At 38.3% G+C, this 64,345-nt stretch overlaps 2 protein-coding genes across 2 annotated transcripts in view; both read right to left on the bottom strand.

The window, feature by feature from the left end:
• Nucleotides 1–6,593: 6,593 nt before the first annotated feature.
• On the bottom strand, nt 6,594–48,082 carry LOC137180978 (glutamate receptor-interacting protein 2-like). The gene is made up of 19 exons (XM_067586297.1): nt 47,983–48,082; nt 47,175–47,322; nt 46,143–46,312; nt 39,924–40,079; nt 39,078–39,230; nt 38,787–38,973; nt 31,546–31,691; nt 29,727–29,807; nt 27,418–27,481; nt 26,924–27,069; nt 25,490–25,634; nt 21,353–21,492; nt 20,578–20,787; nt 20,129–20,282; nt 18,579–18,693; nt 17,757–17,952; nt 17,366–17,574; nt 14,323–14,469; nt 6,594–13,308 (listed from the first exon to the last, which is right to left on the bottom strand). The coding sequence occupies exons 1-19, from the start codon at nt 47,984–47,986 to the stop codon at nt 13,150–13,152; spliced, it is 2,730 nt and encodes a 909-aa protein (XP_067442398.1). The 5' UTR covers nt 47,987–48,082; the 3' UTR covers nt 6,594–13,149.
• Nucleotides 48,083–55,224: 7,142 nt separating this feature from the next.
• Nucleotides 55,225–64,345, bottom strand: part of LOC137180787 (glutamate receptor-interacting protein 2-like) — a 132,875-nt gene continuing 123,754 nt past the window's right edge. The window contains exons 2-6 of the mRNA XM_067586035.1: nt 63,122–63,199; nt 58,451–58,586; nt 58,160–58,305; nt 57,082–57,168; nt 55,225–55,304 (exon numbers count right to left, since the gene is read on the bottom strand). Coding sequence (XP_067442136.1) covers nt 55,225–55,304; nt 57,082–57,168; nt 58,160–58,305; nt 58,451–58,586; nt 63,122–63,199 — 527 coding nt within the window. The remainder of the gene's footprint in view (nt 55,305–57,081; nt 57,169–58,159; nt 58,306–58,450; nt 58,587–63,121; nt 63,200–64,345) is intronic.

The following is a 64,345-nucleotide window of genomic DNA, read 5'->3' as shown; positions in this document are numbered from 1 at the left end:
TGTACACAACAGTGTCATCTGCATACATTTGCAATTCTACATCATGACACTGTTGAGGGAGATCATCAATATATAGGCTAAATAATAGGGGACCTAACACTGTCCCTTGTGGAACACCCATTGTGCACTTCATGTTACTGGACAGTGCATCACAGACTTTAACACATTGTATCCTATTAGATGAATATGAAGACATCCATGCCAGTGCTCTAGATGAGAAGTTAAATTTAGAGAATTTCAGTGTTAAAACATCATGACTGACTGTGTCGAATGCTTTACACAGATCTAAAAATACAGCACCGACTACTCTTCCTTTGTCAAGTCTTGATTTAATTTGCTCTATTAAGTGCAAGGTAGCAGATTCAGTGCAATGATTTGCTCTAAAGCCAAATGGCATACAATGTAGTATTAAGAAATGTTGTCAGTTGTTCAATGACAACTTTCTCAGCAACCTTTGAGAGTACTGGCAGTATACTTATTGGTCTGTAGTTACTGGCTTCAAGGCAGTCTCCAGATTTAAAAATAGGCGTGAGAATGGCACATTTCCAAGAGCTGTGTTTAAAAGACAAGTTAATTAAATGAGCAGTGGGGGGAGTTAAAATATCTTTGTGTGATTTAACAAACATGGTGTCAAATTGGAAAGCATCTCTACTTTTGGAGCTTTTTAAGGAGCTGATGATTTTGTATATTTGTAATTCATTAGTCTCTACCAGCTTGAAAACCTGGTCTAATTTTTTTTCCTAACTCATATACACAGTCAAGAAAAAATTATTAAGACATTAGCAACAGTAAGATGATCTTCAATTAACTTTCCCTGTACTCTGAGTTTAAAATCTCTTAAAAACTTTGAGTTCCTCCTTGTGAGATTATCAATGTTTTTCCAGATCAATTTACTGTTGCCTTTTGCCTCATTCGATATATTGAGATAAAAACGAGATTTAGCTTCTCTTAGCTCTTGGATACATTTGTTCCTTAAACCTTAACAAATCAGCATGTCGGTGTCTCTTCTAGTTTTAATTGCCTTCCTTAGTGCAGCAACTCTAGATTTCATTAGTTTCCACACATTTTCATTAAACCATGGTAAATTGTTTTTATTTTCAGATTTTATCTGTATCCTCACATTAAATCTTTCCCTCACAGAGTTGATTCTGTGAGTAAAAGTATCACAGCCATAGTCCAGATCATCAGAGGACAGTACATCATCCCAGTACAAGCTATTAATTTCACTGACAAATTCTTCTTGCTTAGCTCTGGGTATGCAATGAAGGATCATTGTCTTAGTTGCCATGGTCCTAAATCTATTTTTACTCGGTTTTCTTGCACATAAGGTTGGGTTATGATCTGATAAGCCAGTGATTAAATTATAACTTTTAGTTATTCTTTCTGGTTTGTTAGCAAATATCAGCTCAATTTGTGTACTGGAGCATTTTGCAATCCTAGCTGGGCCTTTTATAGTTGTTCTTGTTGGAATTTCTCTGAGATCACTTTTAGTTTTTTCCTCTCAGATTTATCCTCCCAGTTCACATTAAAATCACCCATAAGTTATAATTCTTTGTTGAGATTGCACTCTTTCAAGATTTCTGTGAGCTGATCATAGAAAGTGTCATTTGCAGAAGGGGGCCTATACACACCTATGATGTTAAAAGACATTTGCTGAGATAACATTATTTTTATCCCAACATATTCTAACATGTAATCCACAGTGTAAACCATATGTTAACATTTGATGTTGTTTCTCACATAAAAAAGCACTCCTCTTCCTCTTCCATCAGGTCTGTCTCTTCTAGAACATTGGTATCTGAGCACCGTGAACACACTCCCACGAGTTGTTTGTTTCAACCATGTTTCAGTCAGACAGAGAAAGTCTAGATTTGAGTCAGACAGAAGATGAGTTAGCTGATTGCTCTTTGCAGTAATGCTTCTGATGTTAAAATGTCCACCAAATAGCCCCCTCGGTTTCAGCTTTGGGTCCCATGAGACTTTTTCATGATTGACAGTTTGGAAGGTTTTGAATAACCTCTGCCTCCTCACTGCAGGGTTTCGACACACAGTGGTGTCAGCAGCAGGTTTTGTGAGAGAGACACTGGACCTATCAAGATCTCCACAGTCCATGAGGGGGGCAAAATATTAGGAACATTTTTCAATATAATGCATTCCAGTACACCACCATCACCAACTATAACCTCAATAATATACATAAGGTAGAATTATCACCTTTCTGACAATGTCAACAAAAACTGAAAATGTATAAGCTTCGTAAATGTAGAATTTATGGCAGAGCTGTTGTATTGGATTGCATTAGATTGAACAGGTGTACCTAACATACCTAATGTGTGTATATATATATATATATATATATATATATAAGACTGATTGCTACCAGGTTCTCAGGTTCCCTTCTTTAACACATCAACATTGTGTTGTATTTTGTCAAAGTTGTATTTTAATTTTTACCCTCCAGTTCTTGGAGCTCTTGGGGTGAGTAACTTTTTTTCCCCCCTTGAGAAATGTACTTTTTCCAAAATTAAGGGCTTATGTTGGCTTCGTGGTGGTATTACAACTCTCAAAAAGTAAGCAAAATCAATCCAACCTACGCTTACCTAACCAAACAAAATAAATCAAAACTGAAAACAGGAGAAAAACAGTACACACAAATAGGCTACCCCTTCCGCCCAAACCCCTCCCAAATTAAGCTGCATGTTCTGAAATAATGGCAGTAAGCGGCTCTGTGAAGCTGCTGGAAACTGCCTCAGTTTATGGAATATTTTGACCCAAACATCCGTTTCACAACAGGGAAGTAAAGCCTCAGACATGTTGGTGATTAATAGAAGCTGGGTACTGAACGCAGCTACTTTTCCCAGACTGTAATTTTCTCTCAATAGCTGCGGTTACATGAGTTTTTTTTTTTTTTTTTTTTCCAAATCAAATCAACTGATGATTCCCATGAAAGTATTTACACGAGTGCTACATAAAATAAATGCTTCACAGTAAGTACTCTGAAAAGACAGAGAGCTCTTTCAGGCACAGTTTGAATCCAGTCACATGTACTTGTTATTTTGTCTTGATTTACAATATAAATTTGCTCAGAAAAGTGGTACACAAATACAACCATTATGATTATGATTATTGCTCCCATGTGACCCAACATGAGGCCCTCGGTTCAGCAAGAACACAGCGGATGTTGATGGTTTGAACCTGCTGTTGATGAATGATTTGTGCGCCAATATTACTGTTGCGTTGCTGCAGTCTGAACTTTAAATAACTGACACTCTAGAGAATGAAAAACACAACGCTGACATTTCCATTCTCTGCCTGCCAGCTCCAAGAATAGACTTTGCTCCTGAGAATTTCTCTTTCCATTTCATCTTCAAGACAGTTTTTTGGCATTCACACAGTACAAAAAGCAAAAACAAATGTGCGTCTTTAAGATTCGTGTTTCATGGTACTTTCGCCTTTTGTTCTGCAGTCAAAAATAGAAAGAGGCAGGAAATGGAAGGGCAAAACAAGAGGAATGATGTGAAAATCAAGTGGGGACAGTTTTGATCCCAGGATGATGCAGTTTTGGTATGGGCCACAGGGACACTGGTTATGTATATTTTTTTTGTTAGTTTTTAAAGGTCTTTCCCGTGTCCTCTCCCATTTGACATATTACCCCTACACTGTAGTCACTGTTTCCTATTGCTGACCTGTGGATGCACACATGCCTCCTTGGTGACACAAGATGTCACCTTCTTCCTTCCTGTTCAGCGTCTACTAGTGATAAGCTTCACCTGGAGTGCATAATGTGCAAGATTTATGTTATGGTTGCAGCTTCTGTGACCATGGCAACCGTGGGCACCACACCAAATCTATCAGATCTAATATGCTTATCCTGAATATTTAACTCCTCACAGTTTTTTTTTTCTTTCTAATGAGCAGTTTAAACTTTTGGTCACTTGGGGGCAGCATAAACGAGCGGTAAACACAACATGGCCATATTATCACCTTTTTAGTTGATATGGCGAACTTGTTAGCAAAGAGTTGGCTATTCACACATCCAGCATGGAGCAACATAATCATTAATTTGGAGTTGTGTTGCCCACCTGGCTCTGTTTTTGGTCTCCACCAACTCCTGAGGGAAATATCCGGCTCTTTAGCAGCCAAATGCACCACTGTGTTCACCAGCTAGTCGCTAACTTTGTCTCTCTGTCATTTGGTGCTGGGCAAGTAGTGTACTGTTGTGAAAGAAGCTATAAAGCTGCAGAAAATTATATCTGGGTTTGTCACTACAGGCAAAACCTTTCACATAGTCATTTGATCAGTCATAATACAATACATTAATTGGTAGGTAGATTTTTTTTTACCTTTGGATAGAGCAATGCCCCCTACTTCCTCTCTTTATGCTAAGCTGAGAGCTGTATTGATCTTCTCTTTAGGTAAGAAGATGAATAACCGTATTTCTCAAAATATTTCTTTAAAGTAACAAAAGTAAAAGTACTGATTAGGCAGTATGGTTCTTTTCAGAATGTTATATTATAAAATCATGAAATATTCTGTCCACCCCAACATTTTTCAATATCATGTACTGGACAGACATACAATAGCAGTAACCATTAACTCCCTGAAAGTAGCTAAAAATACAGATGTTTGGGCAAACATCATCAAATGACGTGAGTGGGCAGAAAAAAGGGAGTCTGATAAACTAAGTACTTTCTGTTCTAAACAAAAAGGAAAAGGAATAGGTTAACCCATTTGTTCATAGCATTTTTGATGGTTGTCCATTTCTGTTTTGCTACAAGAGCACACAGTTTGTTGGCTGGTTGCTATAGGGACACAACTAAATCATACTACTGAGTTCAATGTGTGTATTTACTCAATCATTCAGTATGTACTCCTTTCTGTTTGCTAAGACTAAATAAAAATCTGTGTGTGTTGGTATGTGGAAGTCAGTCGTTATGTGTAATTTATTCAGTCTTTGTAGGTTTCAACTTGTCCTCAGGTCTGTCCCCAGCTTTAGTCACTTTGCTAGAAATGGAAAATCACAATGAAGACCTGTAATGCAGTCCAGAGACAAAACTGGTTGTTGCAGGGTTGGCTTGTTAGCATGCATGGTAGTTGAACTCTTAGGTGAGTTTGTGTGTGCAAATGTGCATATAGTGAGCGTTGGTTGTTAAATTACTTTCCCATGTGTTACTCTTGTGCTTGTGTGTGTGCTTGCATTTTATGTGTACTGTGTGTGTATGTGTGTTGAACCTGTTATGTAACAGTAGACTCTTGGGGATAATTAAGTCAGCAGAAGCAGAATGTACAGTACAGTTTACATACACAAAATAAACCACATTATTTAGCAGAGTGGGGAAAGCAGTCACACATGTACACATAATTTATACAGACAGGAAAATGCATACACACAAACAGACACGTTTCCACATAAACAGACACTACTGTACTCATTTTAAATAAGATACACACAGTTCAGCACATTTATGTTTATGACTCCCATCTCCTCATACACACATGGCTTGTTTCCACCAAAACATTCAGGAACTAGAAGTACGCTCTGGAACTACTGTGTAAAACTCAGCTAAAATTCCTTGCTTGTGTTTGCAGTTGAAGAACACAAAACAAAAAAGACAAAAGACATTATGATGCAATGTAGGTGTAAGTAGAAACATGTGTTGCATCGGTTTCACTGCAGTGACTTTTTTTGGAGTAGTGTGGGTAAAACTGAAACCAGGTTCCCTTAATTGTTAAATGAGTTGTTGTACCAGTTCCTGAATTCTGGATGCATAAAGTCTCTCCCTCACTTAATCAGTCACTCACGTGCACATGCAGCATTACAAGTTACATTAAAGGGGACATATGCACATTCACAGATCAACTTTTTAATTTTTATTTTTTTTATTTTGGGGCACTTCTGGAGTATATTTGCATGATTTACATTTCAAAAATTCCTTATTTAAATCATACTGGCCCTTTATGCAACCCCTCAGTTCAGCCTTTATCTCAAGCAGGCCGTTTTAGCTCCTGTATCTTTAAACCTCCCCTCCCATTGAGCCCTGTTCTGATTGGCCAGCTCTTTCAAGTAGCCCACTGAGAGACTTCCACCAGCTCTGGAGGCTACATCAACAGACCTTGCAACAAACTATAATAGTACGATTTCAGAACTTTTTCTTGTTCTTTACTCGAAATGTCAACTTCTCAAATATACCTGTACATGTTTGTGCTGAAATCTGATCCGAAATATAGTGAGTGGACAATGCAAGCAACACATGGAAAATCCCTAGTAATAAATGCTATGGAGCAGACGGCCATTTATGGGCATGCACAACGAGCAGATGTCAGGTAGAAAAAAAATGTTGCAAACAAAGCATTCGGAGCAGGTAGAAACCTGTGCTTTTGACTTGCAGGGAGCATTTCTATATACGTTAACCTCAGGTCATGGAACTCTGACAATGTTTAGGATAAATATCCAACAACATAACAGTATATAAATAACAGAAAACCACAAGAAGTCTAATATGTCTGCTTGAAAGTTCACAAAGAAATTCCAAATAACGACATAAACGCAACATAAAATTAGACATTTTATTTTTCTTATTTTCAATCTTTTCTTATGTTCTTCTCGAAAAGAGAAGTATAGCGGTACACTCTTTGTTTCATAGAAAATGAAAAAAACAAACAAAATGACAACAACAACAAAGTTATACATTTTATTTTCCATTTTATAATTTTTGTTTTGTGTTTTCTTCCCACGTTTTGGAAGAGTAATATTGTCATAGAAAAATACTATATTACATAGAATAGAACTTTACACAATCTGAGAAAAAGAAAATTACACAATATCAACGCATACATTATCAATGGCCCAATCCGGAATCGCAAAAAACTTTGCTGCCACTTGTCAACACATCTTTTAAAATCATTTTATGTTAAAATAAAGTCTTCATGACTTTTATACAAAATGTTCCCATGTAATTACCATAAATGTGAAATAAAAATTGAAAAAAAAAACTTGCTAGTTTGGAAATATGCAACAAGACATTGTTTCATATTTAACTTACTAGCAAGTTTCTAGCAAATATGTATTTATCTTACTGTTTGGTTGGCTCTGCCATAGTTTAACAACCCATATAGTTAAAAGTTAACTAGCACGTATGCTACTAATGTTAGCTGAATACTCTGGTTAGCTACTTAACTGTAGTTTTTTGCACAGAATGCTCTTCGTTAGTTGTACAGATGCTTCATTAGCGAGTTGACTATAATTTTCTGCATATAAAGCTAATGATTAACTGACTAGGTACTATAGTTAGCTTTTAACTATCTGAGTAGGAGGCTAAGTTAAGCTAATGGTTAGCTGTCAAGATACAATAGTTAGCTATTTAATGTTATCTGGGCAATAGGCTACAATATGCTAATATTTAGCCAACCAAGTAAGATCAATTGTAGTTTCATGGGCAGCAGACTATAAGTTAGATGACCAGATACTGTGGTTTGCTAACTAACAACCTAATAACAGACACAGTCAAATACCTTAAAGCAGTACAAAGAAGCAATAAGTGAAATCTGACATGACGTGATCTTTTTTTCATGTGTTGCCAAATCAAAACAATGAATGACTGACTGGCTTACGTTGCACAATGCAAACTCAAACAGTAAAAACACCAGCACGTGCTCCGTCTCCAACAGAAACACGTTATAGAAGCATACAGTACTGATCTGCTGCCAAAGCTGCCATTAAAGGACCAGTGTGTAAGATTTAGTGGCATCTAGTGGAACGGACTTGGTAGAAATGGAATAAAATATTCATAAGTATGTTTTAATCAGTGTATAATCACCTGAAAATAAGAATGGTGTTTTCATTGCCTTAGAATGAGCCCTTTATATCAACACAGGGAGCAGGTCCTCTTCCATCATGTTTCTACAGTAGCCCAGAACGGACTAACCAAACACTGGCTCCAGAGAGGGCCTTTCACGTTTTTCACGAGTTCGCAGCCACTGTAGGTTCTCCTTCACGCTTAGAAGGAGTATACAGTTAGTTGCAATCTGCAACCTCACCACTAGATGGCACTAAATCTTACACACAGGTCCTTTAAGATGAAAGAGGAATGCATCGCATTCAGTTTCCCCACCCTTTCTTTACTGATCAAGGGATTTGAACCAGCATCCTCTTGGTCAGAACTGAGTTATTTTTAAGCTTTAGGGTAACATGAACTAACACAATATATTTTGTGTGTGTTTGATTGGGTGCAGACAGGAAGAGCAGGCATGGGAAAGCTCCTTACTGCAGCTGATGACATAATGAATGTCAGGTTATGTAATAACTTGTCAAATGTAATGACATCTTTTTCATGCTTTGAGCGGGTAATAAAATCAGGCCAGTGTAATAAAACACTGTCTTGACCAACTTTGCAATATTTTTCTACTAAAATTTAAATTAATAAATTTGAATTTTGGTAGAAAAACATTGCATAATAATTTAAATTTAAATTTTGAATATCAGTCATATCACAGTTATTACTCACTTGAAAGTTTTGATTTTTACATTTTTAACCACTTAAGTGTAAATGTACTTGTTGTTATATTGTATTACTGGGATAAATTATTATATTTTCTTACATACCAGTAATCTGTGTGACATTTAACGGTTCCGGATTGGGCTTTAAATTGACCTTTGACCCAGAAATGCATAGGGATTATGAATGACCACACATACATACATACATACATACATACATAAAAACCAACAGAACATTTTGGAAGGCTTTTCTCAGTATTTTGTCTTTTTTTTTGTTGCTTTACAAAACATTTCTTTTTTTGGCCACTTGATATTGCGTAAAAAACACTCAGACAAGTTTGTTCCATTGTACATGAAAATACTTACAGTGCATGGTATTCAACAGTGTGCTTTTTTTGTAAGTGCTTGGAGAGAAGTAAATGTCCCTTTTTTTGTTAGTAATGAAAACTGTTGTCTGTCTCCAGCTCGCTCACAAAAACTGAGTTTATATAGTTTTCACTCTCAGAAAGGAGAGTGAACGGCCCACCGCCCTGAAAAATATCACCACTGTACAATGAAATGTACACCATCTAGCTCTCTCTCTGTCACACACACACACACTCATGCTCAGAAGGGAAAAAAACAGACATCCGTACATATGTACATGTAAAGACACATGAATACAGTACATGCAGAAACCTCCACACACACACACACACACACACATAGATGTACACATACCGACAGTCATATACACAGACCAACACACCCAGGTTTTCTCAAAAGGGAGCAGCTGGATTCTAACTGTGTTATGTAACAATGTGAGGAAAGAGCGGGAGACACAGAAACAGTGAAAGAGAGAGAGAGAGAGAGAGAGAGAGAGAGAGAGAGAGAGAGAGAGAGAGAACAGAGGTTGTGATTGTTCCTGTTGAAAAATTTTCCAATCCTACAGAGGACAAAGGCTACTTTCTGTCCTCTTTCACACACACATTCTTAAATGTATTATTCCTATGTGTTGTGTATATTGTCTCACACACACTTTTGTACACCTTATCTATACCCCTTATATACATCCATGCAGACAGGAACACACATACAAATATTACCTCCACACACTCTTTTACACACACAAACACACACCAAGTGCAGTAGGAGGGTAGGGACAGCCAGTCTCAGTCCTGTTAATCCACAGATAATTAGGGCAGTTTTGGCAGGAATAAGAGAAAATCATGAAAAACAGGAGGTGAAGGAAGTGGAAGGAATGTCTGCTGTTACCAAACAGACTAAAATAAGAGGAGAGGAGAGGTGGGAAAGTTTTGAAAAGCCATTAAATGATAGGTTCAGATTTCTTCACATTTGTCTTAATACCATAACCACATGCCATGGAGGTGCAAAGTGGGAGAGCCTATATTAGGCATTCTGGAAGTTAAAGTCCTATTCTTTTTCAGAATAGACAATACAGTTAGAGCTCTTCCACCTCTTGGATGGGCACGAAACTCTCTTGGTTAAATCATCAGTGGCTAACTTTAACAATTATTTTTTTGGTTTTTTGATAAAAAAAACTCAAACATACAAGCCTGTGTACATAAATACATAAGGTAAGAAGTTGACTAACAATTATTTTCATAATTGATTAATCTGCCGATTAATTTCTTAATTAATTGTTTGGTCTGTAAAATATCAGAAAGTAATGAAAAATGCCAGTTGTTTTGGTTGACTCACAGTCCAAAACCCGAGTTTATTATCATGTATGACAAAACATTTGAGAAGCTGATATCAGCAAATCTTTGGCATTTTTTGCTTAAAAAATGACTAAAATGACTAATAAATTATAAAAATAGTTGCCAATTAATTTTCTGTTGAATCAGTTAATCGACTAATCGTTGCAGATCTAAAGTTGACTACAACTCCCAAGATGCATTTCAGTGCAAGTGTCCAATCACAGAGCTTAATCTTCTGTTAGGGTAGTCACTAATGGCGGCTGGAAGCTAAAGATTACCCTGCTAGTAATATAATCAGCAGCTTAACAGCACCCACAAAGATAGAATACACACATGACATACAATGTACATGCACATCATAGACAGAGGTGCAGGAATACAAAGCAGCCAAACACACAGAGACATGTGAAAACACTTTAAGACAAATACATAATAACCTGCATGCACAAACAGCCCTGTTTCATGTCCCTATGTTGAGTGTATGTGTGTGTGACTTGTCCCCAGTCTTGGTAGTTAAGCTCAGTACTTATCTTCATCAGTATTCTGTCATGTGAATCTCTACATTTGCAGATGATGCTGTTAACTCTGTTTGTGATCTTTATGCTGCAAACGGGCCAGTCCTCCATACAAAGCCGAAGAGCAGTAACACTTAAGACTTCATGGTTGATGTATAGACATTATTTGATTGTACTGTGTGGCATCAGTTGTCAAGTTCATACATTGTTATAAATAAGACAGTGGTGATGATTAGTAGCATCTATTCCAAAACAGTCGTACTTTTAATGCTTGTATCACTTTTAAAATCTTGACTATGGTATCACTAGAGCTAGCCGCCTATCTATGTAAGTAGTCAGAGAATAATGTACATTTGACACAGCCAATATTAATTAATGTTTAACGTGCTCAGTTATGTTTGTAAATTATTTGAGCAGCAATATGTGGTGTGACCTCAAATCATATGAGCACAAGCAGACAAAAGCATTCATTCTAAATCACATCTTATGGGAGAAAATGAGAACCTTCAAAAATAATGTAGGCTCCTAAGTTATGTGTCTTTCTCTGGGAAATCATTTTTGCTGTTACCTGTGGCTCTTTGTTTTTGTTGAGTCAGCACTGGTCTTGCAGGTACCAGCCTAAAGCAGGTGAACTGCAGAATGCTGTGAATAGCCCATTTGTATTATTAGGTGTTTCGGTGTATGCCAGAGGAAATTACAATTTAATCCCATATCACATATTTTTCTGTTTACTATAAAGATAACTGTTCATATTAGCCTTTGATTTCTTATACCATCAGCTTTCACGAGAGACTCAAGCTACAGCACTGTTTGTTGTTGAAGAGCAGTGATTTATTCCTTGTTTGTGTCATGAGGCAATTATTCCTAAAATCTGACCCTCTGGCTCACAGAGTAAAATACAGTTTTGAGGCTGCTGAAAGGCTATTTGGCCTTGTTTGTTTATGGCAATTATTCTAATGTCTCAAAATCAATGTGGTAATGATCTCTCATAAATGTTTCACACAACACCTTTAAATGGTATAAATCAGTGTTATTTCTGATTATGCTTGACCTCGATCTCAATCATGATCTTTGCTGTTTATAACGCATACATAGTAACTACTGCTCTTTGACTTTGTAGGCAGCAATCAGCTGAGATGAGATGAGCTCTAAGACAACTGTGGTGACACATTGGGGCGATGTAGATGGGCAACTCTCCCAACATTTGTCCAAAAAATAAATAAATAAACTGAAAATAGTAAAACAAAATCTCTGAAATGTCTTTGCAGGAAGATGTTCTTCTGTAGGCAAGGTTTTCTCCGGGACATCTCCACAAGCACAGCTGTTCATTTGTACTGCAGCAACAATAACCTTTGCTAATAACTTCCATTTTTTGTTAGGAGAGGAAAACAATCCCTTTCCTTCTTTATCTTCCCTTTGATGATTGGATAAAAAAAAAACAGTTTGGCAGTTGTAATGACATCATTGTCTTGATGTTGTAATGATGGCACCAATTTAGATTTTTTTTGATAATATCACTGCGCTGACCTTTTGATGTGCAGCAGTATCCAGTGTAGAAGTCTGCCTTTGTGCAACAACTGGAAAAGAGAGCTAAACCTGACCTTTTCCAAAAAATTCTTCATGGGAATTGCATTGGAGCAGCAGTATCTGAACAATATGGACTTCTACAGTGGCTACATCTGTGGTCAGATACTATAAAAAAAAAACAATTCCTTTATAAACAGTCTGTTTAATCTTCAGTCGAGTCTCCTTTCTTAAAACAAATGAAATCTGCAAACTGAGCGAGGCAATATCTCTCTTTTCTCAACACAGTTCGACTTGAAATTTCCTAAAATCACTTACAATATTGTGTAATAAGGCAGATCCCTCTGGTACCATCAGCACTGGAAATTTCTATAAGCCTGTGGCCTGGCATAAAAAACAGCTAAAATTACCTCACCCAAATGGCATATTTTGTTCATTTGTTTTAAGTACGAAAAAGATTTAAATTTTCAGAACCAGTTAAAGTGCCAAGTAAGTGGTTGTTTACGTTGGAACAGTGCTGAAGACTCCAAGCCAGCCCTCAGGAGAGTCTCTGGTCATTCTGTGTTCTGTGGTGGTGCTTCCACAAAGAAATATACTGTATGACAGCAGTTCAACCCAGTGTGAATAAGAGGGGGTGACTGTGTGAGCATGCAAGTGTGTGTGTGTGTGTGTGTGTGTGTGTGTGTTCCTGTAGGAGTCTCTCTGTTTAAGTAGAATTATTGCAAGCCGGTGGAGTGTTTGTGTGTGTGTGTGTTTGTGTTTTGGCAAGTTAATGAAGATTTTTTTAGTTTACACTTCATCACCAGTTATAGTGTGTCTCCTGCCTGAACGTGACAGAGTGAATGCATGTGTGTGTATGTCTAGAGATTCATCTGTCTCTTTGTTTGTGTGTCTGTGTGTGTGTGTGTGTGTGTTACAGGTCTAGCGGGTGATCTAAAGTGTTGTTATTGTCCTCTGTGTCATTGATGGCCAGTGGGTTGCGGCTGATGACCAGCTCCAGTCTGTCTCCAGCCTCTGTGATCAGAGGCACTGCCAGGCAGCAGTCAAAGTCCCTTGTCCTTACATGGTTCACCTGGACAAAGACAGAGAGTCAGTGCTGCTCTGATAAATGGTACGCCTGCTGGCTCATTCGCTTTAACAAAGACAGAAAGCAACTGCTGCTTCAGGTTAAAGGATTATTCCTTATTGCAACTTTTGGTCTTATTTTTGTAATTTCAACCATTATTCCTACAATAATAACTTTGCACTCAGCAAGCTAATTACTGAGATCTTGGAACATGGCAGCATCTCTAAAAAGAAGTCAATTTAAGATACACAAGCAGTCAAGGGATCAGACAGGTTGAAAACAAATACCCAGGTTAGCCAGGATTATTTGGAAGAAAAAAACTACAGCAATTTGTAAAATTGGTGCGCAAATTATCCTTTATCAACAGTCATTCCTTTGCAGTTTACAGACGACATATTTCCTGTATTTGCTTTCCCTGTCTGACTTTGTTCTAGTGATGTGTTCCCACATCTCATCAACGACTTGGAGTAGAATGTTAATACTGTATAACAGGTAGAAACGTTGGTCAAAATTATGACATAAGACCTAAGTGATGATAAACCATAATTATTCTTTAATCTAACATGATTCCTCTTGCGTAAGTGTGGATAGCATGCTTTAGAGTGCAGTATGTGAGTAGTAACGTGACTACATGGTTAAAATTCAGAATTTCGGTTTTAATTTTAGGATGCTTAAATCTACAGTAGATAACCATGACCTTTTTACACAAAATACCCCAATTTTAGGATGCCTAAATTTTAAAAAACAAATGAAAGAGATGTAAATAAGATAAGCATTTTTTATTATTTGGTGCTAAATCCTTTGCCATGAGTGAATGTCTGCAGTCTCAGACCCACAAACATCACCAGACTCACAGGATCTTTTCTGGTGATGCTCTGCCAGGCTGTAACTGCAGCCATCTTCACTGCTTGCTTGTTTGAAGGGCTTTTTGCTATCAGTCTGGTCTTGAGATAATGAAACAACAATTGGATAGAGGTCGGGTGGCTAATTTTGTCATCAAATCCATGCCCTTATCATTACCTGCAGGATTCTGTCGTAGGGTTTGAGCCCGGCTCTGTCAGCTGGTCCGTCAGGTCGGATCATGTTGACGTAAACTCCTTTCTCCAAGAAGCCATCTGACACACTGAAGCCAAAGTCATCACTCTCTGGGTCTTTTATCACTGTTACCTACGAAGGGAAACATAAGTAAGTTTGGTTTAAAGAAATTGAATCTTAACTCTGTTTATTTAATGAAGGTTTAAACATTAATGGAAAACAATGGCTGTCTGTGAGGAGTAATGCATTATTCTATCTAAGAAACCCATATGCCTTCAAAATGGGCAGCACAGGTTGTCTTCAAGGGTCCTGACACAAGCCAAATGCAAAAAGATAGTGTTAAACAACAGATGGTGTCGGATCACATGGTCTTTGCGGTCTGTTCAAGTTTTTTTGCGAAAACTTGAACAGACCGCAAAGAGAACAGCTGACAGCCAGCTGATCACCTGCGTAAGAAGAAAAAGTCAGTGTTCCTACAGTTATCCAAAAAAACATCACAGAAAGACAAAAACAAATGAGCCAACCATGCTTATGTCTAAGACAGTCTGATTAAAAAAGTCCTGGCACTGTAAAGTTTTGCTTTGGCATTGTTTGCCCCTGGTCTCATTTGTGGATGAAGAACAGGCAGAAGTGGAAAAACAAGGAGAGACCGCAGTAAATGGATGAAATTACCATTTCAGTAGGCTGAACAGCTAGGCATACTAACAGCAATTTAACAGGCCACAGATGCTCAACAGTGCCTGATTGTCAAATTTTGGCTTGGTGTGTCAGGACTCTAAGATGCTTGAAGTGAAACTCATGTTTGTGACATTTAGCCACTTTTTTAAAATTAATAGTTTGTATTATTTTTACCCTGTTTTGTTAAGGGCTTAAGGACACTGACACATAAGGAATTTAAATATGGACAGTGTCCTTTTTTCTTAAAAGTATGGCTCCATATCTAAAAGTAATTGTAAGGTATGTTTCTGTGTTCTCTTCTCAGCTGACAGAGGGTACAGGGAATGGTATTAGCTGATTTAAAAGCATTTAACCCTTGTGTTACAATGTGGTTGTACTGAATAGGATACACAGTACACTATGTATCCATGCTGCATGATTTATTGACGCAGGATTTAATGCAGGAGCTTCTACAATTGGTAATGCAGGCCACATGTTCTGCTAAGAACTGTGGGTTAAGAAAAAAACAAAAAAACAAAAAACAGGAAATGGTGATATTGTACGATCTATGAATATTGAATGAACTTTTAATGAGACGCAGTTTAAAGGATTGTATTTTGGCTGATGGCCAATGAGCACATCAGTAAAACAGCAGAGGATTTCAAGTTAATGTATTTTTCCCCAAGGATAACAAATGTATTTTCATTCTGGCCCTGGGCTGTACAAGTTTAAGCAGGCCCCTTGAATGAAGTCATGACTGTAAATCCAAATGGAGGTGAAGACATGTAGTTGCCAGCATAACTGTTGCCCAAGTGGGTTAGGCTGCTATACTGCACATTCTATACAATATTACATAATACCCTACACTGTAAAACATTGCTGTGTTTCTCAAACTCAAAGAAAAGAATAATTGTTCTGGCTTGAACCAGCTCAATTTTTTAGAATGTAGTTTTAAGTAAAGTAGTCTGATTTAAGTACAGATAGCCTTTTTTTCCACAGGAGACATTTTGACAAGGCTCAGTAGTAATAGCACAGGTACTAACAACAACTGAATTTTATTTAGTTGCTTTGGTTTCAGGGCCCTGCTATTAAACCTTTTCACAGCAGACATTTAGACTTGTCAAAGCAGGAAAAGCACCTATCAATAATAACATTAATGATGGCTCCATTCTATTAATTGTAATCAATGTCAATGAGTGAGCATGCACAATACCAGACCCCTGAAACTGGCTCACATACATGCAGTGCAGCCATTATTGATGTTATTAATTCCACCTGTGCTTTTCCTACTTTGTCAAGTCAAAATGTCTGCTGTGAAAAGAGTCCATTGTGCATGAATGCTCCCTGTGACGCTGTCATGGCTTACTTGGACACCTGAATAAAACCAAGCAATCATTAATGTTGTTAGTAACACCCATGCTTTTCCTGCTATGATGAGCCAAAATGTCTGCTGTAAAAAAGATCTATTATTCTGGAAGCAGACACAAAACTACTTATTTCTACCAATGGAAATTTTCTAAACAGTTAGAAGGTCGCCAAATTTGCACTGAGAATGCAAAGAGAGAGATGCAATTGACAAATTTAGGTGACATGGTGGATGGAGGTGGCAACAAATGCCCTAAACTCTTCAGACAGAGCTGGAGGTGAATCAACTTTCTAACATTGAACTGAACTTTAAAGAGTAAGCTGACATTTTGAAAAACAGTCTTATTTGCTTTCTTATTGAGTGAGATGAGAAGATCAATACCACTCTCATGTCTGTGCATTGAGTAGGGAGCTGGAGCCAAGAGGCTATTAGCTTAGCTTTACATAGAGACAGGAAACAAGAGAAAACACCTTGTCTAGTGCTGTTTAAAGCTGAAAAACACAACTACTAACACCTCTAAAGCTGGCTTGTTTGTGTCTGTACACAAACAGGATAATAAAAACGACAAATTTTGTTTTTTTTCTGTAACTGTTTCTTGGACAGTGTGTATGATACTAGATGAATTGTGTTAATTGGTAAACTTAAGAGGGGCTGACAAAGCCAGTTTAACACCTCCTGGCTCCAGCTCTATACTTCATGCACAGACACGAGAGCAGCATCAATCTTCTCATCATCATCACGCTATTCTTCAGTATCTTCAAAGCAATAATAAAAATGTGTGCCCAACCCTTTACTGGATTTAAGAAAATAAGTGATCTCAAAAAACTTTAACTTGTTTGGATTTTCTTTACATGTGTTCTTTTAGTAAAGAAGCAGACCTAATTCTAATGTTTATCCTGAACTCAAGCCCTCACTTCACTTAATCCTATTTATATTTAATCCTAGCTGTAATCCAGATCATAAACCACATCATGACAGAATCTTCAGATAGAGGTTTGAACTCACTTTGTGCAGCTCCAGAGGTGTTGGAGACAGAATCCCCTGCATCTCCTCTTTAATCCGACGAGACTCCCACGTCCTCTCTGACACTCTCAATGATGCCTTGGGCTTGGGCTCATGATGCATAAGAGGGGACTGGTTCTCTTGGTGGATGTGGACCCCCTGGTGCATGTGAGCATCCTGGTTGAAATGGGCCTCCTGGTGCAGGTGGGTGTCTGGGTGAAATGGAAATGGTTTGTAAATTATACATTTAACAGTATTTCAACAAGCATTTAGTGAAAAGTACTTCCATACATGGAAACATACCTTTACATAAAACTTTAATTCATTTTCCCTCCATTAGATTTTGGAGAGTTTTTCGTTTTTGTCAGTCTTATATTAGGGACCACTGAATTACCTTGGTGGAGTTGGGCCTCTTCATGCAGGTGGACCTCCTCGTGGAGGTGTGTACCCTGGTGGAGCAGGTTTCCCTGGTGCAGGAGGGAATTTCTCCGCAACGGGCTCATCCTGCTGTGGCTCAGTATGGGCTCAGCTGGAGGCTTGTTGACACCGTCTACTCCCAGACTGATGGCTGTGCCTGTCATGATGGATGCCTACACAAACAAATGCACACATCCGCTCTTAAACCTCAGCTGATACTGAAATTATTGCATTACCAGTAGGTATACTATGTATCTCTATGAGGTAAAAAAGTGATTTTTTGAGTGAAATGCATGGTAAAAAATCAGTGTAGCCTACATTAAGATCTTCTGATGTTTGAGTAATGCTACTGTTAATGGTTAAAATTTTCAGTGGCTGAGGACGATGTGTTAATGGTTTTGATACTGTGATATCACAATTGTGTACATAAAGCTGTTTATACTTGTGACTTAAGGGGTAGTGGCACATAGCTGCGTCATAGGCTACAGAGTTTGCTATTCAGCAGTAAGAAAAGACTAAATTGAAACAAAATCGATATATAGGCCCATGTTTAGCCCCCCATCGCTCTATATCATAAAGTTGATGAAAGATGCAAACACAGTTACTCTTGGATATAAATCCAGCTTAAATGAGTTTGAGGTTATGTGCTGTATCTATATTTGATGCTAATGCTAACATGCCATTGTAACCAACAGGTCATTTGTTTGGGGTAACTTTGGGGTTCCACCATTTTCAGAAAGTATGCTAATGCTAATGTCTGCAGTTTAAGCTTGAGGTGGACGCTAACATGCTAACCAACCTCGATCTCTCTGAGTAGTTCTGATTGGCCGCAGGTCTCCAGGTCCTCCAGTGCCTGACACCAGAAACTGTCTTCTGGATCCAACAGAATACCGTCTGGTTGTTGGCCAATGAATCTGTCACAAACACAAATGAAATCAAAGGAAGTTGGCAGTGGCAGTGTCACTAGTTACTAGAGAGAAAAGAACATATTTTACCAAACCAAACAAGAATAAATTAGAGTAAACTGTTTTTGGGCCTTTTGGTCACAGCTTTGTTTCATATGTAAACTGTGTTCTTTCTGTAAAACATGACACTTTTCTGTACCTTAAAACAGTTATCAGACCAAACAAGGAGACTCGGTAATATGAATAAATGTATGTATACTGTTGAACTGAGTCTGCCCGAGGCCAAAGTCGTCGTGCTCTTTTATTTGTATCAGCGACGGCGTAGCATCATCAACAAAGCTGATGTGAACACAGCAGCGTCAGTGCAGGACAAAGCTATTCGTTCTGGTTAAATCCGACATGAGTAATCTTTTAACAGTGAATGTCCTCAACTGACAGGATTAATTCACTTTCACTGTGCAGCTGATTTTTTTTTTCCCTCACTATCCCTCCTCTCTCCTCGTCTCTTTCTCTCCACCCCCAGCAGTGTTATATAACCCCAGTGAATGTTTCTATACTCACAAGGCTCAACGTCCTGACTCATCACTATATACACAGAAACACAAACATACGGATACTCCAGATACTCAGTCAGTCTCACTGACTTCAAGACTCAATCTCCACCCTGCAATTTCCACTTCAACATGAACTCTTGGTTGAGCAATTCAACATACATTGCGGTTTTGGATTGTTGGTCGGACAAAGCAAGAAATATGAAAACATTACCTTCACCTCTGAACTTTCTTTCAAACATTTTTTAGACTAAACATCATATTGATCAATCAAAATACAATAAACAGATTAATTAATTATGAAATAATTTATTAATGTTTCACCAGTGGAGATTTTGACGGTGTCACATTACCATTGTTTTGACTCTACTCCACTACTTTAAATTGAAAATTAAACACAGACTGAGATTAACAGGATAATTTTCAGCTTTAATGGCATTTTAAAGTCTTCACAACCATACTGCTGGTGAATAAAATGAGATGACTGAATAGATCCATTAAATCCATTTAGCTATTTAAGCCCATTTACGTCTTGAGAATTGCTCGAGTTGAGTGAACATCAAGTCTGCATTAATGTTTCACAATTTTACTTTATCATTATGAGGTAAATCAGTGCATATTTAAAACACTGCACTTACTGTATTCTACATCACTACCTAGTATGCACAACGATAATGTACGTTGACAAAAATCAGTGCAGACTTTATGTTCATTATGGTGGATTGGACAGATGGAGCAAGTTTCAAGTCTACATTATCAGATTTTCATGCAGTACAAAATGAAAATAAACCAATTATGGCCTGAAGTATTTCCAGAGATCTAAAACTGTATTGACGATCCAAAAGTGATTTGATGATTTGTAGTTAAACAGATAAAATTAACTTCAATCTTACCCTGGTGGTTTGTCCCAGTCATCTTCACTGAAGCCTCCGTCACTGAAGGGGTAGTTCTTCCGGCGTGGAGGAGGCGTGGTGCTGCGTTGCTGCTTAGCACTACGCCACTCATGAGGGTGCAGGGCAATACCGGCTGCTTGGTGGCTGTAGGTACCTGTGAAGGAGAGAGAGAATCACAATAGAGCTCATTTACGCACACACATACATACTGTATAAACACTGTAGAACCATTTTGGATTAAAAAAATGCTGAAGGTCATTATTCAGTACCTCACAGAAAATATCCAGACTTTATTAATGTTAATCAGGGATTTTTCTTGGGCAAAGCCAACAAAATACAAGAACTTGCATTAATTATGTTCCATCTTTTGTAAGAGTTACACTTAATATGTTTCGCAGTGTAGGACATAATGACCTTTCACCATCTTCCCGTGTTAATACAAAGCTTACCCTGGCTGCCATAGCCGGCATCCAGCCCTGAGCCATCCCATGACTCCATGGCGGAGTCAACACTGGGTATAGTTGTGGAGTAAAGCTCTGAAAGCTTATTGGTCTGCTGGCTGTCCGTCAAATCATCCTCCTCAGGATCACTGAGCTCATTCTCTGTCGTGTCGTCTGCCTCTGCTGCTTTCCTCTCCTCCGCATCTTGGTGAGAAAAAGCTGGAATTGGGTATGTTAAATAAAATAATCATCAAACGACAAGGAACTCTTGAGACAAAAAGCTTGTTTTCAGAAAAGATTGATTGTCCCTGGGTGTTCTCCTGGCAATGAACCTTTTCTGCATATACACATTTGAAGACCCTATAATACAGTAGATACTTGTACAACTGAAGCACTGGCTCAATTGACTGAGCTGTCTAGTGCATCTGCATTTAATAAAGCTCTAATTCAGAGACCCATTAGGATCTGAGTGCTTGCAAATTAGATTTCAAGTCATCATGGCAGGGAAATATTAGCATTTTTTCTCTTTAGGCAAGACAAAGAAATGTTCAAAGAATCTTGGGGTTTCACATTTCTAACAAAAAACAGCTTACAACCATCTAGGAAAAGTCTTACTTAAAAGTGCTGTCTGTAAAAAATGTTGTTTTCAGGTCAGAAGCTTGTGAATATTTATAAAGGTATCAAGAACGTGATTTTTATTCCATCAAAACCATACTCTTCGAGCCTGATGTCATGCTAAGACTATTTGTGATGCAAAGTTACCGCTAATAGTTTTCATACTTACTGTCAAGCTGTTTTTTTATCTTGAGGGTGACCGTCTCTCCAGCCATCTGCAGCAGGTGGATGGCTTCACTCAGAGGCTTGCCTTTAAGACTCACGCTGTTAATAGCCAAAATCCTATCCCCTACATGAATAGCCCCTGTCCTGGACACACATGAAAACATACAAATTCACACACACACATAGGTGAGGACACACAAGCATTACACAGTAATGTGCAATTCAGTACATACAGGGAAAGATTACTGAGATATGAGGTTAAAGTGAGATACTTGTTAACATATGATTACTCTAAAATCAGTTTATATAATTTCTTACCAGCAGTCTTCTGTGCGCAGAGAAATTATGCTTAATGTAATTAAGACAGAACATATTTGCCAGTGCAAATTAGTGATATACAAATCTAATTTGTACCACACAAGGTTGGATACAAACTAATTGCTGAAACATTAGGCCTCAGCACGTAGCGACATCGTCATTGTTTACAAATCAGATTTGGGTACAGGAATTCAATTTAAAGTTATTTATGCCTAAACTACATTTATGTAAGCAACCACATGACTGGTTTTAGGTTACAACAAGGGGACTCTGGAATGAAAAACACCTGCTACCTTTGATTCCTTTATCAGTGTCCACTGTATTAAACCTGGTGTAATTTGCAAACAGTCCTATATCTTGTGGCCTACTTTGTTAGAGATATCATTTATTTAGAGCTCTTATCTTACACACACACACAAACACGCTCATTGACCCATATATCACGTGTACAAACTGTAAATTCATATGAACAAGTGTGTAAAGCCAGAGAAGCAAGGTGTCTGAAGGGGTGGAAATGAACAAATGTATATTTTATATCTTCACTTTCTATTTATCTCAGTTGGTTTTACAAAATTAAAGTACTCAAAAGGCTTAAAGAAAAACTAGGTCTGTGCGAACATTTTATGGCAGCCACACGGATGTAGCAACGTTGATATCATCTGTATTCCTGTACTTTCTTCTGTGTCAAGCTGAACCCAGTTTATTTATAGAGAGCTTTTAGCCAACAGGTCTAAGGCAAAGTGCTTTATCGACAACAGTTTAGACCAGGAAATAGAACAATTACATCACAACGCCAAGAAAATTGGGTCACAATGTGTGTGTGTGGAAGTATAGTAAGGCACTAAGCTGCCTCCCTGGGTGTGTTTTGGTGGGATAATGTTAGCCGGTTATAAAAGCTAACATTTTATAGTGAAATAAGTGTTGTGTGGTGGATCGGATTTAAGCTGCATTCACCAGTAGATGATTATGACTCAGAAAAACCATTACGTCATCTTCTGTTCACTCTTGTTACTGTGGACACTAGCTGCTATCCCATCTCTCCACAGCATTATGTTTCTCATTATCTCATCTGTCATCACTTCATGTCACATGGCACCTGCTGCACGTTCAGCTGCTGGTGGGGAATCCCTTTATTGGCCGAGGCCGCTTCTATTATTTCTCCTAATAAGGTTTTACCCCGCTGTCGGGTGGGGGTGGGGGATGTTGGGGGGCTAAATAAGGCAACATAAATGAGTTTCTTCATCTGGCTCAGTTGGGTTTAAGTTTCAGTACGCGTTGCCATGATCACACAAAGTCTTGAAAGGTTATATTTTTCATCTTGATATACATCTCGGGCACACGAGATTAAAGTTTGTTTTTATTCTGATCCAGTTAAACCAGTGGTTTGAATGGGATTGACCTTTCTAACTATCCTGTTTCTAAATTAGTTACCGCTCCCATGTGGCAAAAAAGACAAGAGGTCATGACCCTTGATCTCCAGTCATGACCACTGGCACCAAAGGGGATAATTGTTATTCTGACCATTCATGTGCATTAAGCTCTGCATTAAGAATATAACATGCATCACATATTTTCTTTGCTGGTTACCAGTAATATTTTGTGTATTGTGATATTATATTCTATTTAACATCCATAGAGGATGTCAAATCTGTTGTGGACAGGATTTAGGCTGCATCACGGACGGAGACGAGTCGGCCTACAGAGCAGAGGGTTGATTAACATCAGCAAGGATCTGAGCTGGTCACACAGATGTGACTGTGAAGGCAGCAGGACAGCGGCTCTTCTTCCTCCAGTGGCTGAAGAGGTTTGGTATGGACTCCAGGATATCACCGATTTCTACAGGTGTACTATCGAGAGTATCCTGACTGGCAGCATCATGGCCCGGTACGGTTGATGCACCGCCCTCGACCGCAAAGCTCTGCAGAGGGAGGTTAGATCAGCACAAAACATCACGAGGACTGAGCTGCCAGCCCACCAGGCCGTCTACAACCAGCGCTGCAGGCGGAAGGCACAGCGGATCCTCTGTGACCGCAGCCATCCCAGCCACAGACTCTTCACGCTCCTGCTGTCTGACAGGTGGTACAGGAGCATCTGGACCTGAACCAGCAGGTTCAGGGACAGTCTGTACCCGCAAGCCATCAGACTACTGAACTGCTGACACTTTTCCCTTGCACACACACCATTCACACACACCACAGTAACACAATGGCACAAACATACCAATGACCCTTACTACATCTGGAAGGTTATGTGAAGTAACAACAGAATAACTACTGTTTACATACTGTTTACATCTAAATAACTACTGTTACATTGTTTATGTACACTAATCACTTTAATTTATATCAGTATTGCACTGCATACCTGTGTTCTCAAGACTATTTAAGATATTTAAGGTTATTATTCTCGTTATTATATTTTATTTTCTTAGGTAAATTCTTTATGTAAATACTTTTTGCACTCAAAACATTACACTTACTTTCTTTTTTTACTTATACGCTTTTGTTGGCTACTTATAATACTATTTGACTTATTTTATTTATTATGTAAAGTTGAGTTGGCTCTGAGTCTAAGAAGTTCTTCACTGCTAATGATGTTGTATTATTACAAGTATATGACAATAAACCTGAAACTTGAAACTAGTATTTTCTGCAACCTCAACATGAACAAAACACTGAAGTTTTCAACCACCAGCAGCAGATTAGAGCTGTGCATCAACTGCACAATGTCACTAAAATAGATGTGAAACCTTTGTATTTAAAACTTAAAGCAGCTCTGCTCGTGTTGCTTTTCGATATCCACCACCTGAGACACAGTGAAACATGATATTGTGGAAAGGTTGGAATGCAGCCAGCACAAATGGTTCAAAGACCCAAGGACAATACCTGCATCCCAAAAAATATGACCTGAGGGTTTTTAGGAATCACGTGTGTCCACCGATGAATTCACAAACAACTTACTTAATTTAAAAATAAACTGTACAAATGTAAAAAGGACAACTGGGTTGGTGCGATGAGACAAAGTGTTCCTGTTAGCTGCCAGTTGAGGGGGTGTGTATACTTGCCATGTAAGCTCACCTGCCCCACACTGAACATACTGTGTTCACCCACTTGTGCGTAGAGCCACAGTGAAGCTGCAGGTGAGCTGTTTTATACTGTGTAGGATGTTGTGCTGGTTCAGTCAGTGAATGAAGCCTCTCTGGAGTAGCTCTACTCTTATATGTTGCACACATAAAATGCACATCACAGGATTTTGTGTAATTTATCATTTCTGTTAAAGGTGCCCTGTAGAGTTTTCTTTAAAAAAAAAGCAAATGTTGTGTTTACATTCTGAGTTACTAACCACAATGCATTGTGTAAATCGTTAGCAAACATGTTCGGTGCATTTCCTGCCTCATATAACATATTATTTTAAATATTTTAAATCATGTGTTGTTTACATACATGTTTAGTTGTTTGCAGTCTTCTTCTTTCTCGCCTTTGTTGGTGCATTTCTACATATCTTTTTGTGTTTTCCCCACCAAAGTTCAATCACATGGAGACCCATGGCAGGAGCATGCATGATACAAACAAAATGGGTACCTACTTGAAAAAACTGCACAGTGTACTTTTAAGAAGCATCAAGTCAAATTTATAGTGTTTGCTGTTACACTAGGTACTGAAGCAAGATGTTACAATAAGTAAAAACTGAACAATGCAAAAATCTCCAGCTGCAGTGCCTTTTCAAATGCTTAGCAACTCAAACTGGCAGCCTAGATTTCAAAGACTGTGTGTGTGTGTGTGTGCATGAGTGTGTGTGTGTGTGTGTCTGTGTGAGCATGCACCTCTCGGCCAGGCCTCTCTTGGTTAGGCCAGATATAGTGATGGGGTCAAAAGGCTCCTCAGTGCCTGAGATGGTGATACCCAGAGGGCCTCCGTACCGCTTCAGCTCCACTGTGTAGATGATGCTGCCCGACGTCTCCTGCTCATCTGATACACACACACACACACACACACACACACACACACACACACACACACACACACACACACGCACGTTATTCTAATGTTTCAACTCCAAGGAATAGATGATACTGTCTGACGTATATTGCTAATCCGATACACACACACACACACATTGAAGCACTTCAGCTTCACTAGATGATACTGCATGACGTTACCTGTTCATTTCAAATGCACAGAGAGGCATACACACACGTGCACGCACAGGCACACACACACACACACACACACTTCATTTTAGAAGTAGGTCAAAACACTTCTCAAGACAACACTGGTGCGGAAGACACAGTTTCCATGGTAACGAGTGAGAAGACTGCCTTGTCATCATGTAGCATGAACACATACTTATGAATGTTACTCCCTATGTCAGTGTGTGTATGTATGTGTGTGTTTAGGATGTGTATATGAGTCACAATCTAACATGATTACATAATTCTGCCCTGTGTGTTTGTGTGTGTCTCTCATTTTTTTCATATCATATTAAAACACACAAAGGAACAGTACTATGACAGCTCTGCGTTCCATTATGAACATGCTCATTTATTCAACTCGTCGAATCACACAAATCCAAGATAGTGGCTACAAGATCATATTTTACGTTCTCCTCAAATCAACCATAACTGAACTGCAGCAGATACAGCATATGGAGATGTGAATACAACTGATTATTTAGATAATTTGATTTTAATCACTGTGTAAAGTATTATTATTATTGTTTTGCATCAGTGGCTCCAGTCAGAGTTGAACTCATAACACTGGCAGTGTTTGGTGTGTGTCATGGCCGACACACACAATTTAACTATCAGCACAAAACATACTGTATGTTGTGTTGACAGTCTGAGAGGAAATTGTCTATCAATGTGTAATAAACAGTAGGTCACCATTTTGTAACAACTTGTGATTATTAATTTTTTAATTAATATTATTATTATCATTATTATCATTGTTGTTGTTTTGCTGTATACTGTATAGACAGTTTTTAATTGCAACTGCAACAGCTCACCACTAGGCATCAGTAGGCATCTGAGCGCATATAAATGAGTCCGAGTTGTGGACAACAGCACCACCTGCTGGTCAAACACTGATAGTGTATCTCTCCACAAACTGATGCCACTTCATTCAATCAAATACAATGAACCAGATCTGATGAATAAGTTTTTTTCCAAAAGACCTTTCTGTAATGTAACGATCAATCTCATCCATCACATATTGAACCGACATGACCACTCAGCATTACCATTCACACAAGCACTTACCTGAGTTGTCCTCATCTTTGCGGATCTTTAGTTTGACCAGCTCCTCACACTGCTGGAGGATCTGTTCCGCATCGTCTTTGGAACAGTTCTCCAGTCTGATGTTGTCGATGGCCAACAGCTTATCACCAGGCTCCAATGTTCCTGTTCTGGAGGAGAGAGAGAGAGAGAGGTAAGATCAGCTCTGTCACTGTTGAACTACAGCGAACTTTGTCATACTGAAATGAAGGAACCCACACTCCCAGTGTGGAACCTGAACTACAAGTTGTGGATCTTATTCAGTTCAGAGGACAGGACAAAAACATAATGTTGTAAGAATGATGTACATACAGTACATGTATGAAATTCTTACAACTATATTTAAAAGACTTGGGCTTAAACACTGTAAACATATTGAAAGAATGAAAAACAGCACACTTGACCACTAGAATAGAATAGAATAGAATAGAATAGAATAGAATAGAATAGAATAGAATAGAATAGAATAGAATAGATACCTGTGGGCCATACTGCCCTTCTTGATGTCAGAAATGATGAGGGGTTCTCCTGGCTTCTTACTGGCTATGGAGGGATATGACATTACCATAAGATGCAACAGTGACAACAAAGAATATCATAACACAACTATCAAATATAAGTATTGCTATTGTAGCAGTAGTAATACCTTTCTTGAAGTAAACATTTCAAAAACTGAGTTGCAGTCATCACATATACTCTCATAGACATAGGCACTGAAGAAGGCTGCAAATGTTTTGATTGCAGTGGTTATAACATGATAATTTGCTAAGTCTAATTAAATGTCAATATTTGTTTTAATAGTACACTTGTCAATATTTCAATGTGTTGCATGTTTTGTGTCATCTTCTGTTTCCACTTTAAAAAGCTCGCTGCTCGGATACAAAGAGAACAGGACAGTGAATGCATGTCATCAGAAAAACTGTCCTGTGGAGATCCAGGCTGGATGTGTCAAACACTATTCCTGCCAACATCCTTCCCACTATGCCCACAATGCTGTGAAAAGTTTACTTCAAAAGATGGCGCCATTGCACCACTTTCCATCTTAAAAGACTGTCATCGCACAACCTGTTATTCATTTTGGTATAAAGGCAAACTGAAAATTCTCATGTGTTAGACGCTAATTAGAATTACAAGAATGTAATTTTTCACTTTGATGTGTACAAAAGCTTTCTAAACATCAGGGTTGTCAGAAATGACACATTCATTTGAGATGATTAACAGGGTTTCCTGTACGGACAAACTGTGCAATTAAAATTCAACTATAAAATCCAGAGTCAGGGCAAGTTGTCAGCACCACTGCTGATAATGCTCGTCAGTTTGAGGAGTAGTCAAGCTGTTGATAGACAGGGTCAAATCATTTATATGAAATTGTCAGGGGTGAGGTTCACCTCTGAAATTATATCTTTATTTGGCTTTCAATTAAGTGTAATTTAACCTAATTTAACTTAAACGGTTCCTGGGCAACGTTCAGTTTCACAGATTTCACACATTTACGCTGGTTAACACTTCAACCACAGTCTGGTAATACTCAGTCACTGAGAGGGTTGCTTCACTGCAATTTGCCTGATGTTTTAGCAGTACTGAACTCATTATCTCAGCAATTCTCTGGTCATAAAAGCACTTCTCAATCTTTGTAATACCTACTTATGTATTTTTATGTCTTTACTCAAAACATTTTAAAATATACCAGGTTCAATAGTCTATGTGTCACTGAGCTCCTGCTACTTAAAATAATGCAGTATATACCGGTACACTAAAGTAAACAAAATGTCCAGACTAACAATGATTAAACATTGAATGTAGGTCATTACCACTGACCTACATTCAATGTTTAATTATCATTAGACATAAAGTCTTTGACTTAAATAACATAAAGGCTTTTGTCTTACAGAACAATAGCAAAACAACATACCGGATCCTCTGTATTTAAGATACATTGATTCTTCTTTACTTCCCAAAGTGTGTACATGACATTTTGGTATTTACTTGCTCCAAATAAAGTGATACATGTTACAAAAAGATATATGTGCACCATTGTTTATACACTGTAAGGCCAAAATTATGTGGACAGCCAACTTAGGTAATGTGGACACCTGAACACTACACAGAAATATGACTGTGTAACATCTCACTCCAAAACCATGGGCATTAATCTACTGCTTTAACAGCCCCAACTCTTCTGGTTTCAGTTGTTGATGTTGATAAAGCCTGGCTTGCAATCAGCGTTCCAGTTCACCCCAAATAGGACTGAAGTCGGGGCACTCTGCAGGCCAGTCAGGCTCTCCCACACTAAACCTGAAAACCATTTCTTTATGGACCTGGTTTTGCTCCAGGGTGAACTGTCACGTTGAAGAAGGAAAGGGCCATCCCCAAACCGTTGCCACAAAGTTAAAGCACACTGTTATCACTATTAGTAAAACATAACTGTATACTGTGTTGCATTAACATTTCAAAAGATCACAAATGTATGTGTACGGGGTTGTCCACATGCTTTTGGCCATATAATATAAGGCCAGTGGCTTGAGATTCATGTCAACAGAATGAAAAGCAGACCTGGTGTGGCCTGGTACTGTATCTATACCGTGTTATAAACAGTTTTGACAGTTAAAGCTGAGCTTTCTTGCAGGGTACAGTCACTCTGAAAAATACATGTGAGTGCTTGTGTGTGTGTTTTTTTTTTAAGAAGCACAGGGTGGTCTCATGACATTTAAACAATTTTGCTAGCAGCCTTTTAAAACAAAAAATACATCATATGAACAGTGTTTGGTGTGTGTGTGTGTGTTCCTACCACTAATGGTGAGCCCCAGCTCCACTCCTCTTTTCTTCGGCAGTTTGACATGGAAAGTACCACTACTAGGCACCACTGACTCTGTAGTACAAACACAGAGACACACACAGGCGAGAAGCATTCATATATAAAGCAACAAAAAAATGATTTCATCACGCTTAACATTTGTAATTACAAGGCATTTAGCTATTACGCTTAACTCCTCTGAATTGCTCTTCTCCGGGGCAAGCAGCGACTTCGAATCCTCACTGTTTGCCTGCATGAGTCATAATACAAATTCCAACAGTAATATAAGTCCACATCCAGGCATAAATATGACGAGTGCGAGTTGTGAGAAGTGTTTGGATCAGCTCCTCACTTCAATGTCCCTCAAACTCACAGAGACGGTCTTCTTATTTACTGACACTGCAAACATGATGATAAGCAGGTTACCACAACTTCATAAAAATCAAATACTGTGCTTGGAGATTGTCTGCATCCATTTTTGGGTTAATGGTATGAAATCATTCTGTTTTTCTTTCTGTTTAGATGCAAATTTTATTTATTTATATATTTGCTGGCCATGTTAACTCATTAAATGATGCAACATTATGAAAGGCAAGACCAAAGCAGTGGAAAAACATAATTGTAACTGCAGAGAGCTACACAGCTCAAATCAAGTCAGTCTCTCATCGTGTGATCATGTGTTAAAAATTAAATGTCAAACATTTGCACAAAGATATAGAAAAACTATAGAACTATAGAAAAATATTCTAGTTTGCAAATGCATCAAGCCCATATTTCATCATTTTAATCAGACTTTGACCCAGTTGATGTTGTCTTTGTCTGATTTTATAGAAGTTCATTTGGGTTAATCACTGTTTCAGTAAACAGTTTCAAAGTTCTCAGTAATCCTCTTTAGCAGTTCACCACACTGATTTTTGGAACGGTGTACGAGAAGAGATATTACCATCACTTATTGATGTAAAAATTGTGTAATTTAAAGGATGGAAGGATTGTTTTTGTTTTGATATTGTCTGCTGTGAAAGACTGTGAAACTGTTTTGTGTAAAAAAAAGCTTGTTATTCAAAAATGTATTGAAAGATATTTTGTTTATTACATAGTTGGGTGAAAAGTTGTTTTCTTTAAATCATGGTTATAAATCAGCTTCCAGAACAACAAAGCAAAAATCAGCTGGTTTTGTGATTGTAAAAAATGCAAGTAATATTAACTTAGCAACCTGCATCACCATACTGAAGTTAAGCATCAGCTACTACAGCTACTGCTACAAACACAGAGTAAGCTAGTTGAGCTAATTGCAAGCTAGTTAACTCCATATGTAACTCTGCGATAAAGATCGTCTTTCAAAAGCTTGGATTGATTAAACCTTTATCTGTGCCACTTTTCGTCTACACTGAAATCAGAACTACTGGTAAGTGATTTGCTGCCTTGAACTCAAGAGAGTAGTATGTGGTTTTTACTTTTTCATTGGGTTAAATGCATGTCGATGGGGCCATGCCCTGCAGTGAAGAGCTGTAATTATTCTGTCCACCCCTGCCTGCACTGACACTGAGGCTCTCAGCAGCTGGGTCTGACCAGTTCATCCTGTCTGTGCCAATGAATCTATTTGTGCATTCTCCATAAAACTGCTAAATACTGGATAAAAAGGAATATATAGTGCATACAGTTACTACTCACCTTTATTATACTTAATTATATTAAGTCTCTAACACAATACAAAATGTCCCATAGATGACATATTAGTTATGATGAAGTTACATCCGTACAAAATCATGCTTATGATATGCTTATGACAGAAGCAGGTAAAAATTTCACAAACCTGCTACATCGAATTCTATTTCCAGTGTGACCTTATTGGTCAGTGCCGCGTCTCGGAGAAGCTGATTGGCCTCCTCCAGTGTTCCGTCTTCTGTTGGGATTCCATTGATTGACAGGAGGCGGTCTCCAACCTGCAGCAGGCCACACCTACAGCAAGAGTTACCACAGTGATGTCAGAGACACCTAGAAGCTGCTTGGCATCCTCTTCATCATGTTCTTCATGTATATATCATAAATCTATTTTAATTGTCTTATTATGTTCAGTGATGTTTTCTGTAATTTGTGTTCTGTTCTGTACGCACAATATCTATTGTACATCTGTCCATCCTTGCTCTTCCTGAAGTTTCCTCCATTTTCTCCCCCTTTAAAGGGTTTTTTTTGGGGAGTTTTTCCTTATTCAAATTGGGATGTTGTATTGCTGTACCGACTGTAAAGCCCCTTGAGGCAAATTTGTGATTTATGATGTTGGGCTACACAAATAAACTTGACTTGACTTAAATATACATACTTTTCTGGCTGGACTGCCATCGCTTTGCTTTTTTACTAGTTCTTAGGTACCTTTTGAGGGTTTTAATATGAAGATGATTTCCCTGAAGAGCTCTATTTTACTGCATTGATACATTTGTTTGGCCAGTTGGGGCCAGAGGGGTTCTATAACAAGCTAACATATTGTCTGACATATTACCACCATGGTGACCATGTTAGCAAACCTTTGTGCATCAAACAGAAACAGGGCAACATTAGCATTCGTTTGAAGTCATGACTGTGTCCACCTGATGAATATAAGTCCATTATTCACTCTCCCTTTTGCTCTAATTAGGTCTCCATCCACCCCTGAGAAAAAAATATCAGGTTCTTTAGGTATGAGATGTCCCTGTTTCTTCACCAGGTAATTCTGTCTGTCTCTTGTGGGCTTATCAGAGCTTTTTCGCTGACAACAGCTGCTTGCTGCTTGTCAGATAATGAAATGAGCCCTGAAACCAAAACAATTAGCTATAAGAAGTTAAAAAGATGATAGAGCTTCAGGGTGATAATTGTATCTGTGTGTAAATTAGTTTTGTAATAAGTTTTAACAAAACTGTCAGGTAGCAGGTGCCAGGTTTATCGAGGAACCCTCTGAGGTTCGGCTGTTGTTTCAGTCTGAAAGACCCATATTTAAAGTAAAGTGAGACGGGGGTTTCCAAAGTCATCCAGACATAAGCTCCTACCATAAGCTTTGTTCTTGAGTGTGTACATGTACACTCGGTATCATTTTTTACACACTCTGCATTCTATCACCTGAAGTAAAACATGTTCATTTAGCTATTTTTTATGCTTATTTAGAAATGATTACCTCCTGGGGTCAAGGGGGAAAGAAAACCCATATAGGCATACAATACCCCCAACCTGTGATATGTTTTCCCTTTAATTCATTTTACATACAGAGATGACACCAGGGAGAGATTCACAGTCCCTGCTGTACTGTATATCACAACATTATTAGCCACTTTAGCTTTCAGTGCTGCTGTTAAACATCCCTGCTTCCAAAACATCCACCATTTAGAAATCCCCAAACCTGGCTCCTCACCACATAAATCAGGGGTGGAATGAAAGTGAAGTACATTAGCTCTGACTATTAAAGTCGTGGATCATGTAAAGATCACAGTATAAAGAGTAGGCTATGTATGTTAGCAAACTGAGATATTTGCCTGTGAATTCTGACTATTTTAAGCCCCTCATAGATAATGTGGACATATTTTTGCCTTTCAAGTTAATATACTGAGCACTCAAACCCACACTCTTTCATCTGCTTACTAACCTGTGAAACCAAGTGGAGTTTAGACACACATTTAAGAGTAACTTAATATCTTTTTAATTATTTCCTATTAACAATATGCTAGCTAACAGAGTGAAGTCCTCCAATAAACACAAAGAGTATCTTCCTTTGGTTCTTTAATAAGATTCTGAACTATAAAAGTGCAACAAAAGCACAAATTGCTAAAAGAAATCAGAAACAAACCAACACACAATAACTTTTAGAGAAAGAGAAAATGTAGAGTCATGAGGCAAGCAATGCCAGTTACTAGCCAACAGCAATGCTAGCTACCTCAAATTAAAACTAAATTTGCAGCAACTATATTCTGCTTACAGCATCTAAATAAATACTCATATTTAGAGTAGAAATACTCATAAACTGTGTCCAAAACAACAAAAATACAAGAAAATTGCAAGTGAAGAAACAGTCACTCCATTCTCTTACACAAGCCTCATTTACACTGTGTTTAACTCCCTGCACTAGTACTACCACTGCTGCAGATTGACCAGGAGGGGGCAGTGTAGTACACAAAATTCTATCAAATATAAAACACTATTTTATATGCACTCAAACAGATAATAGAACCCACAGCAAGCCTGTAACCAGAAACAATATTACTAAAAGCAAGCTATTTCCATAACATTATGAATACTACAACAATAATGAATAAATCAAAATGTATTTGTTTTGGTTTACAAAGAACATGTCCAGATTGTTTATGGTTCTGGGTCATTACAATGTTTCTCAGCATGTGTTCAAATAGTTTTTCCTGATAATGCAAATTCCTAATTCTGCTTTTACATTTACATGTGTTCATTTGGCAGACGTTTTGGTCCAAAACGACATTAGTCATTCGCTTATAGGAAACTACTATTTAAGTTTTGCTTGCTAATGGGCAAGTAGCACAGCAGTAGTGTTACTGTAGGTTTAGGTCCTTTTCACATCATCAGCAGCACTCACTTGGTGTCAGCATGAGCCATTGCTTTGTGTTTTGTTTGTTTTGGGCATTGTGTACCCTTGTGCCATGCCACTGCACTCAAAGTTTATTTTATTTAAACTATTTAATCAGGTAGTCTCATTAAGACTGAGAGACCTGAGGACAAGAAACATAATCAGGCAACCACACAACAAGCATACAAAACCAACATAAATAAGGCCAAACAAACAACTAAGAATTAATAAAAAAAACAATTACATGACATGAAATTTCCCATTAGTGATAAAGCATATTGCTCTGTGATGGGTTCAGCTGCTGAAGTAATGATAAGACAGCATGAAAGTACAGAATATCCACATCATCAAGTGCAGACATCAGGGTTGACTGCTCAATACATTTTACAGTTTAAAAAAGATTAATGAATTCTTTACAGGACACCTATTTACTTTTTTAATTTTTGAGTCAAATGTTGATCACTGTTGCAGTGAGCATAGTTAATACCATTGATCATGTGTAGAGAACCTTACAGGTCAAGCTAGTGGACTTATCTGACCTTTGAATCAATTAAAAGCTAATGAAATGTTTGAAAAAGGCAGTTAGGTGATGGGTTTGACTTTTGTCATTTATCACAGAGATGAGTGAGATAGAAATTGGAAAGTGGGGGGAGGAGGTTAAAGCCCATAATTTATTTACCTGGTTATGGACCTACACAACAGCAAGGTCAATGTATTCAGTGCTATAATGAAAGCAATGACAATGTGATTCTAACAGCAGTCTGCCTTACAAAGACTGTAATTTTCTTTTGTATAGTTATAAGGGTGAAAAGTCAGGACTGTGGTTTAGAATTTGTGCACTGAACTAAAATAAGAGTCATGTCACTAAATACTACTAAATGATTAGTAGTTATCTCCCTCCACACCAAGGAGACTACAGACAGGAGAAAATGAATATGTGATTCGTCTCACTTTAACTCGGCCTCACCCTCATGCAGTTATTGCCCTCTGGGTGCGAGACATTGAGGATTTTCTCTCTCAAGACACACACACACACACACACAGAGTTGATTTATCATCCATTAAGCCATGAGTGGATAACCTGTATTAATATACAGTCAGGCATCTTCATTATGGTCTTTGAGAATTAAATGGCCTGCCAACACTCTTGTCCCTGTCTTACTGCCCCCTCTATTTCTCATTTTTTTTGTTGCAGAATTACTCATTAATGTGTCTCTTCACTTCTTTCCTGAGTTTTCTTTTTTCCGTTCTCTCTCTTTGCTGTAAAAGTGGAACGAAATGATGGCACTTCAAAATGTTTCCTGGCAGTTATCGGTATCCACAGCAACTACCGGTTGTTTAAAATGTGAATCATCTGAAGTATCTCAATGCAATGGTAACAGTAACACACTATGTCACTTTTCATTTTGGAGCATGAAAATTGAAGTTGGGCCAAATGATATCAGCAACAACCACAGTACACTGTTGCTTAAAATGTTTATATTTTGCATTTTTTACTGAGATGTCATAGACTAACCGGATGACCCGGATTTATTTTATAATGTAATAAGTGTAGTTGTCATCAACTCAAGTAGCTACTTCACCTGGTTCACTGTCCTCTGCAGCACACACACACAAGGAGCCCTCGCTGAAACACATGAGAGCAGTTGGAGAAGAGAGGATATAGCACGCCCATAAATGACAGCAAAATGCAGCAGAGACTGTTTATTTATGTTATTTACCTAATTTGTGTGCACTCATTTCATTTCAGCTCAGCGTGAGAGTCTCTACTGCGTTTTGCTGTCATTTATGGCCAGCCTACTTTGTCTCCTCTCCTCTGCTCTGAAGAGCACCGGGAGGCAGGGTTCAGCCCTCCGTGTGTGTGCTGCACACGCAGCGCAGCACAGGAGAGACAGTTACTGTATGTGCAATAAAAGCTTTGCTGGTAAAAAGCCAGTAAGAGTAAGCTTTTAAAAAACAAGCCACTTCTCACACAAGCAAATGAAGAGCGAGTCTGTTGCATCAGCCCTGCTGATTTGAATGCATGGCGGGAAAGTCGCCGCAGCCACTCGGTTCGTAATAATCATACTTTGATGATATTGCAAATTCAAGGGCTTTCATCAGTGGGTCATGGGCTCAATCACCATTGTGTTACCTCTTTTGGCGATAGATTGTGACTTAACAGACATTAATTTAAATAAAAATCTTCAAAGATCTTTGAGATTGCCACTTTAATTAAATTTAAAGTCCCCTTCCACTCAAAAATCTGTTTTTCTTCCTGTTGCTTTAGTTGGATGCTTGAGCCTCACTGTGCAGAATGATGTATGTGCAGAGTTTGACACTAAGGGCTGTTTTTACCTTCACCTGCTAAAAGTAGAAAGTTTATCTGTGCTCACCAGAAATCTGAATTTAAGGCATGTACCTACAAACATGATTAGTGACATCACAACTAGTTTGGAGCTAGCCGCAGTCCAGGATGCAACTTAGACAAGTGTGATGTGGAAACTTTGAAGCCTCCAGAGCAGCATACATTGAGAATGGACTTTTCAGTAAAGTAGGAGCAATCTTGTGTCCAGTAGTTGAGGGAAAATGATTTTTACAAATATTTAACAAGATAACTGAATGTTTTGTGGGAACATCGTATCAGACATAAATGATTATATATCATTCATACATCTTTAAATATCTTAAACCATATCTGGAGGGGATCTGTGTTTTTTGAGTAGTGCTGCAATATACATAATTATACTAAACATTTATTGAAACAAAGACAGAAAAACTTCCAGAAGCACTAATGCAGGATAATTACAAGTTAGAACCTCAAAGGAGGACATTCTCACTGGTCACTGCTGCACAAAACTTATGGTTTTAACAACTGTTAGTCGTGGTTAAATGTATTTCAGGGTGATGTGAAAGGGGTTTATTTGGATTCACCCTGTCAAGCAGGCAGGAAGGTACTTATCGATTCCTCCAGCGTGGGCGAGGGAAGGCTAGGTAATTAGTGTTGTTAGTGTGGGCGCCAGTGGAGACGGAAGTGTGGCCTCGGGGTGCGGAAACACACCCAGCACTTAGAGAAGCTGTTAATACGACGGCAACATCAATCAGTACACACATACACACACGTAAATGCAGACACAATTTAGGATTCATAATAGGGATGTGCAGAGAGCCCAGTATTTGTATCTGTATCTGTATTAGTTTAGGCAGCAAAATTATTTGTATTTGTATTCAAATAAAAAGTGGGAATAGGTGTAACAATCCTGTTTTTGTTTTTATTACAGCAATAAACACATATAATCATAAACATCATTGAAAAGAAAATCATTTTAAAACTAACATTCAGTTCCTAATCCACACTCAAACCAATAAACTAAACTCTAAACTAATAAATACCTATGTGAACATTGCATAGGCTACCATTTAACATTACTGCACACACACACTAATATCTGTATGAAATGAATATTCATAAAAAACCCCTATTTGTGCTTTGCCAAATACCGTGTTCAGATTCAGCTCACCCTTAATTCCTACAGAGAGACTTAAATTAAGTTGTGAATATATATCCATGAATTAAAGTGCAGCTAAGGACACAAACACACACTTGCATGCTGACATTTGGAAAAACCCAACCTACACTCATGTACATGCTTAAATATGTTCATACACCCAGCCAAGCAGAGCTGTTAAACAACATCAGTCTTACACACACACACATTAAACATTCAAACACACACAGGGAAGCTAAGTCAAGCTGCTAATGCAACAATACACACACACACACACACACACACACGCACACACACACACACAGAGCCATTTGTATAGCTGTACTACAAAAGCATGCTAAATCACAGAAATGCAAAAAGACTGTAACTCTTTCAAATAACACACACACTTCTCTACACTTGTGAGGACATTAATTGGCTACTTCATAGATAATAACTAAGTACTAAGCGCTTATAACTAAGTAGAACAATCTGTGATATTTGTAATATTAGTAAACTCAACTCAAGACATTTTTTCAGGCTTTCAGTGTTAGTCTTTCCATTTCATAAGTCTTTATACTTTCACACTGTAGAATATGTCTGGCTTATTACTAACTTTGCAGCATAAACGTCAACATGCAAATATAAGATAAGCCTGATAAAATAAAATATGATGCTTAATACTTAAACTACCCAATAGTATTATAAAAAACATTAAAAAAAACATTGAAGACTGTATAAGATGGTGTGTCATGAATATTTTAAACTTTCAATCATAAACATTCTCAATTATAAGAACTTTCACTTTTCATATATAGGTATTTTATTGCCTATACTTTTTGACTATTTTGTGAGGCAGTGCCAGAGTAAAACACTAAATAAAAACACAAGCCTTGTATACTCATATGTATCTTAATCATTTGATACATATCATTTGATACTGCACTTTTGATGATGAGCACTTTATTCACGTTACCATCTGCAAACATGTCTCTGTGTGTGTGAGTGCATGTAGATGTGTGTGCTCACCTCTCTGCGGAGCTGTCGGGCTCTATGAATCGGATGAGCGGGGGTGCGGATAATGTTTCGGTGGCAAATATTCCTCCTTGCAGCTGCACACCGAAGCCATTAAGCGGGTCACCTGTTAGGACGACCTCACTGGTCTCTACATGAACCACCTGACCACCAGGACCCACCGAACTGGATGCAAGGGACACTGAACACACACATACAGATACACGCAGAGATTGATTTTTAATCATTAATTTCCCTTTAGGACAATTATATCATTGCGCAGAAAGACAGGCATACGGAGCTTACAGGAACTTTTGTGTTCTTTCTTTCTCTGTCGTCGTTTGAGCAGCGAGTTCCTTGGACTCATGGGAACTGTAGGCCTGGGCAGGGTGCTGGAGCTCTGGCTGCTCGGGCCTGACGTGGTTGTAGATCCGGGAGAGAAACTGGCCGACACCAGGGCTGCATAGTGGAGAGAAAAATAAAAAATAAAAGATGCAATATTACTGCCATTCTTGGGAAGAAAGGGAGGGAATTAAATATTCAAGTAAAACAGATTTAGAGATGAAGGAAAGAAAGAGACATAAATCTGTGAGTGGATGATGAAAAGAATGAGTAAAGAGGGGGAAGTATAAAAAAAAACAGAAATCAAGACATGAAGAGCATAAGATGAAAACAAAGAAAGACAGAAAAAATGTCAGCGAAGCCATATAACATGTATTTCTTCATGGCCCATTATCTCAACATCATTATCTAATCTCTAAACCATTTAGCATGATTTGTTAAGTGGTTTTGGAAGAAATTTGCCTCTAAACCAGACATTAACAAACATAGAAGGATGGTTTGTCACCTCGTCCATCTGTATATTGGCACACAAGTTTAATGGTGTTACAAAAATCCATTCAAAGATGATTTGACTTCTGATGAAAAAAGTCACACTCAATTTGAAACAGCCTGCTTTGACACATAACTGAACCTTCAGCAAAGTTTTGTTTCAGACTGAATAAAAATAAGGAATTAATAGCAGTGATTAAAATCAAATGACAAGAGGAAGTAATGAATGAATGAATGAGGACATCGTCAGCGGTCTCAGTCTCAGCCAGATCACAGACAGACAGCTTTGTGTTCTCACAGTGTATGTGTTTGAGCTCTTACACTTGCAGTAGTCGAGGCTGTTGATTGTGTTGTTGTTGGAGGCGGTCCACGACTTGTTGAGGGTGGAGCTTGTGTTGCAGAGGGTGGAGTTGGGAGGGTGACAATAGTTCACACAAGGGTCCCAGGAGTGGGGGTGGTCCGATTTCTGAACCTTCACTGGAACACACACATACAAACATACGATTTTGTTACTTGTGAGGACACTGCATCAACGTCCTTCCCTCCATGTTTACCTTAATACTTAACATGTCTAACAACCATAACCTTCAAGGTTTTTTTTGTAAATAGCTAAAGTTATTGTCTTAATCCTTGAGCTCTACCATGCTGAATGTATTTCCCCCCTCATAAAACATTTGCAGAGTTGATTTTAAAAATATTTTTAATCCTGCATTGTTTAGATCCATTTAGCATGCGGTATTCTTCTTCCTTGCCTTTGATGGCGCATTGCTTTGTGTGGTAAAAACTGACTCCATGACTGCCTTTTGATGTCTAAAGTTAGACGGCTCACTCTGTTGTCATGTGTTAAAGTAGTGTCAGTTTTTACCTTCCCTTACTCTTAAGTTCTGTCCTGATTGATAAGCGTTGGTCTAGTCAGTGTGTAACTTTGCGGCAGCTGTCAGTTGGTTTTGGTTGTGAGCCTCATTGAAGATTGACAGTAGTGGCAGACCGGTCCAGATTGATGGTACTTGGTTATAACATCAGTAAAAATCTGACAGACGTCTACAGTATTAAATTACACACCATTGTGCGTATGATATGTTACCACGGCTGATGATAATAATTGGTGTACAAAGAAAGGCAGTGATCACACTGGATTTAAGGGACCTTTTGCTAATTAATTCCAATGCGTTAAGAGCGTTATGTCTATGATGTCTCCTGTTTCATCCACTTGGAACACCTCATATCTACAGTATGATGGAGCTCAATCCTGTAAGACATTTGTTCATACATCTCTTTGGTCTTAAATGCCTTAAAGTGTGCTGTAAGATAGTGATAATGCTTTGGTGTGGTAGAACTTCCTCTTTATTAGGATACCTTGGGAGTGTTTTAAGGCCATTTATAGCACAGGCAAAAAGAAAAGCTGTATTCAAACTGTTGTACTGTTGTAGTTTAACCCACAATTAGGTCCATTTCACCACTGAGTTCACTGGTAATGTGGCATGAAGCTCAATTGCTTACCTGCAGTTTAGTATAACTTTAGTGTGGTTAAAACCATTGACCAGAACTACAATATTCTATATAGATATAACAGACACCTGCCAGCCAATCAGATGCAAGTATTTTTAAGACATACCAATTATATAGAAGTATGTAATTCATTAGTATATCATATGGAATTATCTCATTGAAAGGTTGGTGGACTGTACCACCTGTTCAAAAATCACAATCCTTCAGAATTTGGGGAAAACCTCTTCTGGGGAAACTCCCACTGAGAGCATCAGCATACAATCAAGGCTAAAGTGTGACAAGCTACACAGCTTCATGTGTAATTCCTCACTACACACACTCATCTCAACTCTCAATATGATCCTAAGCTGCCCCGTGCTGCCACATCTATCTGCAGAGCTTTTGTTTCCTCAACACGCAAGTCGTCTTATCTAAACTCTTCAGTTAGCGGGAGGTCTGAGGAGCAGCAAGTGTATGGGTGGCCCCAGGGTGAGGTCTGAGAAATGTGGAAACATTTTCTAAGCTTCCCCGAGTAAAAATAAAGTCGTTACGTTCAGCGCGCCACACTGGAGAGACAAATCTGCTGACAGGAAATGGCTGCAGTCACAGAGAGGAGAGGAGGAGAGGAGGAGGAGGAGAGCGTACAGGATGGATTCACACAAAGAACACACCTCACATACACACCTTAAGAGAAGACAAATAAATACATGTGAAGCGTGTGTACACACATGTCCAGACTCACCAACATTAACCTGTGCACACCCTGAAACACAATCACTGTCACACACACACACACAACTGCAAAACTTTTAAACAGAGTGCCTATTAATAAAGCAGAGACAGGCTGGCCGCAAGGTCTGCTGCAAGGCCATCAGTATCCTAATGAGCTGTGTTCACTTCCGCACACACACACACACACACACACACACACACACACACACACACAAAAGAGGTCCCACACAATCGTGATTAAAAGAAGGAAAGAATGAATTTTGCTCTGCAGAGACAAATGAAGGAGATATGAAATGAGATGGCAACCTTTCAAGTGTGCGTGTGGATGTATAGCTTTTGGTTCTTTCTTACCATGAACTTTATTGTTTTTTGTCGCTTCTACATAAAATAAAACAGAATGACATAGAAGAGAGGGACAAGATGAAATGAGATGAGAACAGCATGAGGGAGGAGATGTACGGAGTTGAAAAGAGAGACGGATGAAATGGAGAGAGGAAGAAAAATGAAAGGAGTAGAGGACAGGACTAGGAGATTAAGACAAGAGGAGGAGAGGAGAGGGAGGTGGCAGGCTGTAAGCAGCTTCTGACAGCAGTATGAGAGATGTAATGACTTTAATTAAATACCATCCACACTTTACACTCCCTGTCACTCAGTTCACATTCATCTGCCACTTCTCTTTTCACCTTCCTGCCCTTTTACATCCTGAGTCTAAACACACAATTTTAGAAAACTGATTTGTACTCTCAGTCCATCAGCCTCTTTTTAAATATTGACTCTCTCATCCTCCGTGGATGTGTGATGCGTGTGATTGAGAAAAAGAGAGAATTCGCCGGAATAATCAAGTATATATAAGACTGAAAATAAACCAATGCTGGTAGCTTCAACACAGGTTCTACATGCATGTGTATAAACATGTAATTTTATACAAGCTGCGTACAAGAATGTGTTTCCATATGTCACTGTATGTGTGTGATGAGTGTGTACACTTGTCATATTTAAACTCCTCAGCTGTGAGCATTAACCTGGGATAATAAAGCAGCCGTTGGAATCAACGTTTCCCCTGTAAATCCACTGGCACTAATTCTTCTGCAGATTTAAAGCCGTCGCTTGGCTAAGGGTGAAGAAACACTCCTTTCTTCTAATTAGGCACAGAGTTGCTGTCGCAGCCAAAATATTCCTCAATCTGCGTTCTATAAGACAGGACAGCGGGTAAAAAGACACTAGGATGAGTGGGTTTTTTTCTTTGATCTCCTAAATGTGCGTGGGGCGACTCAATTGGGACTAAATCCTAATAAAATCTTTGTTGTGTTTTTTGTGTGACATGTATCCAAAATCAGTGCTGAGGAGTGATGACAACATAGAGCTCAAGAGTTGCTTATATTGCTTTATAATCTATACACGGTCTTGGCCATTTGTTCTCCATTATAGCATTTAGTCAGGCTAAGGACTGCAAAGATAGATCCATTTAAAGGTAAGAATGTTCGCTGTCTCTCACTTCAATACACTGAACTCTGGCTAACTCGCAATCAATAGTAAACCCTCTTTTTCAACTGGCTCAACAGACATTAGCTAAAGACAATATGTTTTAGTATTCTGTATGTTCAGTGCAACAGATAACTGGTGTTTCTCTGTGTCACTTTAGACATCAACAGGTTAGACTACATCTATACTAAGCAGATTCAATTTAAAGCAACAGGCATCCATGTTTAGGTCGATGTCCTCTGTGCACACTAAATCCTTCCTCCTCCTTCAGCAACACAAGTGTGTATTACACCTATCATCCAGTTTAGACAAGGGTCCAAATTATCTCATTATATTACATTATATACACACAATTCACTGAAGGGTTGTACACCCTGGACATCATTTTTTAGAAGCTCAGATTTCAGGTGTGTAAAATGTCAGCATACTGTGGATACAATCCTGCAACAGACGGTAAAAGTGGATCTCAGCTCTCAGGAAATGTTGATATTTTTAAAAGTAAACTGAGAAACTACCTCTTTAGCTTGGCTTTATGGACATAATTTATTTTATTTTAATCACATATTTTATTGTATTCATTTTTTCTGTATTCAGATTGTTTTGCTGCTTTGTTTACATTGTTTGTTTACATTTATTCTGTCTTATTATCTTCTTGTCAGTCGGGCAAATTGATTTGCAAAAATCTGTATGAAAGGTGGTTTACCAATAAATTTTGATTGATTGAGTAAAATACCAGATTTTTAAATTTAGCTTGCTGACAAGTTGTCTGATGCTTTCTGAACTGTCCTGCTGAGGCGAAACAGTTTGAAAAGGGCTTCCAGCATTATGACGCAGCTGAATCAGGTGCCTGTCAGAACAAAGACAGCAAACCTGAGAGGAGAAAAGGACTGGAGCACACCGATTGATTTCCAGCCTTTCTGTTTGCACAGTTAAAGACTGAAAATCAATCAGTGTGCTCTGGTTCTTTTTTTCCTCTGGAGAAAGTCCACTTATATGAACCAAAAGTGAGAAAATAGAGAATTGATCAGAAAACATGCAAGACGGAGGCAGTGTCTAACTGTGGCATGATTGCAGGACTGATTCAGGAGGGGTCACAATATCTGCCACAACATCCAGTAGCCCAGCACAGTAATGTTTAAGAAGATATACTGTATTTACATGGTAGTATACAATATTATCAATCACATCTTGGCTGAAATTCATATATTGACATTGTACATACTGTAGCAGCTGAGTTCCCTTACTTGTTGTTAAGTTTATGCAGAAGCTGTATGCTGGAGTAATACTACTTCTGTCCCAAACAATCATGTTTTTCACCTCACATCAGGTTATCAGTAGAACGATCTCAATAAAAACAACATTCCGGTGTCTCTCACACACTTATCAGATGCACAATTTTAGCCTCCGGTGGCTAAAAAGACTAAAACAGATTTTTCCTAAGATAGACCCATGGAGATGTAGCAACAGTGAGATAACAGTTCAACAAGCCCAATCATTCACTGTATTGTAGTCTGTGTATGACTTTGGCGGACTAGTAGGGATCTGGTTAACTAGTTGTGGATAGAAATACAATTTTTGGAAAACAGAATTAAGGATTGTGGTGGCTATAGATCCCTACTGTGAAGAAACATGTTTTGGACACACACATAAATGCAGAGCCTGTATAGCTGTCTGTGACAATCAGACTGACAGCTGAAAGAAACAAACACAACTGACTCCAAAATCACTTTAGTGGCAGAAAAACGTCAAATAAATTCACTTCAGAGCTGTATCATCGTATATCTAACACAACACGATCAAACAGTGTTAACAGCTGTCACGGAGGACAACACAAGGTGCAAAAGGAAAACAACATGTGAATTTGGCCACATAACCAAGCAAACACCATCTGGATGACAACAGTGTGTACATTATAAAATAGTAAGATAAAAAAAATGTGGTCATGAGTGATTGAAGGATAATTAATGTGCATTTTCTTCATGTATGCCATGATATGTGATGTTGTGTTCATGTTTTACTTTGGCAAGTCTTTGTGTACTAGATTTTGCTCATGCTACCTAACCCTAACCCTAACCCTAATCCTGACCCTGATCCTAACCCTAACCCTAACCCTGACCCTGACCCTAACCCTAACCCTGATCCTGACCCGGGCCTAACCCTAACCCTAACCCTGACCCTGACCCTAACCCTGGCCCTAAGCCTAAGCCTAACCCTAACCCTAACCCTAACCCTAATCCTGACCCTAACCCTAACCCTAACCCTGACCCTAACCCTGATCCTGACCCGGGCCTAACCCTAACCCTAACCCTGACCCTGACCCTAACCCTGGCCCTAAGCCTAACCCTAACCCTAACCCTAACCCTAACCCTGATCCTGACCCTGGCCCTAACCCTAACCCTGACCCTGACCCTAACCCTAACCCTAACCCTAACCCTAACCCTAACCCTAACCCTGACCCTAACCCTAATCCTGACCCTAACCCTGGCCCTAACCCTAATCCTGACCCTAACCCTGGCCCTAACCCTAACCTTGACCCTGACCCTAACCCTAACCCTAACCCTGATCCTGACCCTAACCCTGGCCCTAACCCTAACCCTAACCCTAACCCTGATCCTGACCCTAACCCTGGCCCTAAGCCTAACCCTAACCCTAACCCTAACCCTGATCCTGACCCTGGCCCTAACCCTAACCCTAATCCTAACCCTAACCCTAACCCTAACCCTGGCCCTAACCCTAACTCTGGCCCTAACCCTCTGTAATGTCAAATGAAGTGAGATGCTTTCAGGTTCTTCCCTGATATATATATCTAAAAAGAACACACACACATATATATCCCACCAGTGTCGTGTTGTTTCCCAGTTAGCCTTGTTTGGTGGGAGGGGAGTATTTCCAATTTGACCAGTTCTGTTGTGCTCGCTAATAGCTGTGTTGCCTCCAGGACTGTACAGTGTTCTGTTGATGTTCCGTCTATGGACAGTAGGTGATCCCCAGCATGCAACGCTCCACATCTGGTACAACAGAGAGAAAAAAGAAGGCATCTCGTCACAACTGTTTCAGAAATGCTTGGTTTTGTGTTGCTTGAAAAGCGGTATGTAGGCTACACAAGTTAGCACACATCAGCGGGCTGCAGAACCTGTCAGCATGCGTCTCCGCTATTTATACTACGGTTCAGATTTTTAAATGAATTTTGCAACCATGTGGGAATGCATAGTGACAGAATGTAGACCTCCACAGTCAACCTGTTCAGTTGACTGAGGTTATTTCCGAGCTTGTTTCAGCTCTGACACAAAGTTCAAGTGCTTCATGTATATTTTAGAGCCAGACTGCGGCTCGGGGCAATATCCTGTCTCCTGCTGTCTGTGTTAGTTATAGGGCCGGACATAGCCTGTGTGTGTGTATATGTGTGTGTTAAAGAGACAGAGAGAAGATACACTATGCTTAAAAAATACACAACCACTGCATATCTATAGCCCCGATGCATAGATTTGGCCTCAGAAGTGGGAGGGGACAATATGATTTAGGAGATTTTTTTTCTTGAAAAATATGTCTAGGAGTTTGATATTATTTTTCAGCCCCATGTCTGCAGGTCTTCCTCTCAGGATGTGGTCCCATCAAGCTCCAGGTTTAGGGCAGCCTTTATGTAACCTGAAAGGTGAAACCCAGGACAAAAAAACTGTCCATGAAGCACTAACTGCTGCTTTAAACCTTCCAGCTATGACTGTATGGTAATAATTGAAGGTTACTTTCATCCGTAATTTGTCAGGTGTACAATAACAGGGCTCTGTTTTTAGAGAGGGCATCAAAGTCAAACTCCAACTGTGCATACTGTATAAGTAAACACATATTGTTTGTGTGTGTGAGTGTGTGTACCTGTCCACCACGCTGCCAGGTTTAACCCGGTCGATGACAATGACCTGCTTGTTTCGATGACTGGCTGATGTCAGCGTGATACCCAGCGTCGCTCCTGGTGTCTTGGCAATTTCTACCAATAATGGACCGGACGCGTTCGTCACTGTGTCTGATTAGGAAAAATCATTTTTGCTGTGATTTTGCTGTTTACTGTAAGATGATATGCCATGAAATGCCAACAGAGAAAAAGCAGAGTACCTTTCAATTTCTGTATCACCAACATACAAAAGTATCTCAGTTTGAGGCAAAAAATGCCCTTGAAAGTATAAACCACCATATGTGATGACTAGGGATTTCTTTGCAAAGCATTCTGGGTGAGTGAAATTGAGCAGTTTTACCTAGAAAAAAAGGCAGAACTCAGCCTAAGGCAGAAGAAAATGCCAACACATCAAATAAAAACACAACAGGCCAATTTTTAATTCCAGTGGTATTTTAGGAATAGGAAAGGAGAAACTTTTGCCCTAAGCTTTCATTCATGTCTGAGAGTGTGTCTGTGTATGTGTGTCTGACCTATGATACTTTCAGGGACACATTTCAGACTAAAAACCAGTTAATTGGGGACGGCTTGTCCAACTGGGGACAAAAGCTGTGTCCCCCATTGGGAAAAAGGGTCAGTGAAGGTTAGGGTTAGATTAAGTTTAGGGTAAGGATTAGGCAAGGGTTATGGTTATGGTTAGGATGAGGGTAAGTCTCCAAGAAATGAATGTAAGTCTATGTAATGCCCCCAAAAGTGACCTCAGTAAACATGCGTGTTTGTGTGGTCTCTCACCCATAATAGTGACATCGTACTCTATCTGGAACAGGGCTTCTTGGCCGCACTGAGCCAACACGCTGAGGGCATCGCTGTGGTTGGCATTGTGCAGCGGCACGCCGTCCACGCTGAGAAGACGATCACCAGGACGCAGTGTGCCCTCTCTGGAAACACACACACAAAGACAAGGGGTTAGATTCTCTTCCACACATCAAGAGATGAGACAATCATGTTTTGCCAGATTCTAAGGATTGAAATCGCCATCCATGGTTTCCAGATGTTTCTCTCTTGCCTCCTTTCTTTCTTTTGTTTGTTTCTTCTAACTATAAAGCAAGGACTACCTGTCTGTCTGTATGTGTGTCCTTCGCACATCTCTAGAACTGTTCACCTGATCTACTACACACTTGGGGGCTGTATTGCTGGGGACTCAAGGACATGTAGTACTGAATTTGGTGCAATTTGGACACACGACACGTTCAATATTATAAACTTTGAATAAACTAGTGAACAGCACTCTGTGCAGCAGCGTGACGGGGCTTCAGGGCTCCTTGGACTGTGTTAACAAGCACAAGTGGATAGGAACAGCACCACTCTGCCATAATTGCAACTCAAATTGTGTAAGTTTGCCACACTAACTTATAACACTAATAACGTTACCGCCAGCAAAATACCTCTGCTAATTAAATCCATGCTCTAGTTTATAACCGCAGTGGTTATGTCAAAGCAAGCGACTAATATGCCCGATGAACCAGAGTGTATTTCATTGGTGTTTCTGACCACGAGTAGCCACAACTCGGGTGTGTTTTTCAGGGGGGATTTAGTAATTTTGGGGCCCCAGGTAAACGTCATCTTGCTTTACTTTTCACCCTTTCTCTAACTGGAAATGTTGGTATTGTGACAGTGGTAGAAGAAATACCCCAATATGATCAATCCACTTTATTTTAAGATGCACATTTTTTCAAAAGCTCTCTCTCTATTTTTAAAAGCAGCCCTTATTATACTTGAAATGAGAAAAGATTCACTATTACAGCACTTAACACTTATGTACAATAGAATGTTAGCTTCTTTCATGTTGTTGGTATATATACTCATTCATACCATTAACAATATTCATTTTTCAATGCGTTCTGAACAGGCACATTTTGCACAGGCACTGCACTAGTTTCTACCAGTTCTACTTTTTGATTTTCTCTTAAAGGTCAACTTGTTCTCTTCTTTCAGATGCCATTTTTCATCACTTCTTCCTTCCTTCTGTCACTAAAGTTCATATATGCTTTATCTGCATGAATAGGTAATAGTATATGACACAACTTATACTGTATATGGAAATAAAAATGACAAACAAGTGTCATGCCATCAAAAAATTAAAAAATCATGACAACCTAAACTTTTTTTTAACCAATTCCTCTCTTTTAGTCTCCACCTCCTCTAACATCGTATTGATACCTGCCTCATTCTCTTTCTCCTTTTCCTCATCTTCCTCCTATCTCACTCTTCTTTATTCAGTCCAATATCAACCATCCTTTTGCTTTTAACATTGATCTTATTTTTTCATCTTATTCATTTCCTCACTTTCCTATTTGTTCCAAGCTTCGTTCCTTTCCTACCTCTTGTCTTCACCACACTCTCTTTTTCTTATCTCCTCATCCTCCTCTTTTTCTCTATTCTCTTCTGTCTGAGACGATTTTCGTCAATTCAAATGGAGGACAAACAAAGCGAGGACAAACAGCACTAAGATGACAGATGATACTGCTGTGCTTCACATTATTTAAAATATTAAGATTAAAATGTATGTCATGTGATCTGGTTTCAATCAAAATATGGTAATTTTTCAAAAGTCCTTGGTTGACAAAAGCACTTTTACATACTGGATGCTTCATATTTTAGAGGCACTCAAACGTACATTTCAGGCAATTATGTTTTTTCCAACAAAAATGGATATGCACTATTTTGAATTTTTCATGCAGAGGGCTGCATTAGAGAGCTAATAGATGCTTTATGCATGGTGCCAGAGTGTGAGTAATACAGAGCTGTCATCATACCAGCCAGAAGTTGTAAAGTATGATGCTAATAGCCCTGAAGCTTTTTAACAACAGGATGCAAGCTAAGCTGAGACCATTGAAGGTCAGAATTAGGTTATGTAAAAGAAGTATCTGAAGAATGAAGTTTCACAAGGAATGTCTGGAGTCAAATAAAAGTCTTTCAGAAAAAAACAAAACAAAACAAAACAAAAAAACAAAGGTTCCGCCCTTCAATCGACCAGGGAAACAGGTGTAGAGAGTGACAATGATAATGTAGCTTTTTCACCAACAAAAAAAAGCTGCAAGCCGTATTCAAACCCTGGAACAAAATGATGGCTCTACACACAGGCTGTCAAATTCTGAGAGACCAACACCACAATCTGACATCCACCGCAATTTTTTTTTAGATCTCTGAAACATGTGTTGTTTTTAAACTCTATTATAGCTGCTAGAATTACCTGAACATGACATGTTGTCATCTTTGTCCACAAAAAAAAGAAAACAAAAGTTAGGATAGTGGGTGATATAGGCCCAGAGTTGTTATTTTAAGAATTGGGGAGGATTTAACTGTGTTTGTGGGTGGATTTTCCCCTTTAAAGACAACTCCAACTTAAGTTGTTGAATGAAATAAACAATTTAAAGGACTTCAGTGACATCTAACCAGTTGTTAGGCCCCGCAGGCTCCCTCTGTGTCTGTTTGTCTCTTTCTCTTCATATAACGATGCAGTGAAAGCGGTTTCTTTGTGGTCCTGCATAAAACACCATGGCTTTCTAACACTTTCAGAGTTTGAGCTTTAATTCCCAGTGGGTAATGCTAAAAATGTATGCACTCCTGGGACTGTATGGTGCGGTGGATTAAGTTTTCTCCAATTGGCATACAAATGGGATATAAGCAGCATGAATATCTCATTCGTTTCCTCTGGACTGACCCACATTTTGGAGATGATTTCCTTTAGAATATTGTTAGATGAGCTTCAAGGCGAAATAACGCAATAGTAAGATAGAATTTAATCTTGGTCTTGTTCCAGTCTGTCAATCTGTGTGTGAACCTGTGGAGGTTTATTCTATTTGTGTATGAACTTTTGGACACATTTAAATATCTTCTGTGTTTTGTCTGCTCATTTACTGTATGTTAACATGCTAATATGCAGGTTGATCTACTAGTATAAGGCTGTAGATAATGTGAAACCGATAGTTTTGGTTGATTTGCAATCAATTTTTAGCAAAAACACATACTGGATTACATTGAAACAGCTCTACCACAAGCCCTAAAAATGTTCAAACAAGCATTTATTTCCTGCTGTGTGTAATTCTTTCAGAAATAGTTGCCAGTGGAATAAAAATAGCATCTCACAGTTCTTAAGTCTGGTATCAACTGATTGAAGTTGCTAAGCGATCAGAGAAGAGGGTTACACTTTATTTTTCCAATCTTTTCCTATCTTGGCTGGAGTAACGGTGCAGGAACAGCTGAGTCAAGCATGCTGTGCAAAATTGGACTTTTCTAAGCAATGAGATTTGTGTGATGGTTATAAAGATGGGTGACAAATTTCAGGAAATAACACTTTTAGTAAGGCGCAAGCCTCCACAAGCCTCTCAGATTGGTGTTCTTAAGATGTCCGTGTGAGCACTCTGTCTCTCTATTGTCTGCAAATTTACAAATAACTTATGTAAAATTGTCGAATCAGTATTCTTCAAACTGTTTTTTTTTTTGCAAAGCCTAGGTGCTTATTCTGAGGTCTGAATTGCCTCCATTTGAGTAAGATTATGGCTGATAACACCAGACAACGTAAGTCAAAAGACTCTGATGGTGAGAACAGTGGCAACGCTGCATTAATGAATGAGCTGAAGTTGCTTAATGCAAAAATAGACAATATGCAAAATGTAATGGAAAAGAAAATGAACACTATAATTGACAGTTTGCGTGGATTGTTGGAGAAGCTGATCTCAGAAAGCCGAGATACCCGAAAGAAGGAGCTGGAGAAAACAGCCAAAGAATTGTGACTGAATCTGGAGCTTGAGGTTCTGAGCGCTAGAATGGAAATGATTGAGCTGAAAAATGCTGAAAAGGCTATCCAGTGGAAACGATTTGATGAAGATGTCTCACTGGTAATAATGAGGTTGCCACAAGACGATAATGAGGATTTGGTGAAAGATTTGTTGTGTGAAGGCCTTGTCTGTGACCTGGTGCCAGACCCTGTTGCCGTGGAAGGTATCTGGGTGAGAGGACGCAAACTGGGGACGGTTGAGGAACTACGGTTGGTCCAGGAAAAAGTGGCAGTGCTCCGGAGAAAGGCAAAACTTTCCCAGAAAATACTTCACAATTAAACCCACATTGTAAGACTAAACACCAAGCAAACAAAAATGTATCTGATCTATTGAAGTGTTCATGCTACTGCAAATCACTTCATATTTTCAGTATTTTTACAGTGGTTTTTAAAAAGCAGAAATATTTCCAACAAAGTTATGACTGTAAGAATTTGTTGATATGCTGAACAGCTTCAAAATTTCTTATGAAAATTGCTTTTATTGTGTAATTTGCTTTGTGTAAAATGATTTAGCCCAAATAAGTCAGTCTAACTTAGACTATTTTGGGGTAAATCATTTGTGTAAAAAATGTGTGGGTGCACATGTTTTGCTTTTACTAACATTTTGCTTGAAGTTCTGCTTAGTTCAAAGCAAAAACACCAGCCAGTTGTGTCTACATGAGCCACAATTTGTTGCTCATATTATATGAATAATCTAGATTACTTTCAATACAAATGAAGGTTACAAGTAATGACATGCCTCAGTCTTTTGTTTACATGTTGCATAATTTATTGCACTTAATAACACAGCTTTTTTTAAAAAAAATTAAATGCACACAAATCAGCGAATGTTCTGTTGTCATTGTTGCATTAATAGTAATAAACTGTGATGTACCTTTTTCTGGTTCCATCGATTCATGGCGGAGTCCTCCTTTGACCAAAAGATATGTAACCAGATAAAATGGCCTCTTACACCCCAGAAACAGGAAGTGGAAGAGGCCAATTGTCTGTGATCAAGAGGGGTCTTGACCACCTGAGACCCTTGCTAAGTCCAATGTTTTTAAAAAAAATAATAGATAGAAAAACAATTTAAATATTTTCTTTATCTAAATATTTGAATAAATATTAGTTTACTTATTTCCCCCTGTGTTTCTGTGCGAGCTTGTGTGAATAAGCCCTTTCCATGTGTAGTGATAATGAAACCTGAAAGGTTTTCCAGCCAGTTGTGTTGAGATTAGTTTAATTGCTCAAGACTCCATGTTCAATGTTGACACATGATTTGTTATTGATCTGCAACATTTAAGAGCGCCCTACCATTATGTATAGATAACAGTCACATGTGTCTGTTCATAATTTGTTGTGTAAATAGTTTGCTGCAGTGAGACTTAATATAGAGTGAGCCAATGTCAATGTATCACAAATAGTGTATGTTTACTATGCAATGAACAGGCTTTTGACTGATAATATACTGACTATGCTTGTAAATATACCTGTGTTACTTAAGAAAGTGCAGTGAATAAAATAAAAAACTAAAAAAACCCCAAAACATTTGGTCCAATTTCGTCTATACTCACAACTGAGAATTGCTGAAACAACCACTAATATTTGACCAGATGTTTAACCATCCATTCAGCCCAAAGTTCAGTCCAGAATTTCTAAGTGGTCACCCAGTAATTAATTAGGACAAACAACTTGGGAAGGAACAAAGTATAATACCATAATGTATTTAAAATATGTTCTCATTACATTTGTCATTAACAAGGTAAATGTGACAATTTAGTGTGATATAGATTTTAGGTCATTACCCAGCCCTACTTCAGACTTTGGTGTCCACAACTTATGTCCCAGCATTAACGATAATTTTGTTAGACTGCCATCTTTTTTCCTTAGAATATGAGGTCTGAAATTCTATAGATGGCACTCTCTTCCCTGTCTGCTACATTCACTGCTCATACATACCTTTTATAGGGCTTATTCAAAACAAATTGGGCATGTAAAAGGCAACATTTTCTTTGCAGTAGGGTATTTTTCCCAGGAGGATTTAATAACAGTGTAAATGTTTATGTATTGAATCTACAGAGGGCTGAATCACTGTTGCGTTCCATCAGTTAAACAGTTGCAAAGCTGACATTTATATGAAAATGTCATGGATTATTACTTAAACATGAAACATGAAGGCTGAGACAGACACATGATGACAACATTAAAGGGATATGAGGTGATTCATGCTGCTGCAGCTATGAGTAACACATAACTGTCAACATACCAGTGATGGTCACAGGAAATGACACCGTTATCCTTGGGGTTTATTTGCATGAGGGCACAGACAGATCTCTCAGACTCCTGAATGGAATTGGCTGCGCTCTGCTGCTGTTAGTTTAAACTCGATGGAGGCCAGTGCTCGCCTGGCTTTTATTTTTCCTAGACATCACTTGTTTTGGAAGGTAGAAGGGATGTGCAGAGATCCCAGCAAAATTATTTGTATCTGTATTTGTATTCGAATAAAAGTGGAAAGAGGCTTAAAAATCCTGTTTTTGTTTTTATGACACTTTTGATTTTAGAAAATTAAAGTGTTACAATAAGTGTTCATGAATAAACTACATTACAAAGGAGGTCCTCACATCAGGTCTTGAACCAGAGTCTCCTAGATCATAGATGACTGCACTGATTACTGAGCTAAAACTTCACTCATCGCCACATACAGACAGACCTCTACCTATTTATACACCCATAACACAGTGACAGCACACCCTATAATGTGCAGGGAGGAACTTCAAAGGCAATTATTGCTTTGAACTTTTCATTTATTGCCTATTTTTTACAACCTAACTTTGTGGAAAGGGGAACAACAGGTTATGGAGAGTCCCTTGTAAGAACTTTGCTAGTGTCAGTAGCTCAGCTTTATCTCTGGTGAACACCCCCAACAAATATTTTTTTAAATTTGTATGAAACAAATATTCATATAAAACTTTGCTGAATAATGTATTTGTATTTGGGCATACCCCTAGAAGGTAGTGCCATTTTCACCCCTAAAAAGACATACATTATCACTCTCCCTGGTTCTGAGTGTAAATATGTTTGTATATCTGCTTGGATATGTTTCAGTATAACTGCATGAACATGTGTGAACATGTGATTTTCTGTGAATGTGTGTATATATGAACATGTATGCATATACTATATCTCACTGCAGGTGCATTAGCGTGCAGTCAGTGCTACCTGTCTGCAGGGCCTCCTGGCCTGACATAGGTGACCACTAGGGGGCGTGACTTGTGCCAGTCCTCGTGGGTACCACCTGGAAGAAGAGGAGAGCAAAGCTGATCAGTCATACAAGTCATGAGTGATCTCATATGACTAGAAACCTTCACTTCCCCCATTAATTTCATTCAGTATGAGAATTACAGAAACTTAAAACATGCTTCAGACATGTAATCCATTAGAGTGAGCAATTCATTTCCTTCACATTTTGGTCAAAATTACAAAGTTACTGTATCCACTGTAAGTTTAACTCAGAGGATAGAAAACAATAACAAAACATGGATGCTGTAAAAAGGATGATGTGAAATTGGTTGCTTACACTAAGAGGTTTGTTATTGAAGCTTCAGCTTGACAAAGTCAAGGAAGGACAAGTTTTTAAGACAGTGTCTACTCTAAGCTGCTTATTTAGCGACAATAAGAGACTGTCCTGACTATACAAATAAGACATTTGGTCATTTTTTGAAATGCTTAAAATGACCTATTCTTATGTTTACCTGACAAACTGTGGCGGTGGTGTGAATAATGACTGTTCTGTCTGGAAAATATTGGTTGTTTACTGAATATAGACTGTATATATTAACTTTTTAGTAGCGAGGCCAAAAAAGCAAGACATTGTAATACACTCACTGAGAACTTAATTAGGAACACCTGTGCAATTTGATGCAGTCCAATACAACAACTCTGCCATAAATTCTACTTTTACGAAGCTTATACACTTTTGGCTCTTGTTGACATTGTCAGAAAAGTGATAATTTTCTACTTTATATTTATGACTGAGGTTGTAGTGGGTTTTGGTAGACTGGAGTGCATAATATTAAAAAAGTGTTCCTGATCTTTTGTCCACCTCATTAACATACATGAGGGGGGCAAAATATTAGGAACACTTTTCAGTTTAACGCAATATTCACCTTTCTGACAATTTCAACAAAAGCTGAAAATGTATATGCTTCATAAAAGCATAATTTATGGCAGAACTGTTGAATTGGGTTGCATTAGATTGCACAGGTGTTCCTAATAAAGTGCTTGGTGAGTGTATCACCGCAAGCTTTAGAATTGGATGTGATTTTGACATCGGAGACTGTGGTTTGCATCCTTTCTAGGTTCATGTTTTTGTTTTACGGTAAAGGTGAGCCTCCCCTAACTTCAACCAAGTAGTTTCAGTTATTTAACCCTAACCAAACCTTAACCATAGAGGTGGCAGTTCAAATTTGCTCCTCTGGGTTGTTTTTGGAACAAAGTATTGTCTATCATCAAGTATGAGGAGTCAAAAACATGACACTGACAAAAACATAACACTGACAAAAACATAACACTGACAAAATAAATGCAACAAATTACTCGCTATAATGGATTACCTATTACAACAAATTTAAAGATTTTCACATTAAAAAAAGTGAAAAGAATTGAAAGTGATAGCTGCCTGGGTGGCAGGCAATCAATCTAAAATGTTATTGTATGTTTTAGAAAATGGACAGCAGAGATGTACAAATATAGATTTTGTAGTTAATGGACTAGAACGTCCAAATCACTGATACATTACTGCAGCCTTTCCTTTAACCATTAGTTGTTTAAGTGTGCCATTTTAGAGGAGTGACAGCAGAAAGAAAGACTGCACTTTTGTATCACTCCTTAATCTTTTTTCAACTTTTAAAGCTTCATTTTATTATTTTTTTTCAGTGCCAGCTCAAACAAATGATGCAATGTCTCTATTTTCTACAAGGCAGGAAGCTGTGATACTGCAACAGGCATGTCACAGATAACTATTCATGAAGTTCTCCAAACACACAGTAATGGGCTTTTTTACTCATGGTTACCTCTCATGACGAAACCAAAGCTGTTCCCCTCTTTGTGCAAACAGATGTCGATTGTCTTTGAGATAACCCCTGAGGTGCTGTCTGGTGCTTTGAGAAATGGGTGTGAGGGGGCAGAGAGAGAGAGAGAGAGAGAGAGAGAGAGAGTGAGGGGGAAAGAGAGTGAGAGGGGGAGAGAAAGTAATTTATACTTTAGCTGTTACGTATTTTCTAGTGAAAGTAATTGAGTCATTTGCTTCTGTTGCTGCAATAATCAAGTGCAGCTTTGTTCACATACACTAAATTTCATATTATGTTAATGAAGCATAAACATTCAACACAGAGAAATGAAAAAGCATGAACCAGAAATTATATTATCCTATATAATTACGACACCACAAGAAATACACTTCTTTTCTTGTGGGGGCAGACTGAATTACACCCGGATCCCAATATGTATGCAGTACACTGTGTGGGTTTTGATTAAGGATGCTTGTACTTCTCAATGCCTTTGCTGCTTTCACTGTAGCTATTAAAGGCTTTACAATAAACTCAAATAAAGATATATGTGGGGCTTCTGGTACTTCAGTCAGATCATGAGCTCATCTTCTGTCTGCTAGCAGCTGTTTGTTTTAGTTGGCATTCAGCCTGGAAATGGCATACCAACGCAAGGGGCCAACGCTGGTATGGGCATGTTGTTTTAGTTTAGTTTGAGTAACAGATCCATGGGTTTAAAAGCTGTTACAACTCTGGAAAGCTATCACAGCGGCAATCGTCAGCAAGTGCAATAATGGTCATGGAAACAGTAGAATTAAGGCATTTTCATTATACAGTAATCTACCAGGAATGTGTGCATGCATGTATTTCAATGGCCAGTGTGTGTTGACAGTTGACATTTCATTGCATTGCAGCAAAAATTGATCCACCCCTTATTTTTTGGTTGCATCCATCCAGCACCAGCAGATTGGCTGCACTGACATGAATGAGGATGTTGCACTTTTCAATTTAGTGCTTATGTCACTCTGATCATAACGTTAGTGCTGCTATTACTTTAGAAACCTATACAAGCACATGGTGTTACTAATATGAACTAATATTGTACCTGTTGGGGGTAGTTCGTACTCCACCTCCAGAAGAACTCTCTCTCCTACGTTCTTCAGTAAGCTGATGATCTCTTCATGGCGTAGTTTGGTCAGATTGATGCCGTTCACTGACTTGATGTAGTCACCAACATTTAGCTGGTCACTCCTGCACAGAGGAAGCACGAACAAATGTAAAAGCTTTCATAAATGACACAGGGTTGAATCACAATGTGCTTTTTTAACATAATGTGGCAGTTATATATTTATTTTTTATACTCCTGAGTGCAACTGTGAGATGTTTTATTACAGACCTAGCCGCCAGTCCTCCTGGCCGTAGGTTCGATACCCGTGGTTTCCCGTCCTTGTCAGTTCCTCCTGAGATTGTGAGGCCCAGTGTGCTGCCCTCTTTCTTCACCAGCTCCACCATGGTCACCCCCCGCAGAGCTTCTAACCAAAAACACACATACACATAAAGACAAATACACACACACAAAACAGGCAAAGAGAAGGACATACCCACACGCACACACACACACAAAGATGTAGACACAGACACAAACACTCAAACACACAAAATACACCAAAGAGATAAGTGGTTAGTGGCTGCCCTCTGTCCATTATGATTCCCGGATTAAAGCAAAGCTGAGATATAAGAAAAAAAGAAATCAAAACAGGTTCGCCGCTGTGTGTCCTTGAGTGAGACACTGATCTCCTGTCCGCTCAATCTAAGAGAGTCCGCTGAAATGACTAAAATGTAAATGTGAAGATCAGATTAGATAAGTATCAGTTAATGAGAATAAACAAAGGCTCATTGTTTCTTGCAGTCAATCCACTTGAAAAGTTTCTGGCAGGGATGAAAAGGGCTCGAAAGGTTAAAATCATCATCATCAGTAACAGAAATTACAACAACTAAACCAAAACTCTTTAGAGAACACTAAATGTATGAAAATAGATTCTCTGTGACACAAACATAACTTTTATTAAAAGGCAAAATAATGTATATACACATATTTAAACTGTGTGTTACTGACATTATTTTCACTCTTTTCTATTGATCACTTTCAAAAAATCCTTACAAAGTCCTTGAATTTTAAACAGTTAACTGAGATGGAAATCAAATCAGTTAAAGTCAAATTAAAGTTAGATATAATCAGAACATCTTTGTTGATTAAATATTCTGATTACTGGCGTGCAAAACTATAAATACATGAGATCAAAATGAAATGTGGCTCTTAAGTTCATAGTTGGGTACATCTGCAATTCATACACCTATATATGGTAGTGCACATTTTACTGTCACTTAATAATGACCAAATGGTATAAATTCATTATATTTGGGTTCTTACATAGTTGTTAATTTGGAAAAATTCTTAATAAATCAACAATCATTTAACTGACTAAATACTTAGTTTCTAGAGTGTAGTTTTGAGTGTCAAACTACATATTAGGATATTAGATTCTTTCTTAAAAACTGTGTGGGCACTTACCAACTAAACCAACTTTTTGTTTTCTCTCATAATTTCTACCGAATTGCACCAGTCTTCCTGTAAAACGTCCTAAAAATACTGTTAAATACCTGCAAATTACTCAGAAAATTTCTAGGAAATTACTATAAAATTAAGGGACCTGTAAAATAAAGCGTTATCTATCTATCAGATGACCATGTTGCTTTAGGTCTTCACATTTTACATAGTGGCACATTTTCAGATTGTCACTTAGGACAGATTTTTGACATTGCAACACTATGTGTCCACTAAAAATTTACATTGTATCTAAAGAATGAGGAATCTAAAAAATATATAATATTGCTTTTAAACCCATTATTATTGAGAAAATAAAGACATTATTTGGATACACTTTGAGACAGTCTTAAGCTTGTTTAAAACTAAAACCCTTTACTAAACCCACTGAAGGGAATTCTCTGTGGATGTGATAACGAGGATCAAGGTAGGGTGGACCATTCTGACTATTTCAACAGGAGGACAAAAAACTATTGTACAGTTCTATATTCCCTTAACACTTAATTAAACTACTGTAAAAACAAAGGCATCACGAATTTGAGAAAAAAAATACATGTAACCTCTTTTCTAACAAGTATAAACTGCAGCAGGTCAGCTATTCTTGGGGTGAGTCAAGGCTTGATGAGGTAAACAACTTAATAGGTTGACTTGGGAGCCATATTGCAGAGCTGCAGAACTGCAGAGCTGCGGAGCTCAGTTCCTCTGCTTCTTTGAAGTTAAGAGTTTATGACAAAAGTTAATGAACAAAGACTAGTTTCTCCATGACCATGTGCACAGCTATTTGACCTACAAAACATAATCAGGTTGGGTCCAAATCATCAACCGCCATTTGGACATGGCACTGACTAACAAACTGCTAGCAATGTTAAGCATTGGGATGGTCCGATACAAAGGATGCTTACAACAGATGAATTGTTTTCCTCTGTCTGTCTGCACTCAGTTACAGGACTATAATAACACAGTCTTACATATAGCAGCTTTAAGTTGTTATAAGTTAAGTAAGTTAATAGTATGTAAGTATGCAAAATTAAAAGAAAATGATAACTTATAGCTAACGGTTATACAGTTCAATTTGGCAAAGAAGGCTCTGCAAAGAATCAGCAACAAAGATTCAGTCAAGACAACTTACTGTATATACCATTAATGAACATAATGAACATAGCACATGAAGGGAAGGTTGGGGTGACTGAAGGAGTTGCACCAGCAATATTAGCCATGCTGCACACCTGCATGAATATAATCAGATGTTACTAGCCACACAGCTGTAAAATGAGCCAGTTATTGTGAAACATGTGAATCAAATTTAGGAAGTTCTGGGTTTATGAGTGAAAGGTCATGGATTTTAGTCTGAGGCAGCCAGATAATAAGTATAATATAACCTTTGAACAGTGCTGATAGAGACCTGTACTGCAGATGAATACCTGTCTCTATATCTTCCATTTTTACACACATACACACACGCACACAAACATGCACACACAGGTGAGATGAAGCTTTGGTGTGATAGATAGCTAGATTAGGTAAATCCCTCAGGCGACACTCAGGATCAGTGAGGTGCTTCACACCGCAGTTATCTCTGGTGGATATTACAACACACACATATTCATGCAGAAACACACACATACATTATTTGCAGAAAGTCACTCATTCATTCATTAGTCCTTGTTCTGTTCATATTTGCATAAAAGCACCAACGCCTTTGAAAATATAGTTTGAAGTTGAGAACATTTTCTGAGCTGAATCCATCACAAAATTAGATTTTCCTCCAGAGAAATACAGAAATGGCCATGTTGGGATTAATAAAAAAATATCTAACACTTTATGTTGATGCTCAGGGAATACAGTTATGAGATTTTTGATATTATGCAGAAATAAAACTAAAAGTGTTTCTACTCAGGAAATGTATGTTGTATCATTAGATGCAACATAACAAAAAGTACAAATTCAATCTGTCTCACACACATTCAGATGCATAGCAGCAACAAGGTAGTAACAATAGTAAGAAGGACAGATGGAATCAGCAACAACATGACCGTGGAAGGTGATTGAGACAAACACTCGATTGTAAACCTGTAAAGCAAGGTGACACTGGAAACCCAGCATGGAGCCGAGTTACGTGACTGTGCATGGATGAATAAAGACGGATAAAGAAAAGATGGAGACAGAAAAGAAGAGGAAAAGCGAGCGAGAGAAGGAGAGAGATGATGGGAAGCTACATGGAGGGATTTGGTTTAGTTGATAAGAAGAAAAAAAAAAACACATTATCTGGACAAAAATGGGAGATTTGATGTGTGAAAGAAATCCATATGTGGGAGAAGGTAACAAAGACCTTGCAAGGGTGAAACAAAGGATGAGAGACGAATAGCAGAATAGATAGAATAGAATTTAAATGGAAATAAATCATATAACAGAGAATTAGAGGACAGTTCTCACAAGTGATAAAGAAATGTCAGAACACATCTTTTAAAAGTCCAACTTAAAGAGTAAATAACCCAGTATTTTTGTTATAAATCAGATTCATAAGTTTTGTTTCTTCTTAGCTATGTTGTTGTCTTCTTGATGTAGGATTTTGGAAAAAAAGAAAAATACTTTTCCCCAGATTTTCTGCTTAAATTGTTTTAGAAACTTCTTGCTCTCTTAATGAGGGATGAGGTCATTCAAACATGTAAACCAACGTTAAATAAGTTGGGATGATAAAGGTAGTTGTATTGGATGAAAATGAATGGATGAGACTGTTGAAAAATCTTTTTTTAATGAGAAGGTATGGAGTTTCTTTATAAAAATACAAGAAATATTATTGTGAATTTGTTGGTTGTTATAACAGATACATATTATGCCATGGAATATTACAGAGAAAAGGTTTTGTGGAACAGTTTGCTCTCAGGGACGTTTTCAGCACAAACACATCTGTTCACAAAAAAAAAAAAAAACAACCCTGCAACCGTTGTTGTTATCAGACTATCTCTGCAGTCATCGTGAGGTTGCCCTGCCATTCATACACAGAGTACACCAGGATCTGATAGTGAACCAGAGAGAAGATTACCCAGACTCAACAGTGAAAAGCTGGTTTTGCAAACGTCTCAGATTAATTAAGTGAATTCACATCTTCAAATTCTGCTTTTGGCATGTCTGAGACAAATTATGACCACAAATCATTCTGACACTTCAAAGTGGTGACAGTGAATAGATAGATAGATAGATAGATAGATAGATAGATAGATAGATGGATAGACAGACAGACAGACAGACAGACAGACAGATAGATAGATAGATAGATAGATACATAGATAGATAGATAGACAGACAGACAGACAGACAGACAGACAGACAGACAGATAGATAAATAGATAGATAGATAGATAGAAAGACAGATAGATAGATAAATAGATAGATAGATAGATAGATAGATAGACAGACAGACAGATAGATAGATAGATAGATATTGATAGAAGTGGTACATACCTGGTATACTGTGTCTTCTTGAGGCCATGGTGTGTTCTGGTCCAGAGATATCCTTAGTTTTTCCATACGGCCCGTCATCTAGAGAGAGGAGACACACAACAAAGCTTAGAACTGGTATGTTTATACATTGTTTTTGTCTTAAATATTAAAATGGTAGTATATACTGTACCCTGCGTATTAATGTCAAAATCAAATGTTTGAAGAACAATTAAAGCCACAGGTTTTAAAATATTAGATGCATTCTCACTGTGGTGGCCAAAATATGCGGCTAGTTGACAGCTTATCAAGTTAGGAGACAGCCCAAACTTTGAAGGGGAGGGGGGTGGTGCAGTACAATGCACTTCCTGCCTCAAGATCAGAAGTTTCACAATGTACTTGTACTAAGTGAATAGTCAACAACATCAACAGCAACCTTCTCCACAGTGGCGCACGTACCAAAGCACAGAAACTGTTCATGCTAAAACTGCTGCTACATACATGTGTATTCGCCAACAGTCACTCATCTTTCAACACATCTAGTCTCCCTCCCTACCCATGAATCATATCATTCTCCTCTACACACTCCCATCTTGTAGAAAAAACAAAACAAAACAAAAAGAACTCCTTTTCCAATGTAACTCCTTTTGTAGTTTCTGATTTTATGGGTTGAATCATAAGGGTATACTGTCTTTTTTGTGGATTTTGCTCCTTAGGCTACTAGGTGAAAACAGAGTCCTGCCTTTTCATGGCAGGTCATTATAAATGATTGTATCTTACAAATCTTCAATACATGAAAAACCAATAAAAAAAAAAGTACAGTTCTTCTCTTATGACCGATCAGGTATTTCTGTATTTCCTTCATTGCCAATTATTTGGCATTTTTCTTCCATCCTAGCCACATTGCTGTCAGTCCATTGTTCAGTTGGTCCAGCACTTTGGTCAAGTGGTGAGCTATCTTGAAAACTGTTACATAGGTGGGGTTGCCATGAAGCAATCATCCAGAAATCTGCAGAGGATTCATCCAAATGATTTTGATAATCCCCTAAAAAAATATCAAGAGCCTCCTACAGGTCAGTTTCCACTTGTCTAGCATGTTAGCAAAGATTTTGGCACAAGCACAGGTCACTCTAACAGTGTAGAAATGAGCCTGAAATTACACATCTATTATTTATTAAATATCCAATATATTCTAATGTTTCCTGTCCAACTGAATAGATGCAGCAACAATGGGTCTTCTGGCCTTTA

The sequence above is a fragment of the Thunnus thynnus genome, chromosome 4 (genome assembly GCF_963924715.1).
Source record: "Thunnus thynnus chromosome 4, fThuThy2.1, whole genome shotgun sequence".
In the NCBI taxonomy this organism is placed as follows: domain Eukaryota; kingdom Metazoa; phylum Chordata; class Actinopteri; order Scombriformes; family Scombridae; genus Thunnus; species Thunnus thynnus.
The sequence above is the reverse complement of the archived record's forward strand: the minus strand, read 5'-3'. Positions and strand labels throughout refer to the sequence as shown.

Bases quoted from the DNA above. Each gene is read 5' to 3' on its own strand.
- LOC137180978 (XM_067586297.1), bottom strand. The intron at 46,313-47,174 runs GTACACACACTC...CTGTTGTACCAG, and splicing joins CCTGGCAGCGTGGTGGACAG to ATGTGGAGCGTTGCATGCTG. The intron at 39,231-39,923 runs GTAAGAGCTCAA...TCCACTATGCAG, and splicing joins CAGCCTCGACTACTGCAAGT to CCCTGGTGTCGGCCAGTTTC.